This window comes from Bicyclus anynana, chromosome 19, assembly GCF_947172395.1.
Source record: "Bicyclus anynana chromosome 19, ilBicAnyn1.1, whole genome shotgun sequence".
Taxonomy (NCBI): domain Eukaryota; kingdom Metazoa; phylum Arthropoda; class Insecta; order Lepidoptera; family Nymphalidae; genus Bicyclus; species Bicyclus anynana.
In genome coordinates this window covers 3,159,963-3,232,051 of record NC_069101.1, presented here as the reverse complement: position 1 = coordinate 3,232,051, position 72,089 = coordinate 3,159,963, and the positions used below count along the sequence as shown (strand labels likewise).

At 36.6% G+C, this 72,089-nt stretch overlaps 4 protein-coding genes across 4 annotated transcripts; 2 read left to right on the top strand and 2 right to left on the bottom strand.

The window, feature by feature from the left end:
- The first annotated feature begins 42,182 nt into the window (after positions 1-42,182).
- On the top strand, positions 42,183-48,611 carry LOC112048037 (RYamide receptor). Its single transcript, XM_024085385.2, has 7 exons — positions 42,183-42,260; positions 42,983-43,286; positions 44,339-44,517; positions 45,139-45,261; positions 45,847-46,041; positions 47,410-47,583; positions 48,309-48,611. The coding sequence occupies exons 1-7, from the start codon at positions 42,183-42,185 to the stop codon at positions 48,609-48,611; spliced, it is 1,356 nt and encodes a 451-aa protein (XP_023941153.2).
- A 56-nt stretch (positions 48,612-48,667) lies between these two features.
- Positions 48,668-54,115, bottom strand: LOC112048032 (SET domain-containing protein SmydA-8). The gene is made up of 3 exons (XM_024085371.2): positions 52,519-54,115; positions 51,038-51,222; positions 48,668-49,244 (listed from the first exon to the last, which is right to left on the bottom strand). The coding sequence occupies exons 1-3, from the start codon at positions 53,831-53,833 to the stop codon at positions 49,113-49,115; spliced, it is 1,632 nt and encodes a 543-aa protein (XP_023941139.2). The 5' UTR covers positions 53,834-54,115; the 3' UTR covers positions 48,668-49,112.
- Positions 54,116-55,378: 1,263 nt separating this feature from the next.
- On the top strand, positions 55,379-61,629 carry LOC112048030 (SET domain-containing protein SmydA-8). The gene is made up of 6 exons (XM_024085368.2): positions 55,379-55,754; positions 57,094-57,150; positions 58,001-58,185; positions 59,263-59,388; positions 60,149-60,271; positions 60,401-61,629. The coding sequence occupies exons 2-6, from the start codon at positions 57,109-57,111 to the stop codon at positions 61,497-61,499; spliced, it is 1,575 nt and encodes a 524-aa protein (XP_023941136.2). The 5' UTR covers positions 55,379-55,754; positions 57,094-57,108; the 3' UTR covers positions 61,500-61,629.
- Positions 61,498-68,459, bottom strand: LOC112048031 (trypsin-1-like). Its single transcript, XM_024085370.2, has 6 exons — positions 68,194-68,459; positions 65,024-65,201; positions 64,460-64,576; positions 63,857-64,023; positions 62,247-62,398; positions 61,498-62,014 (listed from the first exon to the last, which is right to left on the bottom strand). The coding sequence occupies exons 1-6, from the start codon at positions 68,258-68,260 to the stop codon at positions 61,811-61,813; spliced, it is 885 nt and encodes a 294-aa protein (XP_023941138.2). The 5' UTR covers positions 68,261-68,459; the 3' UTR covers positions 61,498-61,810.
- Positions 68,460-72,089: the final 3,630 nt, after the last annotated feature.

Below are 72,089 nucleotides of genomic sequence, written 5' to 3'. Positions count from 1 at the left end.
TCAAAAGATTAAGCGATTACTCGTGCATTTAAATTGTTGTATTCTTGAGGTGTATAAGTCCGTCAATTAGCACTTGCTCAACGTGGCAGAATTAGGAATATACCTCTCATTCTGAGAGAAGACTCGTTATCAGTGAGTCGAGGATGGATTGACGTATGAGTAGTGGTAGAGCATAGATGTGCTTTGTATCACTCGAGAAAGAAGCCAGTCTTCAAGATGTTTGCACTGACTTACTACAGTCACTAGCTCAGAGGATTGTTCAAGCCAAATAGCAACTAAATACTCTTGTTTGACTTCTACCTACACCACCGATCTCGTACTAACTTGCTCTGAAATGAGCGAATATAGAACAACTAACAGTACCTATACTACATAAATTGCTGTCCAAATGACGTTACATAGATTAAGGACGCGGAAAAAGTATTTGTCTTAGTTTTTATTTATTTATTAATAGTCGTACGCCCATCCGACAACACAAGGTCTCGCCTAATAACCGCCACATTTAGCTGTGCTGATGCAGACCTAGAGACCTAGAGCCTTAGCCATGTGGCGCGTCTATTCTCTTTCTACAAAATATAGGGGAATGACAGATCCGATCGGCAGGTCAATTGATCAAGTTGTCGCTCGGATCTGTCATTGCCATACATTTTGTTAGTTATCGAAGCATTAGCGTTTGTAGAAAGAGAATTGGCGTGCCACATGGCTTTGGTTTGTCTACGACGCAATTATTTATAATTTCGATATTTGTAATGTTGTATGTAAGCAAATAAACGATCATTCATTCATTCATTTGCACCAACCTATAATATAATATATATATAGCCTATCTTTTGCGTAGTAATAATATGTAGTACCTAGTGATGTGGATTATGGGAAAATTCAGTTATAAATCCGCTTAAGCTTATGGCTTGTCCAATTAACTAGATTATCTTAATGTATTTATATGCGGTCAAAGCTAATTTTCGGACAATTGCTGCGGTCTTCCCTTTGCTCGGGGTCTTATGTGGGTGTGCAAGGTGAGTTATGTTAGACTTTCCGCCAAGGAGGAGTGAAATTGTTAATTTAGGTAAACATTAGAACGGGTAAAATACCTTCTTCCACATCAGAGTTATCCTTACGAATCGATAATTTCAGAATATTATGAGTTTTTGTATCGTTACTCATATGGCTCGGGCAAATTCCTAGGTCGCTATTTTTTTATATTCAAGGCAACCTTTCGAAAAGCACCGATAAAGATTTCTTTTGTAGAGAAGTTTAAGGATCTTTAGTGCCACAAACCTAGTGATCTGGCTACTGGAGACATAATTCCTGTTTTATACAATAAATAAAAAAAATACGATGGGGTGCGAAGGCAGATGCAGAATAGATGGGCTTCTCCTCTGAGACTCAACTTTAGCTTAGAGGATCGTTCTGAAAGGGTATTTTGGCCCAAATATCCGGGTGTCCTCGAGGTCGTTAGTTAAAAAACCCACGTCCGGGTGACCTCAGATATCGGGGATCTTATCTTCACCGGTGAAGACGCTGTTTAGCTTATTTTTGTTGCCTGGGAGCGTTGTCGGTCATTATGTCATCGTCAGGATCGTAAAGGACGAATTTTTGGGGGTCTAGATGTACGCCAGCGTTAGAAGATGTTCTGGAAATTTGCTACCGTCGAAGCTTGCCTTTAGGAGCATAGGTTGATAAACTCTCAGCCATTATAAAACAAGGTAAGACTGGCTATAACTAGCTCTTGATTCATAAAGATTCAACATTTAAAAATATGAGATCATAAAACATTGCAATCGTCAAATTAATGCATTGTCTGTGGATCTTCCGGCCACTCGAACTCTTGCATCAAAACTAAAAACAATGCTGGAACCACGACTTTTTGCCGCCAAAAAATAAAGAACCACTTACAAATAAACACGTCGCTTTTAATATTTGAAATGGGCTGATTTCTCGACCGAAATTATGCTTTATTTATTAATGGTTGGTTGAAAAAAAACTTAAGCCGTCTGAACTGTGCATTGTTGGATTTTACTAATTAATTATGCACGAGTATTTTTTCAAAACTTTCGTAATAGTCAAATTTTACAGTAACGTGAATGTTTTATTTTAAAAAGCATTGCTTTGGTTCGTTTTTCAAATATATTGAAAATTTAATAAAACCAAGCGGCTTCACACACGTAGTGCCGTTCCCGTATGAATACGGTTAAAATACCTGGAGATAGTGTAGCTTCCCAACAGTCAAAAAAATATTTAAATCGGTTTAGTAGTTTCGGAGCGGATGAGTGCAAACACACATACAAAACAAACAATGAAATCTTTATTCTTGATAATATTAGCATAGATCATCATCATCATCATTTATGAAGATGTTGACTGGCCTATTATTATTTATGGACTTCCACCATGGTCGCATATCGCCAGCATCCAGCGGCTCCCTGTACAACAAAAAAAAGGTTACTGAAAAAGGCCGTTAGTCAATTAAAATCCCCTCCTTTAACCAAAAATACATTGCGGTCAAATTTATTACCGAAATTTGCCAAAAAATGATCCTATTGCACTAATCCTTAGTCCCTCAACCCTTCTTAAGCTCACACAACGCAGAAGTAAGTAAAACGCGGCTAATTTAAGGAGCCTACCTTATCTCTGTGTAAGTTCGACGTCGGCCATCATTTGTCTTCGTCAACGTTGCCCGGTGATCATTTATGCTACAGCACACCCTACCCTTTCGTTGGAAACACACGGAGAAGGATTGCACCCAACATGTTTATGAACAGATGACCAAAAAAAATAAACTCTGAAAAAAGAAAGATACTATATATCAAATAGCGCTATGTGATTTTATGAAAATCATATCAATATATCTTTTTTTCAGTAGCAGAGAAAAATAGCATCATTATTGAGTTTCGAAACGGCGACAAATCATACAGTGAGACTAACTCCAGAACACAGTAGTTGAGATGTTGGTGGTGTTGGTGGTATGATAGTTAATACAGTATGATAGATAATGCAGATCTAATAATCTTACATAAAAGTAGAGACCTTTGGCGTTTATGGGTTACACGATATTTCGTTGGCGAAAATGTTGTTCTGAATGAATACCTGCGACTCGATGGACTGACGATTTGATGTCGTCAGTCCACCTGTTGGGGGTGTGGGACCAACAGTGCGCTTTGTAGTGCGGGGTTTCCATTCCAGCACATTGGGACCCCAACGTCCATCGGCTCTTCGAACTATATGCCCCGCCCTTCGAACTATATGTATAGCTATGTCGGTGACTTTGGTTCTTCTGCGGAACTCATCATTTCTGCCCTGCCTGCCCTGTAAGGTAATCTAAATAAAAATAGATTGACGGTGAGTTTTCTTTCATTAAGCTGGGGTTAAAATGGTCCCGTGTGTTAAAACCACAAATATCCTTAACACGCCATCCGTATTGCGAAACACTTAAGGGCGTATTTTCCGCGACATATGTGGCGAGGGCATGACTTAGTGCTTTCGAGGGAAATTGAAGATGCTCTTTTGGAAAAGTGTAGTGACGTCGCGATTTTCCATGCCATAGAATGTGAGTGATATTTTGTTTTGTGTTTTTTTAAGTATGAGCAAGTTTTGTGGTAAATATGCAGGTGTAATTCTCTGCGTGTGTAAAGTCTGCCAATCCGCAATCCAGCGTGGTGGACTATTGGCCTAACCCCTCTCATTCTTAGAGGAGAGTCGAGTAGCAGTGAGCCGAATATGGGTTTATAATGATGATGATGATGATGATGATGATGATGATGATGATGATGGTGATGATGATGATGATGATGATGATGATGATGATGATGATGATGATGATGATAGTGTCAGATTCCGGCTATACCATCCTCCAAATCAAAGCTGAAATCCGCTTGTAGACAAATCTATAATTATATAATTTCAATATTTGTCCCAAATTTATCCACCTGAATCAAGTAGGTATGTCTTGAAGGGTTCGACCCTTATCAAGGCAAAGTAAATTAACTGTTTGAAACATCTTGACCAAGTTATTGTTACGAAGTCACCCGGGCGTTGCAAATGTGAAAAACAAACTGGACATGCAAATAGTATCTGACTACTAATTAAGGAAGGGTTTGGTTAGGTATTTTTTGACCTAATTAAACATATTGCTCGATGAGGATGATTTTGATTACGGTTCGTTTCATGAAAGATGGTGCGGGTGACAGTTCGTTTCTCTCTTGAAAGTTGGCCACGATTTACGATAATAGTACCTACGTATTATGAACGTCATACAAGCGATTGTTACCGTACCCATGCCATCTGAAAATCACTTTAAGTTGATGTTATATGTGCTATAGTATTATATATGCTCTTTTCTTGAGACCCCTCGCGAGTATATTTGCAGACATGCAGTTATTCTTCCCCACTTTCACCCCCCAGAACGGCTTTAAACGGCTCAACTGATTTTCATTAAACATACCTAAGAACACATAAGTCATCTTTCATCAAAATAAAGTAAATTGAAATGACTTTATCTGTTCGGGAGACAGACACAGACAGACACACACGTCAAACTTATAATACCTCTCTTTTTTTGTATCGGGAATTAAAAATAAATAAAAAAATGTTGTATTTTTTGACGGCCTCCGTGGCGCAGTGGTATGCGCGGTAGATTTACAAGACTCCTGAGGTCCTGGGTTCGATCCCCGGCTGGGTCGATTGAGGTTTTCTTAATTGGTCCAGGTCTGGCTGGTGGGAGGCATCGGCCGTGGCTAGTTACCACCCTACCTAAACCTATAGAGGTGTGGATTTTTCATCCTCCTCCTAACAAGTTAGCCCGCTTTCATCTTAGATTGCATCATCACTTACCATCAGGTGAGATTGTAATCAAGGGCTAAAAAACATGCGACTAGCTCTTGGTATACAAGCGAAGATTATTTTATATTAATGTGTAAACAACCGCGAAAACTTAAAGACAATACTAACGGATGACAATAGCTATTGTTGCCACTTTAATTATTAAAAGTGCTAGATTTCCTTTTTTACAGCATTGCTGTGGACTCAAAGCGGATGTGTTGTGCTCGGAATTAACTGGAGGCTTCTTGGCTTAGTAGGCTTTTTGTAGGTAGGTTTTTTGTAGGCTTTTTCAATATACTTTTACTAAGAACGTGAAAATCCCATTGAGCCCTGAAAGTGCAGTGGTTAGCCTATGTGGCTTTGGATCACAAAGCCGTGAGTTTAAGTCTTGGATTGGTATAATAATAATCAACTTTTTTTTTAATAAACTTAAAGAAAAAATTCTAACCTTGGAGTGGGGAAGTTAATAGCATTCCCCGTACCTCGAAGAGCACATTTTGCTAAGGTCACGATTATCAATGATTATTATCTCTAACTTCATGATAATGACAGTTACAGATTGCAAATATTGTTTCCCGACCACCAATCCGCATTGCAATTGCGTGGTGGTACGTGGTGCAAAAAAATAATTATTATTATCACTAAATTCTAATAATGATAGTTACAGATTCAAATATTGTTTTCCCAGCCACTAAATGTAACACACTAACCGCTATGTCATCAGGTGATTCTACAGCCGAGCAACTCAACAATGCCAAAAGCTGGAGCTAGCAACTTATCCCTAACCTACAATAGAGATTCCGGTGGAATATTAATATTAAAAATTCGACCAATACTTTACCTCGTAAACGAACCCACTACCCACTAGAAAATAAAGAGTTATGTAACACACTAACCGCTAAGTCATAAGGTGATTTTACAGCCGAGCAACTTAGCGCTAAATGCCAAACGCTGGAGCTACCAAAACTTATCCCACCTACAATGGAGATTCCAAATTCGAAATATATGTCGCAGTTCCATCTAGTTCCGGTCCAGTTTGAATATCCGTCCAAGTTGGACTTCCGGCGGAAGCGGCCGCAGTCACGGACGTCTTTATCTGAAGAATTAACTGGCGATAGTTATTCAAATGCGGTCCTGAGGGGCGATAGCGCGACCTACTTTTAGTTACGAATATGTTTATTTGTTTGTATGTTACGTTATATATCATCCACCATACCATACCACGTATAGAGGAAAAAGAAATCTTCAAAAGGCGATTGAATCAATCAAACATTTTTTTAAGGCTATGCCGAAGTAAGAAGTTTTATTTAGGAGTTATTTTGTTACTTTTTAAATACCCTTATAAGATTATTAATTATTAAAGTCTAAATATTTTTAGTACACAGCAGTTTACCGGCTTAGAAGACTGCCACGTTCCTTCAAAAGTATTTTGTATAGTAATCGAATGTAATATATTCATAAAATTCAAACCGTGAAACTTAATCCAATGAATTTAATGTATCCATATGTTTGTTTCAGAATCATAAATCTAGATTTTAGTGTCAAAAATAACATATTTATAGTTATTTGTAGATTTAGCTTTAAAATTGCTAGTAAGAAAAAATTTGGAAAGAAACCGTAATCACCGTAGTCTCAAAATAATACTGAAATAATGTGACGTCAATGATACATGTCATAGTGTCCAGTGGCCTAATTCACTATTTTGGTCTTTATTATCAACTTATTGAAGTGGACAACAAAGTGTCATCTACATACTATATGATATACACCGTAAGTACCGGATGACATTTGTAATAGTATAGTATGTGGATGACATTTTGTCAATTGATTTGTTTTTAATATAGATGGGTTGATAATAAAAACCATAATAGGAAATAGACCAGCAGCTCTAGAGAAATATAGACATTATCCTCGCGCAAGTGATCGCGGCGTTACAATCTTAAATGTATTAACAATACTTCCCTTTGAGTCCAAGACAGTTTAAGGGTAAATCCCACCATATTTCAAGTGTAATTCGGAAAGGTAACAGAAGGGTTGTATATTGTCCGAGGGGGTGGGTGGTCAGTGTTTGTGATTTGTAAATGGGCTCGGACCTTGGCCCTTCCTGAAGACGAGGATATATCACGCCTTGGACGATAACTTTGTTTCGGGATTTGTATGGAGCTGTTATTACGCTAGTTTATTTTATTACTTATTTATTTTTAGATGACTAACAGTCCCTCGCCATTTCACCTGTTCGGTTTCCATTACCTATATATGTATACTATAGTAATGGAAAAAGTTATGCGCTGATAATAATCTTTCCAATGGTTAAAATGGTTGATTTAGAGTCTAGTATCAGTAGTTTCCTTTTTTTGAAAATGGTTGATTTGTTATTATTGAACTGAAATGTTATTTCATGGTTTGTCATAGAAAATGAAGCTTATTATCTACTTCTCATAACACGTAATAAATTTGAAATTGACTCGTAAAACATTACTAATGTCAAACAAGCTTCACAAAAAGCGAATAAAAAATTTGGTAAATGAGTCTAGATAATCTAAGAGATGAAACTGCATATGTAAAAGATAATACTAATATTTATGTAAAAGTTAAGACTTTGTGTCAAAGTAAACGTGTTTATCAGACTATGACCGTCTCCGGCTGCAATCGCAGTTGTCATCTTTGTCATACATTGTTTAATGAAAAAGTCTTTAACAAGCAAGTTTGTCAAACATGTTTGATCGTTAACAGGGTGTCTTACGTCAATTCATATTATATGTTAACTAATTACTAAAGAGAAGTCAAGTTACCATCAAGTTACAGATAAGTTACATATACCTACATTCAGTTAATTACTGCTAACGCAACACACTCAAATTATTTGAGACACACGCAAGCTCCAGTGAATCTCACAATAGGAATAGCGGGAGTACAATTGTCTGACGAGATATCTTAAAGGGCACAAAGGTTCCCGCAAATTGCCAAAGTAAGTAACGTCCGAACAGAAATACATTATCTGGGAAGGAAGGCTGCGATCGGGAGATTTATTGGTTTCGGACCTTGTAGGCTGACTGGTCTATTTCCGAGGCGATTTGGTCCGCGTTTAATTACGAACAGTTATGGTCCAATTAATTTTAAAACAAACAGTATTAATCTTGAATAGCTTAATTTGCGAATGTTAATTCATCATTATCAACCCATATTCAACTCAGTGCTAAGCTCGAGTCTTTTCTCAGAATGAAAGGGGTTAGGCCAATAGTCCACCACACTGGCCCAATGCGGATTGGTAGACTTCACACACGCAGAGAATTAAGAAAATTCTCTGATATGTAGGTTCTCTCACGATGTTTTCCTTCACCCCTTGAGACATGTGATATTTAATTTCTTAAAATCGGAATCGGAGGCAGAGGTTGTAACCACTGGGCTATCCCACTATTAACCCATTATTAACTATTAGAATGTTCATGAGCACTTGAATTTATTTTGCTATTCTCTGCTAATAATGTAACAGCGCCAACCAAATCTAACAAAATTCTCTCAATACTTCACTTCGACACTGGAGAGTCTTCAGGAGATGATGACTGGACAATGTTCAAGTAGACCAGGCGCTCTGAGGAGTTAATTGTGCTTAAGAGAAACGCATTCTGGTCACGGTTTTGAAAACTGAAAAAGCTTGCAAAGAATGTTTCTGGATGTTGCCAGGAGGTTTGCAGGTGTATTTTCTTTTATATACTTATACATACGAAGACAAGATTAAAAGGCCTAATCATCATCGTTCGTCTTGTGAATACGGGATGAAAACCGGTCCGTTAACTTTGAAGCTTGCATAAGCAAAAAGTAAATGATACCACTTAAGAATAATTAGAATTTGTAGATATTGCCTAAATAATAATATTAAGTTTTGCAAAATGATACGAATTCTCTCCAATTAAGATATTTGACTAATTAAAGCTTCCACTTGACCGACGTCATCGTATGACTTAGGCTGAGAACTCACTTTACATCTCTAAAAGATAAGTTTATTATTTTACAATAGTGAAATTGATAAAACTATCGATACAGAGAGTTTATCCACAGTTCTCTGTTGATAAACTCTCGTTGAGTACATCGGTATCAGTGACATACAAAATATTTAAAAATAGATTAGGTTTAAAATCTATAAAAGCCATTCTTGATGAGTACTGTTTACCAATAAACAAATTAAAAATGAGGGTTGTTAACTAACTCTAGGCTAACTTGTTCTTAAATTAATGAAAAAATTGATTAATAAGCTTAGAACAATTAGATATGGTTAATATATTTTATAAACAAACCATACATAATTTAATATAAATAAGTTATGAAATGACATGCGTTTTCTACCTTCATTTCTAATTTCTAATATATAATATAAATAGTATATATTTTTTTATCTTTACAATTTAGCCCTACTACAGCTGATGGTAAGTGATGATGCAATCTAAGATGGAAGCGGGATAACTTGTTATGAGGAGGATGAACATCCTATGGTTTCTACACGACATCGTACCGGAACGCTAAATCGTGTGGCGTTACGTCTTTGCCGATAGTTTCACGATCCACTGCGGAAACCAGCCAGATAATATTTTATATTAGCCAAAGGTACATGATATTTTACAACTGCATTGATAATTAGAAAAAAAAATAAAAAAATCTCAATACGGTTGTGGCTATTTTTTTATGGTTTGTTAATATAATTATATAATTACTTAAAAGATAGCTTGGGCTGTTGAGACTTTTTTTTTTATTTTAGTGTGATTTAAGTTACTATTTATTATTAACGCAACAAAGAATTTTGTATGTTGATATTATTCATAGCCAAAATATCTACTTGTTTTCAAGAAAATTATTATTCAGTGTGCACTACTCTTAAAGTAAGGGTTAATCAATTATAACAATATTTGCTCTATCTGACCAAGCGTTATGGAATATATTGTAGGTACCGGGTCTACAATAATACCGCGCCTCCTAGCCAAGTTGCACGTCGATTCTCTATCTACAATCGCTAACGATTCAAAAACTAGATAGATGTATGGGAATGACATTTGCTATCGACAGGTCACGTGGTCAAGATCTGCCATTCCCATACATTTTTCTAGTTTTCGAAGCGTTAGCGATTGTAGAAAGAGAATCGACGTGCCACTTGGCATCTGCACGGCTAAACGACTGGACCGATCTAGATGAATTTGGTATAATGGTAAATGGTACCTTGGAGCAAAACATAGAGTACTTTTTGACCCTAAAATAAAAATAGAAAGGGGTGAAATAGGGGTTGAAAGGGTTTGTATGGAAAGTCCTTCATTTTCAGAGTTACAGTCTTAAAATTTTGTTCATAAACTGTAAAAAAATACGAAATATTGATTCAAGATTTTTAAAATTCAATTCTTAGAGAGGTGAAATAGAGGTTGAAATTTTACATTGGTTATCACGTGGACGAAGACGCGGGCGTCCCTAGTACTCAATAATCTTAACTTGGCCCTCACGACATCTGTCGAGCCTGTCACCATCCGAGTCACTCAGATGTGTGCTTTCGGGTTGTTCAGCTCTTCCCAACACTGAGTATCTGAACACTCATAATCAAGCAGTCAAAATCCTTCACCAAGAGCTTGCTCTGAAGTACGGTCTCCTGGACCAGACGCTGCCGTATTACAAGTATACACCAGTGCCAGTGCTTAAGCGGGACAAAGTCCGGCTCTATTGGGACCAGTCCATCATCACAGATAGGACTATTCTTGCGAATAAGCCTGACAACGTGGAGGTGAACCAGGCACAGCCGAGGGTGTTTTTGGTGGACATCAAAATTCCATATGACGAGAACCTTGTGAATAAGACGGAGAAAAAACGCAAGTATCTGGGTCTACGAGGTTACCATCATGTGGAGTCCACTGAAATCATCCCAATCGTTATATCTGCCAATGGTATGATCCCAGTCAGCCTCGCTCACCATCTGAGGCAGCTGGAGTTCCGTGGCAGTTCTCTCGCAGGCAAGATGCAAAAAGCGATCTTGCAGGATAGGCTAGGATAGTCCGCTGGTTTCTCTACCTGTCGTCGCGTCAACTTAGACCCACCTCGCTGCACGATAGCGGGTTAGTGGGCGTAAACTTATCTAGTTTGTATTGGCAAGCACTTTGGTAAGGAAAAAAAAATAAAAGCTTATATTTTTAATATATTTTAAAATAATAATTTATTATTTCATAACTTCAGTACTTAAAGAATTGAATATTCATAAAACGTCCTGATAATGTAAGCAATCAAATAACCTAGAATCATTAATTATTCCCTAAGAAATTCATACGTCAAGCCGCCTTCTTAGCCGGACAGGGGTCAAGATATGGTTGAATTAATATTCATACGAAAGGCCCAGGTGGACGTCACAAGCTGAGAAGGGTGGCCTTAAGGAATGGACATCGGTTATAGATTAGCACACAGATGCGACAAACATCCTGAAAGTATTTATACCTACGCAGAGTTTCACTGCTAGTGTTGTGTGGAGAATAACCTTGTAATCTCCACATGTAAATTAAAAAATGTCTGTAATGATTTGTTCAAACAGAATTTAAAATAAACTTATAACTTTTAAGCTTTGTACTGAACTTAGTAACGCTGACTAGAATAAAAATTTTAATAAAAAAAATTCAACCGACTTCCAAGTCAAAAAATAACTTTAACTAAAAAGCAAAAAATAACATCCTACCTATGTGCTACCTTCTGATCAGTTTGAAGGCGGTGCCAAGCCAGTGATGTTTTAATTAAACACGTTTTAACTACAAAATTTCTGTGGTTCTTTCAGAAACAGCTTTAATTAAAACACGACACTGGCTTGGCACCACAGGTAGCACATAGGTAGGATGTTATTTTTTGCTTTTTAGTTAAAGTTATTTTTTGACTTGGAAGTCGGTTGAATTTTTTTTATTAAAATTTTTATTTTTTTATTTTTAGTGTTAGCATACCTACTGCGTGTGTACAGTCACAATCCATCTAGGTGGAAAGTTCTCATCAACACAAATTTATCAAGTCCAAACACAAGGTAGCTACTGTGAACCGTCGAGGAATTCTCTTCACTGTCCCTCGTCTTCATCACCAGACCCTTAATACATTCACAGTCCATCTAGGTGGAAAGTTCTCATCAATACAAATTTATCAAGTCCGAACACAAGGTAGCTACTGTGAACCGTCGAGGAGTTCTCTTCACTGTCCCTCGTCTTCATCACCAGACCCTTAATACATTCACAGTCCATCTAGGTGGAAAGTTCTCATCAATACAAATTTATCAAGTCCGAACACGAGGTAGCTACTGTGAACCGTCGAGGAGTTCTCTTCACTGTCCCTCGTCTTCATCACCAGACCCTTAATACAGTCACAACCCATATAGGTGGAAAGTACTCATCAATACAAATTAATCAAGCCCAAACAAAAGGTGACTGCTGTAAATCGTTGACGAGTTCCATCGTCTGTGTTTCGGCTCCATCATCAGACCAACTCTAAACCTTCATAAAGTTGTAGTGATTTAAAATACCTTATGGAAACACTAACAAACGCACTAGTCGTCTCTACAACTTTCGAAAGTTCCCCTCAATTTTTCCAGGATGCCATCATCAGATCCTGACATGAAAAAAATGGGACCACCCTGGAAGTAAACCTTTCAAAACAAAAAAAGAATTTTCAAAATCGGTCCATAATTGACGGAATTATCGCTGGACATACATAAAAAAAAAAAAAAAAAAACATACATACAGCCGAACGTAGAACCTCCTCCTTTTTGGAAGTCGGTTAAAAAAGTTCAAATAGACCTGTTTTAGAAAAATAACAATAAATGTTCTGTACAATGTAGGTTGTCATCCGGTAAGAAATTGATTGACCAAATATACATAAAATAAAAGTTAAACTTAAGTTATTAGCTATTAATTATTCGGTCTAGTTTATTTGTAGGCTTAGACCGTGGTATTTATGCTCAATAAAGCAAGCATATAAGTACGTACCATCGGGCGAATCGACGCACTGAGACTACTTAGTTTAAACAGCCACTTGGCTGATTTCGGCTGATGGAGGGCTACAGCCGTGGCTAGTTACCACCCTACCTACAAAGACGTACCGCCAAGCGATTTAGCGTTCCGGTACGATGTCGTGTACAAACCGTAAGCGTTGTGATTTTATGACAGACGTTAGATTGCATCATCACTTACCATCAGGTGAGATTTTAGTCAAGGGCTAACTTGTAGAGAATAAAAAAAAAGTTAACTTAGATTCTTTCAAGGTGCATCGTCACTTAACATAATATATGTTGAGTTTGTAGTCAAGTATGTTCTCGTTGTATAGACACTAAATCAGCAATATTTTTTTTCATATTCAGACAGTTCGTATATACTCATTTAAACAGAAAAAAAACCCAAAATTGTACTGAGTACAATAGAACCGAGGAGCACGTTTATTCGAACTTGGACTTCTGGTCATCGCATAATCTATGGTCGGGTGGTTACCCAAGAAGTCGGGGTGGGACAGAATACGGGCCCTTGTCTTATCTCTGCCCACGCCCGAGGACTCTGCCTGATGGATTAACTTCATTGTTCCACCGTTGCCGAGTGACGCGGAATTTATAATTATACCCCCGCATTACGTCGCGAATGTTTTGATTTCGTATCGCTCCGTGCGGGGAAGTGTGGCGAAGTGAACAAGTAATTGTATCACTTTTAAACTGTATCACTTTTCCACTTCCTTATACTTACTCTTAGCCAGTTTCTTCATCGCAAGTAACAGTCAAAGTAACGTCATAAATCAAAAGTGACGGTCTTATTCACTGAAAAATTAAGTCTTCTTTACTACTTACTACTTATACTGTTACTTTAGCTTAACATGAAGAAACTAGCTGTTAGACTGTGATACCGCATATAAATACACCACTAATGTTGTACTACGGATTATATGGCACATTTTTCTACTGCAATGATTTTGAAAATAAAGAAAATGCGTTTTTCCTCATAGTACCTATTACTTTTAGATCACGTAAAATAACTACTATATTAACATAATCGATCCCAATTTGAAGTCACTGTGTTTTATTTAAAGAAGGCCCAGTTAACAACCACTACTGAAACGTGAAATATAATAATTCTAGTTGCGCCCCGCGGTGTTATCCGCGAAAATTAACTATGTGATTTATTCGGGATAAAGAGTAGCTTATGTGGTAATCCAGGTAATGATCTTTCTCCATTCCAAATTGCAGCTAATTTGGTTCAGTAGTCGCGGAGATAAAGAGTAACAAACATTCATACTATCATAACCATCAGTTTTTCGCAAATCTCGGGACGCCATGGATTTTTCGGGACAAAGAGTAGCATATGTGTTCATTCAGGGTATTATCAATTTTAATTTTAAATTTCATCGAAATTGGTTAAGTATTTGCGGCGTTAAAGAGTAACAAACATCCTGACAAACATCCCTATAAACTTTGGTGTTTATAGGGATGTTTCATCAAGCAGCGGAAGATATCGTATCTAGGGCATATTTTGCGTCACGAAAGATACCGTTTGCTTCAAACCATCATGATGGGCAAAATTGCAGGCAAAAGAGGTGTAGGAAGAAGAAAGAAGTCCTGGCTACGAAATATAAGGGAGTGGACTGGCATAAAGACAGTCAAAGAACTTTTCCGCCTAGCCATGGACAAGGAAAAGTTTAGAAAGCTAACTGCCAACCTTCAGTAATGGAGAGGCACTCTAAGAAGAAAAAGAAGAGATTCTACCACCAGTTCGGAAGGCAGGTTCTGCTAAGAAGAGCCGGCAACAGAATTCTGTATAATCATCTACACTTTGTTAAAATCCCAAAAACATAAAATCTTAAGTTCGCAACGAAGCAACCGGTTTGTATGGCTATTGTAGGCTTGCGTTTAGCTCGGCGTTCGTGCGGCCGCTTAGCATTAAATATATGTTTTACCACCTTATAAAGATTGCGTCGAGATGCGCCCGCGGCCGCACGAAGCATTGCTGTACGACAGTTCTTAACCCTTATAGGCTAAGAGCAAGTGTATTATTGGGACTACTCAATAACACAATTTGCAGTCTCATCTTTTTTTTTCTTTTTTTATTTCAAATAGGCTTAGTTTACAAGCTCTTTCGAAACGTCAGGTAGTAATATTAAACTTAAGATAATGGTGATAATAATTATTCGAAAACTTAAAATTAAAGTTATCAGCTATTTTAGTACCCATAATAAATCTTAACTACTGATGAATGGGTCCTTGAAGCAGAACATAGGCTACTTTTCGTCTCGGAAAAAAATCCATGGCTCCCACGGGATTTGTAATAAACAAAACTTCACGTAAATCAAGCATCCGCTAGTTACATTATTTATGAGAAGTGGCTCCAGGAAACTCAGAAGTGGTTTTATTTATAAACAAATTATCTTGAAATGTAATTATAATTATACATTTCGATTGACTATAGCCTCAAAAGCTCAACGGTAAGAGCGGTTGGATTCATCACCGAGTGGCGGTGGTTCAAACCTCACCCTGTTGGCCTATTGTCGTACCCATTCCTAGCACAGTCTTTCCCGACTAGTTGGAGGGGAATGGGAATGGGAATATGGTCATATTATAAAAAATATGGCAAATATTCTTTAAAAAAAAATCCCAACTTCTGAGAAGTTTAGCTCTCTCTCCTCCTCTCCTCGGCTGAAAATTTTAGCTGTAAATATCTTAGAATAAAGAAAAACTCAGTATCTCATACTCCGAACCAGGATACAAACCGCGGATCCGAAATCACATAGGCAAACCACTGGACCAACGAGGCAGTCCCCAAAAAAGGTTCCGTGTGCGTTATATTAAAGTGTGGCAGCTCTTAGAGTACATCACTTACGCGCGCACACACACACAGACTCACATGTGTAGCCAATAGCCATACGTGTGACGGGCGCCGCGTGACTCGCGAAATGGTTCTCGAGGCCCGGTGCTACAATGTCAATTTAACATTGGTTAAATCTGTTAAGAAAAGCTAGATTAGTACGCGGCCTGTAAGTTAAACTACACACAGTAACAAATTTTCAGGTGTTAGAGACATTCAGTAAGAGGTGCCACAAGTACAATCTTACACGAAACTTTCAATTATTTGACATATTTATTGTACCAGAAACTGTCAATTTGGTTGCTTTTCAGACTCCATACCTATACTAGAAACCTAGATCGTTCTAGTTTCATAGAAGCTGAAAGTTTGTCAGTTGACGTTGTTACTCTACGTATATGTAGCTCAGAGGCACAATTATCCGCCTATTTTAATATGACGTGAGTATAGTAAAGTGGGCGGATAATTGTGCCTCTGAATATAGATACAACAAAGCTTTTTTTACCTGGATTTAGTATCTGGACACTATTGAAACCTACAATGCCTTCCAAAACTACGATATGCCAAACATCATAGTTTCCTACCGTACTTACTTACCGTATAGCAGATGAAGATTTCACTAATGGTCAAACCTTCCTCTACATACAAGATGAAAGTGTTTAGTTCTCAGGCTCTAAGTTCATTATATTATTAATAAACATTCTTGTTTACCGGACCACTACTTGTAGTTGCGCTATTTTGTAACAATATTTATAGAACTTGACAATTTTTGTTTAGAATTCTCTATCATATCATCAGTGTTGCAGAATAGCGCCTTGAGTCATTCAACTTGACGTTTCAAAAGTATTTCTTACTACAAGTAGGTTCTAAGCCTAAGTACATGAAAATCGAAATGAACTACTATTTTTATTAAAATTATTTAAGAAAATGGATAATAATAACGAAAATTGAAAATCGAATTAATGATTTTTCTCTTGTAAACCAAATATTAAAAAGTAGAAAAGTAGCCTATGTTAATCCAGAGTAAAATCTATTTCCATTTCAAATTTCCAAGTCAAATCGCTTCAGTAGCCGCACCGTAAAGGAGAAACAAACATACTTACACACACACGAACTTTCGCCTTTATAATATTAGTCTGAAGTATGATGTGACTACGAATAAGATGTCCTCAAAAATATTTTTTAAATAAAAACTTTAACAACGTTTATATCTCGTTTAACAGTGCAGTGCAACCGGCCCTGGATAGATACATCCGTACGGTCGGTTTAACACTTTAATGCGGTACACACAATCAGATATTTGTTTTAAATTATGGTAATAAAATGTCGGGGAGAGTCACGAGCCAGCGCGCGGTCGGTACGTCGGGATCGGTATTAAACGGGCTTCATTATAATGACGAATTGTACCAGTACCGGCGTACCGGCGGGGTACGGACCCGGTACGGTACGGGTGTTATCTTTGGAAAGGTGTTGTTTTGTGGTTGCAGCGAGATTTTGTTTGTAAAAGAAAATGATCTTACTCGTAGTAGAACTAGTCTATAAAATGCTTGCGACTGGGATTTTTATTAGATATCCAAGTTGTTAGAATCAGGGGTGTGATTCCGCTGTTTTAATTGGCGAATATTACATCGACGAGCGATGTAATATTCGCCAATTACAAGTTTTATTAGAATTTGAACTTTATTTCTAAGTGATGCCAAAAATAAAATGTCACTAACAAGGTAGTTGCCATGGAAATTAGTGATGTCACATCGCTGTAACCTTACAGAATGCAGGGGCAGGTAAACCATGGTATGTGTTGAGTCTTAAATGCCTTAAATGGTACAAATATTCAAATAAAACAATAAATAATTAATTACTTATATAGATATATTACAAACAATGTTATACAGACGAAAAGTTTGTTGTATTGTAATTTATGGATCTACGGAACGAATTTTGAAATTCTTTTACCACTAGAAAGCCACGTTATTTGTGAGTGTCATAGGCTATATTTTATTCTTGTATTCTCACGGGAACTGGAACTACGCAGGTAAAACGTTGGTTTGTTAAATACAGGAAGAAAATTTTTTTAGTGCGGATATTTTTATATTTTGTACATAAACAAAATTTAATGATCACGTATTTTTTCTTTTTTTTTTTAACTCAAAAATAACAAAATTATCGTTAGCTAAAGTTATTTACTTTTGAACAGAATTTTAGGGTCACCCTATTGTGCGTTTATTTTATTTTCGTTTGATACCTAAAGAACGTCACCAGATCACTTTTAAGCTGAATATATCTTGTTTAGTAATAATATGTACATTATTTTGTTATTTTAGAGACATAAATTAAAAAAAAAATTACATAAAATGTATCGAACTGTTTGTAGATTTATATTCTATTAATGATACAGAACCACGAAAAAAAATATCCGCACTAAAGACCGAATCACCCTGTATAGACCATTGTTTGGAAGTCCCTACAAAAGGCCTATTTCCTATCCATGATGATGATGATGATGATGATGATGATGATGATGATGATGATGATGATAATGATGAAATGATTACTTTGAATCAAAATAACTTTAATAGAACACCCTCTCAGATACTTGCCGGTTCTTTTCACTAAAATCTACCTTCCGAACTGGTGGTACAGGCATTATAAACTTACTTTAAAAAAATATTTGATTCGACTTAATGTACCTGCCTAGGCAGACCTAGACAGGTAAATGAATTTGAATTTAGAACGTAACAAAGTGGTAGTAAACAATTAAAACACCGATAAGTAAATTAATCACAGTACCTCAGTATCTTGCAGTATCAGCAGATAAAACAGTCGTCATTGTCCACACGCTGGATGAGCGTCAGATGTGCCGATCTAATATATCATTGTGCCGCAGTGACGCATACTTGGCGCAGGAAGTGCAGCGAGCGATAAGCCGAACGGACTTTGTGATGTCTGCTGTCCGCGCGCCTCCGCTCCCGTGCGCTGTTGAGGACATTACCTTTGACTATGTTAAATATTTTTTTTACATTAATCAGCTATTTCAGTACCCATGACAATGCTACGTTAACGTTAAGGCTAAATAGCTATGTGTGAATTATCCATAAGATATATTATTTGATGATTTTTACCTATATTAAAACACTGATTAACAAATTAATCACTTATCTCAGTATCTTGCAGCATCAGCAGATAAAACAGTCGTCATTGTCCACACGCTGGATGAGCGTCAGATGTGCCGATCTAATATATCATTGTGCCGCAGTGACGCATACTTGGCGCAGGAAGTGCAGCGAGCGATAAGCCGAACGGACTTTGTGATGTCTGCTGTCCGCGCGCCTCCGCTCCCGTGCGCTGTTGAGGACATTGCCTTTGACTATGTTAAATATTTTTTTTTTACATTCATCAGTTATTTAAGTACCCATACCAATGCTACGTTAACGTTGAGGCTAAATAGCTATGTGTGAATTATCCATAAGATATATTTTTTGATGGTTTTTACCTATATTAAAACATTGATTGATAAATTATTCACAGTACCTCAGTATCTTGCAGCATCAACAGTTAAAACGGTCGTCATTGTCCACACGCTGGATGAGCGTCAGATGTGCCGATCTAATATATCATTGTGCCGCAGTGATGTGATGTCTTTGTGATGTCTGCTGTCCGCGGAGTCCCATTAAAATCGGTTAAGCCGATTAAAAGAAGAGCCCGAACAAACATACATTTTAAAAAGCTTAAATAAATGTTTTTTGGCATCGTGTAAATAACTTTAAGCACCTGAGAAAACATAGTTAGAATAATTTTTTGTAAATTATGATTCTTCAAAAGTGACCTACTTGAATACTAGTGTATGTGAAGGGGAAATTTTTGATAGAATAAATAATATTAATAAATAATAATAAAGTCTAAGTTGTATAGTAGCATGTTACTACGTGAACGTCACAATCTTTATTCAGCCAAAAACAAATACATATTAATAATCAAATTAAGTAATTAATAAAAATTCATAGGAATGTCCATACAAATCCAACCCGCTCTAAGCAAATCAGAGCTAGCGCATTGTTGCACTGATTTAGAACAGCAGACATCTCCAAACTAACTCGATCCGTTCTCACGTATTAATATATTCTATTCGATCATTCGGTAGACGATGTATCGATTTGAGATTAGCGAGTTTGTTGGAGACACTCGCAGCGAGGCGTGCATTCGGGGTTTGTGGAACTTATGAGATAATTTAGTTTGCGTCCAAGTGGCCAGAGAAATGGAAACTAACTCTATGGGGATTAACACAAAAGATACTATAATGTAAATCAGTCAAAGTCGATGTCCAATTATTTAATTAAAATCAGTATCGAATATAAAAAGATTAGCAAATGTTTGCAAGGCCGATGACAAGGGAAAAATTATTAATTTTAAATTACTATTACTTTTCGAATTACCTTTAAATTATGATATTGCTAGATTGATTTTGGTGATTCAATGAATTAATCGATCAATTATGTTCAATTGATGTAAGTGAATTTTATCGTGAATTTAAACTAACATTAATATTGTTTGTTTTTTTGTTTGAACGCGCTAATATCAGAAACTACTGGTCCGATTTGAAATATTCCTTCAGTGTTAGACAACCCATTTATCGAGATTTTTATAGTGGGAGAGAATTGAGAACACTGTAAAACTATTAACATTTACTATAATTTTGTAATTGTGACAACTCGATGTAAATGACCTGCTTTTCAATACATATAAATAAAATTAAGGTGTCTGCCTGTGGTTTGTACAAGACAAGTGTGTTTTTTCGAGTAAGTACTTATAGTTGGTGATTTTTACAAGACAATTAGTGTGTTTTTTCAAGTGCTTATAGTTGGTGATTTGTACAAGACAATTAGTGTGTTTTGTCAAGTACTTATTGTTGTTGATTTGTACAAGACAATTAGTGTGTTTTTTCAAGTACTTATAGTTGGTGGTTAGTACAAGACAAATAGTGTGTTTTTTCAAGTACTTATAGTTGGTGATTTGTACAAGTCAATTCCGATATCTGACGTCACCCAGACGTGGGCTTTTCAACTCACGATCTCGGGGGCACCCGGACTGATACACTCAGGCCAAAACACCTTTCCCGAACGGCCCTCTAAGCCGAGGTCCGAGTCTCAGAGGAGACGCCCTTAGAGAGTCGTTCCGCCCATCTACTCTGCTTCTGCCTTCGGGCCCCATCAGGCGATGCTTCTGCGCTCGCCCAAACCCCCCGGTGACGCCGCTGAGGTCCCATAAGGAGTCTACCACACAATCAAAAAAAAAGACAATTAGTGTGTTTTTTCAAGTACTTATAGTTGTTGGTTTGTACAAGACAATTAGTGTGTTTTTTCAAGTACCTACTTATAGTTGGTGATTTGTACAAGACAAGTGTGTTGTTTTCAAGTAGGTACTTCTATTTATTTACACGATACCAAATAACAATAAGGCTTTTATTAAATTTTTGTCTGTTTGTCCGGGCTAATCTCTGGAATGGCTTAACCGATTTTAACGGGACTTTCACTAAACATACAAGCTTAATTTTTATCTTTGTTCTTTACAGGTTAGCGCTTGACTACAATCTCACAAGAATGTAAGTGATGATACAATCTAAGATGGAAGCGGGCTAATTTGTTAAGAGAAGGATGAAAATCCACACCATTTCGTTTTTTACACGACATCGTACCGGAACGCTAAATTGCTTGGCGGTAGGGTGGTAACTAGCCAGGGCCGAAGCCTCCCACCAGCCAGACCTGGACCGATTAAGAAAACCTCAATCGACCCAGCCGGGAATTGAACCCAGGACCTCCGTCTTGTAAATCCTCCGCGCAAACCACTGTGTTAAAAACTGGTATTAAATAAAAACACGAGTTTGCTAGATAACACTTATTTACTGGTAACACTCGTCTATTGCGCAAAGGTACATCTTACTTGATACCAGTTCACTCGAGAAAATTCAAATCGATTGAAAAATGGTAATTTGGCAATTAGCGGGTCACAGATCAGCACCGTGACGTAGACCCGATGCGAGATCACTACTGTGCTACGCCGTTATGTCAGGGCTGATCAACATTTGGTCAATGATATTTTGGTCCAAAAATTAACTTTACAAATCGATCTAGTAGGTAATCTCAGAGGTTTCTTAGACCTACGTAAAAAAACCTTTTAATTGTCGGTTAAAATGAAAATAAATTAAGGACAGTCACCGTTAATTTCAAATTGTAATGCAATATTTTGCAATTTAAATTAATTGACAAACATATTTTGTATGATTTCTGGAATATACCTACTTGCCAGATATTGGTATCTACCAATCTTGAAATTTACTGTTGTCATGTCTAACTATATTATGAACCTTGCATTTTGCTTAGTAACAGTTTAAACAATAATAATTAGATATCATAATCAAAACGCTAAATAATATTATTGTGCCTACTGAAATAAAGGAAACAAGTTAAGTGTAGGTAATATAACTACAATAGTTGAATGACTATAATTATAATAAATCGATTTCCAAAAAGTTCGTAACCCCTGACCGATTAGCTAAGCCACGATAAAAACGTAATTATACACACGAATGCGCATGATTCACGAAATATTTGAATACTGTATTACATACATTCGCTACGCTGAAACCGTCTTACTCACCATCTTAGAAACAAACAAATGTTTACCTAATCAATACAACAATAAAGTTGATATTTCATTGGCAAGCAATCATAAAACCTAAAAGAAAGATGCTTAGAACTCATCTTTAAATACGTTTTTATTCATTAAAATTCAAACTTTATTGTTTTGTACAAACAGTTGCTTTTTAAACGGACGTGTTGTGACGTTTAGTGTAAGAATAGTGATGTGCCGTGGGAACTATCGAAATGGAAGCGCGAAGCTTGAACGTGAACCGATGGATGTGATAGGAAGAAATTGTAGCTAAGTTTGTGTAAAATAATAAATGTTTATGGTTTAAATTCGAGCACTTGGATTAGCATGACTTTGTTGTGGGATATTGTGAACAAAATGTAACCTGTTAGGACAATAAAGATAACAGCAAAATATTATTTGACTGGTTTGAATAAATAATTATATTGACTGGCGTTCGGGGACATAATATTATACTAGAATAAACTGCAAGTCAAATGCAATCAAAGTAGTGTCTCAAAATATTTTGAAGTTGACTAAATACAGTCTCGTTGACCCAGTGGTTGACCTATGTAAATATGGATTACGAAATTCCAGGTTCGAGTATCTGAAATTCTAAAATTTTCTTTCTTCTAAGAAATTTTTAGAAAAATGTTACAACTATGCCTCTGATTTGCCTTCGGATTTAAAACCCCGAAAGGGGTGTGGATTGTCATCCTACTCCTAACAAGTTAGCCCGCTTCCATCTTGGATTGCATAATGACTTACCATCAGGTGAGATTGTAGTCAAGGACTAACTTGTACAGAATAAAAAAAATCTGTGAATGTTTTAAAACATCGATTTAGTTGGTCTATGGGTTGGTTGGTAATCAAAAATCAAACTTACGTGTGTTCCCGTATACACACTTTTTTATTTATTTGTAGAACCTGTCGATAAATAAATTTATAATCGATTTTTCACGCACGCTTCCACGTCACTACAGAACTCGTGTTATATAAAACATTTTTTTTTACAATCAACTACTTTAATACATTGTGACAAGGAATGTCTAATTTCCTGACTCATTCCATATTACGAACATTAGAAGTGCCTTCTTATTGTTAGCTTATTTTGTATTACGATGTGTCATGTACTACAATGACTATGACAATATTATTACGGAGTAAAACCACAGGAAATTGCTGCAAAAAAGTAAAAATGCATGCCGGGAAATTGAGTTCAACTTGCATAGTCATCAAGAAAATAAATTGCACATGCTCATTTCAAGCACGAAAGCATGCTACTATTGAGCAGTTGCTACTTATTAGCATGTGTATCACAACATTGCTAATAATGAGCATGCTTATTTCTAGCTTGCTCAAGAATCAACAGTCGTGCGATTTATAAGCATGCTACTTGCTGCGCGGGTGGAAGGGGGCGTGCTTTTAGCGCGTCTGAACAGGTTTACTTATTGAGTTTGCTAGTCGATCAGCATTGCTATTCTGTATTCTCTTCATCTTCATCTCTCCCTGTCTAACACGATACTATAAACAGAGTGCGATAGATACAAATTAGCATGTGTAATTGGAACTTATTGCTAGTAAATGTAAACTGATGATAAGCATGCTCGTATGGAGCATACTTAATAGCACGTTTTTAGCATGCTATTTTAGAGCATGTGTAATAGTACCTTTAGAATAAAATTGTGCGATAGCCAGACTTGCTTGATGTTATGAAGACTGAAAAGGGACAACCCATCCTACCGGCCCTGGCCTACCTAACTTCCCTGCAATTTACTTAAATCTAAAGAATTGATATTTCTACTTTAATAGTTAAATTAAAAAAAAATAATACTTTATCAAAAAAAGTATTACGACCTTTTAAGTCTTTAATTTGTCCTCAAGCAAAGATCGTTGACCATACAGCCTGAGTTTTGCGATATTTTTTGAAGATTTATGATTACTTTGTTTGTTCGTTTTCTTGTTTGTTAAGCTTGTTGGTAACAGAAAAAAATAAAACAGCTACACATGTTACTTCACCGCTTTGGTACACCGGCAAATTTTTTGAGCAAGAAAAGTTATAAAAGAAATGTCTTTTTCTTTAAGATTAAGAAATATACTTTTATTAAGACAATTATTTAACCAGATCCTTATTTATAAATCATTGAAGGTAGGTTTCACGCAACCGTCAACCTCCGACAAATAATCCGTCTATCTATTGCATACACATTTTTTTTAATTTAACGTGTAGGGCGCATACAAGAACTTCTTTCCAAAAAGTAAGATTAATTCCTTTTTTAAATTCACAGACATCCACCATAGATACTTAACTTTAAAATCTGAGCCCATATAATAGGTCTATAATATAGAAATGAAGACACAAAGACCCGTCAAAACTATTTATATTTCTTTACAAGCATTCCTACCATCCCGATGGCAGATAAACCATAACCTCAAGCAGGCAATTAAAGTTCAATCCGACACTGTATTATCTGAATTAACATCTCAACAGCCGGTGCTAAGAACAATGGTGTGATAATGATATTTTGACGTGTTGACATCTTATTAACCAATATGTCAGATCGTTGATCAAATTGTATTGAAGGGAACCTATACCATATTGCGATAGCCGGCACGTTCTTATAAACTGGCTTCAAGCTAAAAAAAACGTCTCATCCAAAACAATCTCACCTGATGGTAAGTGACGCTGCAATCTACGATGGAAGCGGGCTAACTTGTTAGGAAAAGGATGGAAATCCATACCACTTTTGACGGCCTCCGCGGCGCAGTGGTATGCGCGGTGGATTTACAAAACGGAGGTCCTGGGTTCGATCCCCGGCTGGGCCGATTGAGATTTTCTTAATTGGCCCAGGTCTGGCTGGTGGATGGCTTCGGTTAGTTACCACCCTACCGACAAAGACGTACCGCCATACGATTTAACGTTCCGATACGATGTCGTGTAGAAATCGAAAACGGGTGTGGATTTTCTTCTTCCTCCTAACAAATTAGCCCGCTTCCATCTTAGACTGCATCATCACTTACCATCAGGTGAGATTGTAGTCAAGGGCTAACTTGTAAAGAATAAAAAAAAACTTGCGGTTTACCCGACATCGAACCGTAACACTAAATTACTAGACGGTACGTCTTTGCCGGTATAGTGGTTACTAGCCATGGCTGAAGCTGCCAACCAGATCTGGAATCAATTAAGAAAACTAATCAGCCCAGCCAGGAATCGAACCCAGGACCTCCGACTTGTAAATCCACAGCGCATACCACTGCGCCACGGAGGAGAGATAGAGTGCCTGCGTTATTTTTTCTTATTATTAAGGAATTCTGTATGTATTTCATCGCCATTTACAGTGTTTATTACTTTTGGTGACCAACGTAAACAAATAAGTTTTCAAGGTTATTAATTGTTTGATGATTTTTACTTAAATAAAAATGTTAACGTGAATAAACTTTATTCTTTCAATTATTTTATCTTCGCGTAAAATTCCAAATTGTGTATAGTAGCGCCATCTGTTGTCGAGTAGCTGAACTGAATGTTGAATAGAAGTGTAAATATTGAAATTAAAAATACTAGCGGCCACATTTTGATAAACAACCTGGTAAATATATATTCACGTAATCATAAATATGCATAGATAAAGTTTTTAGCAAATACTCGATAAGCACACAAATTCCTATACTACTTATAAAAAAATTATGTACTAAATTTAATTTAGAACACTTTTCATCCAATAAACAGATGTGTGAAGGTCGTTTCTAATACGGCTCCTGGACTATAATATTTATTCACAATTTGGAAAGAAATTGAATAGACGTAACAATGTGTTAATTTGTGTGTAGACGCGTACGCGAACATCGATTGTGGTTCAACGCTGTGAATACCAATCTTATACAGGATGATTATTTTTAGGGATTAATCTATACTAGATAATTATTATGCAAAATCTCTCTATAACTTGCTTAAAGACCTTGGCCTCTCTAGAAGTGCAGCTAGTTCTATATAAGAACGAGTATCCAAAGCTGCTCTAGTAGGATATTACCAAATTTGGCTAGGCAGGGAGAACAATTCGAGCAGAGAATGGGGAGTGTTGATCGATCGTCAAGGAATTTCTTAACCCTACATCCTGTAGTCACAAGTTCAGGACTCTGCTCGGAGTTCTTCTCTCTACCACACGATGGACCCGGCACCTGCACGGTGAATCCATGGAATGCTAAGATATTCGTCTCTCTCTTTATAACCTAAAAAGGCTTAATACCCAGTTAAATTTATTGGCCCAATGCGGATTGGCAGACTTCACACACGCAGAGAATTAAGAAAATTCTCAGGTATGCAGGTTTCCTCACAATGTTTTCCTTCACCGTTTGAGACACGTGATATTTAATTTATGTTAACAATAATGAGCCAAATATTTTTTATCTTTAAATCTCAATTTTTTTTTTATTTTTTTATGTAGTATAGGCTTACGCTTGACCACAATCAAGCCTGATGGAAAGCAATGATGAGGTCTAAGATGAAGCGCGCTTGCCTGGAAGATGCCTGATTCAATTATCTGAAATAGGTACTTATTCTTTAATTGACACTATATAATAATAATTATTATTAGTATTTGATAGTTATTAATATGTATATGCGAATTATAAATAAATTTAAACATGAAAAATAATAAAGAAAATATTATTTACGAGTATAATAAAAGATATAAAAGAGGTAAATAGGTACTACTTAAAAACACCCGAAATGCAAATTAATAAATTATTCTGTAAATATCATTTAAACCAGATATTTACGGAAATTATACATCGATGAACTTATAAAAAAACATATCACAACTTCCTTAAATAATCCATTTTCCGCTTTCACAATATTACAAGAACGTATGAAGAGGGATCCTTGGATCATTTTATTTATTTGTTTTGCTCAAATGAATTTACATCGCCCTGTAGGTTCGCTGTTTTCTTAGCATTAGCGGGAGGTAGGCGTCGCTACTTTAAATCTCGGAAAGTACGTATGGTAGGGCTGTCACCGGGAGGATTACAACAATAAATAAATAAAATTTTACTTCATAAAATTACGATCTAGGCTTCTTATGTGACTAACAATTTAGTGATTTAACTTTTACCTAAACTTATAATATATTATTATTATGCTAAGATAATGTCCAATGACTTAATCTTAGTCTTTCACTAACTATTACGTCTTTAGGTCACTTTGTTTGCGTGATCTTCCATGTAGCTCTGAACACTATACTATCACTAGTGACTAAATACTAACTCAAATGGTTTGGTTCGTTTAATTCTTCTCACTGTATTTGTAACGCCGAGTAGCTGGATTGCCTCGATGTTTACGTGATGGTAAGTGTTTTAGTGAGTATATATTATTATAACCTCCTACACTAAGTTACCCTAGTACTTTGTTTATAACGCTTTTTTCCTACACTCTTACTTTACTGTAAAACATGAAAATTTCCAAAAAATAATGTTACATTTTATGATTTACTTTGCGCATACTTTTATTTTAATTTACCTTGGGAAGTATACAACGGTCTAATTTCTGTCAAGCAGCATTACTTTATTCCGATGTCAAGGGTATATTTACTAATGAAATTACAAAGACTTAACACTTATACCTCATATCGAGTGGATGTAGGCTAGCGTTGTGGTTCTGTGCAATCTGCATGGTCTTCGAAAAACCTGATAATTATAATTAATCAGCACTGTCACTATACAACAGGGTTGTCACTACTACTACACTTACTACGCAGATATGAAACTATTTCACATGTTATAACGAAAAATGACATATCAGCTCTCAGATCACTTGTCATTGGATGGCTGCCTGACAATAATTGATCTTCGACTAGCATCGTGATTCGTCAAGGATCTACAGTAACGCATTACATTAAGCGTGCCAACGAGGATTAATAATAATTAAAGTAGTACTGTATTATTAAAAATCTCATTGTGTTTGTGACAGCCCTATGTCAACAAAATTTCGCCACTTATTCCGCGTCGCCTCCCTCACAATACACTGTATGTCATAATTTTTGCCTTCCCCAAATATATTTGGGAACAAAAGACGCCTTAATGAATGTATCGCGAATTCCGAAAACCATGATTAAGCATTGTTACATTGAAATTCGCATCTGAAGATTTGTAAGAGATTTTTGTTTGTCTTATTTTTGTTGGAGGCTCTATATTTTTAGTATTTCGAAATGTACTCTGGCGAATGGCTGTAGCCAAAAAACAATCACGTTTTTGTTAGAACGAAATGTATTTTCACTGTAAACTTACGATCTTTTTGGCGTTTTTTCACGTAAATTAAAAAATATTTAAAATCAGTCAAAAAATTGTGTTTTTTAAATATTAACTTTTTAAAAATAAGTGGCTTTAAAGTGTTTTCATGATGGTAGGTTCCACTTTAAACGGAGAAATTTGAGATTAGTACACGTATAAAAACTTTAAGTTTTATTAAGGATTCTCATTACGTCTACGTTGCTATTATAGTATCATTAGGATCTCCCACCCTTTCACTACCCTTCCTTTCTTTCAAACGCTATTCAAAACTTTGAGTGAGAGCAATACACGTACCAACCTACTTTGCTTTTCTTAAGAGTAGGGTAACTGTAAATAAGAAATATAATAACATAAACATTTTTAACATATATATTTTAGTACCAGACTTTTGTTGTGTGTTTGTATGTGGAGATAGTTGCATCTGACCTCACCTTAAAACCTTATATCGCAGAAAAATTTATAGATATAAATGAAGAAAATATAAATGTTTAAAACAGATATATTCTATGAACACAATTTAAATCAGAATGATCTCGAAATATTTGAATGCTTGTGCGGGCTACAAACCTGTTTTTTTTCTGCTCAATCTTTCGTGTGTACAGTTTTAACTGTATAGTATTTTCCAATTAGATTTTAATTATATTAAACTGTACAGTTGAAACTGCACGGTTCTATAGTCTATAGTCCACTTTGGTTACAGTATTCTTTTCATACAAACAAGAAAGGGAATACCTGAAATTGGGCCCACTTTTAGACAAATTTCAGAATGATACAGAAACGAAAAATGTACCATAATTGCCCAAAAAAAGCTGTGACTTTCATTCAAGAATTTTAATTAATCAAAAATGCTCTAAATCAGTTAAATATCACCAATAATGCCGTTTAGTCGAAAAATTGTAATGTTTAAGATTTACAGAAAGTAATTGAAACCTGAGAATCATGGTCACACTAACCGAGTGGGAAGCCAATTGTTGCGAAGATTGGTTTAAGCCGCCGCATGTGATCTTAATTAATGAATACGAACGAATGAGTAAGCTTATTTCGTTAATTTATTTATAACGGCAGCTCGCGAATAAATTATATCGCAATTGTTTTATTGTACGCAGCTTGGGAATTGAGTTTGTGAGGTTTTATAAGGAATTGTTGTGTACCAGAGGCGGAGCCTGGATTTGTTAAAGAAGGGTTTGAGCTACGGGTAAATTTTACACGAAATTTTCGACATTTGTAAACGTGATAAATTCAAAGATAAATTTTGTAGTGGAGCGATATCGATATTTAAAGAAATTATTTTTGCTGTAATAAATTATAGTTCTCAAATCTTCCCTCTACTATAGAAGCAAATTTCTTCATAGAAGCCTCAAGGATATGCAGCTTCAGATGATTCGGTCTTAGGTTCGGTCGCAAACATTGAGCCTGTAGTTAGAAAGTTCCTCGGAGACTACATTAAGCCTTCGTTCCAGGACATCATTATCAACAACTGATAGCAATTGTTAAGGAATTTAACATTATAATCCTAACTCTGAATATCCGCATTGGATCAGCAACAGCGTGGTGGGTCTAAGCTCCATATCCCCTCTCCTATAAGGTGAGAGGACTGGTCATATAGTAGGCCGTTGAAAATGTCTGTTAATGATAACGGTAATGATCAATGCATTGTCATCCAAGATACGCGACTTACCAAACTTTACTCAAATTAATCGTCAGGAAATAGTTCTAATTTAGCTCCCAATATATGACCTATCCGAGATATATATGATATCCGAGACTTGGTCGCTAACTATGGGCCTCATAAGAAGGCTCAGAGTCACACGGCGGGCGATGGAACTGGCTATGTTAGGAGTATCTCTGCGTGATCGAATTAGAAATGAGAAGAACCAAAGTCACCGACATAGCTCAACGAGTTGCAAAGCTGAAGTGGCGATAGGCGGGGCACATAGTTCGAACAGCCGATTGACGTTGGGGTCTCTAAGTGCTGGAATGGCGACCCCGCACTAGTAAGCGCATTGTTGGCCGACCTCCCACCAGGTGGACTGACGACATCAAGTGAGTCGCAGGGATTCGCTCAATGCAGGCGGCTCAGTATCGTGATGTTTGGAAGTCCCTACAAAAGGCCTATGTCCTGCAGTGGACGTCCATCGGCTGATATGATGATGATTTATGACCTACACATATTAACGGAACAAGTTAAAGAAAAGCTTGTTAACAAACATCGCGACGAACATAATAATACAAAAAAAGTAAAACAAAGCAGACGGTATATTTTTATTACCGCTTAGACTCCCGAAGCGGCCGCGTGATAAATCTACATTGAACATTAATGCTTTCTAGTTACCGTATGAATATTTCAAATGTGCCCGATCCGCCGATAATAATGTGCAGACGATTTTACTTTGAGGTGTGTACTGTTGGCAAAAAAATATACATAATATTACTATGAAAAATAAAAATAAGTTTAAATAAAATTGAAGCTTTTGCTTAACTGTTCGATCAAGAGTCGGATACAAAAGGCAGTGATTCTTGAGACGGCGCGCATTGTGAGGAGGTTCCTCACAATGGAGCCCTGACCACCGGTTGCTTGGACACTCAAATGTCCGGAGGGTGAAATTTTTTTATAAATTTTTAATAATGTTTTGTATTTTATACTTATATTGTTAAAAATTAAAAAAAAAAGAAGAAATAAATAAATAAATGAGAGTTAAATAAGTTTTAGTTGAGTGTTCTTCAAGTCTTCAAGTCCAGAGCGAATAGGCATCTTCTAGGCAAGCGCGTTCCACCATAGGCTGCATTATCGCTTACCGTCAGGCTTGATTGAAGCTAAGGGCTTGCTTATTCGAAAAAAAAAGTTTTGAGTTACATAACTCGTCTATAATAGCTTGGTAAATTCGTTCGTAACTCTGCCGATGGTCCGCGGAGGCTGGGTGATGGGTAGCGATGACAGAAAAAAGTTGACCGCTACACATAATTTATTACGATACGAATAAGTCGTCTCCCGTCGCCCGCATACCATTGGAGAGTCGTCAACAAACTTGTTTATAACAATTAGCGATGGTTTATATTGTATTTTTTATAGCTATCTATTTTATTCTATCGGTATGAAACATAGTCAAACGCATATTTGGACTAAAAAAACTCAACGCAATGTTAATTAATTTATTCATAATTTAATAATAATTAATTCTTAAAGGTAGTTAGTTATTCTAAATCTGCAGGATTTGTCATCAAATTCAAAATTGTGTACTTACCATCACTTTATAGGTCTATGTTTTGACATAATTTTTTCTTAAGCTCAGCATTTGCATTTGCAGTGTTTCTTTACGTATTTTAAGGGAAGGATTTATTTTTAGGAAAATATACACTCGCTTCACAAAAGATTTATGTACTTCTAGATTATTTTAGTTTGATGTCTATTTTTTACATAATTTCATAATCATGAAATTTTGTATAAATATTCCATGAAAATATTTTTTGCTGACGCCACAGCGAACAGACTGCATATTCGGATAAGAAATGCACACATTAAAACTTCGTATCTAAAGTCTAGAGCACTGGTAAGGGACAAATGCATTTATTTCTCCAACGGTCACCGTTTTGTTTATATTCTGCAATGTTTCATAATGTATGGCTTCCAAGTTCCATGCACTTCTTCAATTTACATAATTAGGTTTGTTAAGATCGCCATTGACGGACAATTATTCTCACGTTCCTGAAAAGCAAACGGCAGCACCCACGCGGCATACTATATAAGTATATAAGTCATGTACGCAGTGACCAACACACGATCAATTATAGTCGTGGGTGCTACAGAAACGTGAGAATAATTGACCGTTTGTCGTTTGACATTACGCATACACAAAAGAATTAAATAAAAGGACCGTTTTTGAATCTATGAGGATGCACGCCATGCACCTCCTACTTTTCAGTTATGTACATTTTAAGAAATTAAAGTGAACCATGGCCATATTGATGAATGTTATCAAAAAATCTTAAACTGCTTGATTACAATATCTTGACTCTTAAAGCACGAAAGCCCGTATCTTCGTGGCCAGAGAATATATCCTGAAGATTCAAATATAACAGAGATGTTTGACAATAATGCACATTACACGAACAGATAAATTGAATCTCAGAATCCTCCCCACACGACGACATCTCGCATCATTTCACTCCATTATACTTAATTCTCTCGCCGCGTCTCGGCGGATTTTTCCGCGAGATTATTAGATTTTATTCAGTCTGTGGGACTCGAGTCAGATTGTCTGTACGTTAATGTTGGGGAGTTAGCTATCTGTTATGTACATTTTTCATCGATTATAAGATACAGTTTGACGACCTTATCTCATCGATTGCTGGTTGTATTATCGAATAGTCGACGCCCTGCGGTTTCACCCGCATAGTTCCCGTTTCCGTGAGAATATGTGGATAAAATGTAGCCTACAACACGCACATATAACGAGGCTTTCTATTAGTGAAAGAATTTTCAAAATCAGTTAAGTAGATCCAGAGATTACCCCCCAACAATACAAACCTTACCTCTTTAAAATATTTTATATTAGGCCAATTTAGAACAGTTTTCAAAGAAAACAACTTTGGTAGTAGTCTAAGATAGAAGCGGGTTTACTTGAAAAAAAAAGGACAAGTGCAAATCGGACTCACCCACCGAGGGTTCCGTACGTAAGAGATCATTATAAATAGTTTTATCGAATTGCACAGTTTTTGCTGAGCTTTTCCCAAAAAAATTCAATTACTTTTGAGATTTAGTTACATCTTGTACTTGATGGTATGGTCTATAATGATATTAATTGTTAAATTTCATAATTCTAGATCAACATGAGTAAGTACTTACCCTATGAGTTCTGATTTCCTTGAGAGTGACAAAATATTCGGTTTCTGCTGAATAAACAGTCTTATCTTTTTTTGCGTAAACCTAGAAGTTTGATTTTTTCTATACTTCTTGGGACGATGAACGTCAGTATACGGTTGAAATTTCAACTTGATACTTCTATTCCCGAAATAAAATGTCTCATAGACAAATGGAAAATAAAGTGATCTTACTGATAAATGATACAGTTTTTTCCTTTCGAGGTACTTATCCCTAAAAGCTTCAAAACTATGTAATTATATTAAAGTTCTGGACTGACGACATCAAGTGAGTCGCAGGGATTCGCTGGATGCAGGCGGCTCAGGATCGTGATGTTTGGAAGTCCCTACAAAGGCCTATGTCCTGCGGTGGACGTCCATCGGCTGATATGATGATGATGATGATGATGATGATGATGATGACTGCCACTAGGTTTGAATACATTTCAGCACAAAATAAATACTTTACACTGTCACAAACACGAAAGGCGTAATTGCTTAAAATTATTTTGCGAAAGACATCAAAGTTACATGTTCACGATTTCTATTATGTGTTCACAAAGTTATTTTTTAACTCTTGTTACTCTTTATTGTGAGAGTAATAAGGTAGGGAATTGCTTGCTAATGTGTAATAAAGATTAAGACGTGTAGACAAACTCATTCGTACTAAATTGTAGCCGACAGTTGTGGTTTTGTATGGGGGATAATTTTGAGATTGTAGAGTTTTGTAACTGCAAGATGTTTGCGTGTGTCGCATGCTATTTGCATGTCCTTTTATCCTGATGTGTGGATGTTATTTATAGTAATGGTCTGAAATATTATTTTCCACAAGACCTGAACATGGTCGTTTTGGACCATTTTGACTAATATTATAAAAGAAAAAGTCATAGGAAAGATTTAGGTCAATAGAGTACGTGCAGTGATAATGGGACCTTGGAGCAGAACATAGACACAAAACAAATAGCTATTTGGAAGGAGAATTAAACCATATTAATAACCGACTTCAAAAAGAAGGAGATTCTCAAGTTGACAAGTATTTCATTTATGGACAACATACTCGAAGACGCCTGAACCGATTTTTTTTTTTTTTTGTTTTAAAGGGTATACTCCCCATGTGGTCCCATAATCATCAAGGCAGGATCTGATCATGGAAACTTGTAGATATTGAGGGTAACTTTCAAAAATTATATCGATGACTAGTCATGAATATTGAAATGTGGTTCTTTCAGAAACGGCTTAAATTAATGCGACACCGTCTTTAAAGTGATCAGCTGATCTGATCATAATAATATTTTAATGTTATTTTTTGTTTTTTAGTTTAGTGTACATTTTTTGGTTTTGAAGTCATCGCTTACTATCAGGCATGATAGCAGTCAAGCCTTTATAATGAACAAAAAGACTAGATACTTCATTATCATCATCATCAACCCATATTCGGCTCAATGCTGAGCTCGAGTCTCCTCTCAGAATGAAAGGGGTTAGGCCAATAGTCCACCACGCTGGCCCAATGCGGATTGGTAGAGTTCACACACGCAGATATTTAAGAAAATTCTCAGGTATGCTGGTTACCTCACGATGTTTTCCTTCACCGTTTGAGGCACGTGATATCTAATTTCTTAAAATCCACACAACAGAAAAGTTGGAGGTGCATGCCCCGGACCCTCCAGAGTCGGAAGCAGGAGTCATATCCAGTAGGCTATCACGGCTCTACATTTTTAGTCACTACCAGCTAATCTATACTAATATTATAAAGCTGAAGAGTTTGTTTGTTTGATTAATTGAACGCGCTAATCTCAGGAACTTCTGGTCCGATTTGAAAAATTCTCTCAGTGTTAGATAGCCCATTTATCGAGGAAGGCTATAGGCTATATATTATCCCCGTATTCCTACGAGAACGGGAACCATGCGGGTAAAACCGCACGGCATCAGCTAGTGTAACATAAATAGTTTGCAAATATTAAACTGTTTTTAAAAAAAAGCCGTATTCGACGCGTACAAACTTTAAATTGTAGTTCTTTCTTCATATTTCCATTATCTCAGCCCCAGACGGCTAAGTGTTAATGCACAGACAGACAGAATTAGCGACAATTATGGTTAAGGCACACAGCCCGCTGACGTCGCAAATTACTAGAGGATGTGGGACTGTGATTGCGCAAAGCACTCTGTCATGATTGTAAATTAATTTAAAAACCAAGCTATGTGTTTGTAATGTCTAGCCTTTAAATTAAGTTAGGTAATTTTCAAGTATTTCAATATTTTTTTACAAATTCAAATTCAAAATTCATTTGTTTCAAGTAAGTTTATATGCACTTTTGAAACGTCAAGTTAGACTATTTGTAAAGACTTTACCACCGGTTCGGTAGGCAGTTTCTGCTGTATATGAACCGGCAAGAAACTCAACAGTTGCTCTTTTGTATAAGAAATCATACTATATTACAATACAAGAAAGAAAAGAAGAAAATATATTTATTACTACATTACGCCACACATCACAATTATTTAAGAATGCGATATGTGGCATAACTTAGAAAATGGTGCCAGCCTCAAACCAATTATAGAAGGACCTGTATCGCACTCATAGTCACGAACAAAATTGTCTGTCATTTTCTGAGGAAAACGAGCTTAGATTTGGTATATATGTTATACTAAACTAGAAGTTTTTGCCCGTTTTTTACACCACTCAATTACACAGAAAGGTATTTTTACGGAGCTCTTCAACCGACGAACACGATTATAAATATTTAACATCGTATTATAGAGAAAGTTTTTATAATCGCATTAGATCGTTGATCATATACTTTGACAGAAAAGTAACATCAAGCGTGGCAGGTCCTATACAATAATTGGTCTGAGGTGCCAGCTCAACGTAATGCTATATGCGCCCCATTAACAAAGAACATACAGCGCTGATTGTCAGCTAGGCTATTTTTAGCTAGTGCCACGAAAACAGGCAATATAAATATTTGCCGGCCTCCGTGGCGCAGTGGTATGCGCGGTGGATTTACAAGACGGACGTCCTGGGTTCGATCCCCGGCTGGGCAAATTGAGATTTTCTTAATTTGTCCAGGTCTGGCTGGTGGGAGGCTTCGGCCGTGGCTAGTTACCACCCTACTGGCAAAGACGTACCGCCAAGCGATTTAGCGTTCCGGTACGATGCCGTGTAGAAACCGAAAGGGGTATGGATTTTCATTCTCCTCCTAACAAGTTAGCCCGCTTCCATCTTAGACTGCATCATCACTTACCATCAGGTGAAATTGTAGTCAAGGACTAACTTGTAAAGAATAATATATATATAAGAAGTATAAGTAGAAACTGAAAGGAGTATGGATTTTCATCTTCATCATCAGTTAGCCCGCTTCCATCTTAGACTGCATTATCACTTACCATCAGGTGAGATTGTAGTCAAGGGCTAACTTAAAATGAAAAAAATACTCCCTCAATATCAAGTTATCACTTCGAAATATAGATAAAGTTCTTTAAAAAAAATAAACGTATACGTATTATAAATGAGAAAGCAAACTGCGTTATGCCGAATGTGGTTGCTTTTTAACTTCAGTACAGCCAGTAGGTGACCTGAGTTAATAAGCAATAGGAAAGTAACTTATTACATGTACTTAGCTATTGTTTAAAATTTCCCGCGTATCTACATTCATCACATGGCATAAGAAATTTGGATTGATCTACCATTTTGATAAGCGGTGTATGCGCCACGCAAGCTAGGGCTGTCCAAAGGGGCTGACACTATTTAGATAATATATATTTCGACTAATTATAATCACCAATATCTTTTATATTAATTAACTAGCTGACGCCACGCGGTTTCACCCGCGTGGTTTCCGTTCCCGTAGGAATACGGGGATAATATATAACCTATAGCCTTCCTCGATAAATGGGCTATCTAACACTGAAAGAATTTTTCAAATCGGACCAGTAATTTCTGAGATTAGCGCGTTCAATCAAACAAACAAACAAACTCTTCAGCTTAATATTAGTATAATATAAGTATAATATACTATGCACAAAAATTAAGGGAGCAGAAAAAAAATCCAAATTTTTGGGGGATTTTCAACAGGCTGTAACTTATATAAAAATGGTCGTACAGCAAAAAAAAAAAAGCAAATTGTAGCTCTAAGTGTTTAGTTTTTGGATCTGAGTTTGAAATTTTTTTTTTGAAAATATTTTTCGAGTAATCATAAGAAAACCATTGAAAAAAAATTTTCGAAATTTTTTTGGTTTTTTTTTTTAAATCTACGGACGTGGAAAAAAATTTTTCGATGCAACCTCCATATGGACCGGATAGCTTGTTTATTCAGATTTAATTTAGTTTTTTTTAAATCTTGATACGAGCATTTCTCGCTGAGATATCGATGTTTGAATGGAAAAAGATAATTTTGTCTTTAATTACCAATATCTCTGCAACCAATGATTGCACAGAAATTTTGAGGTTGGTTTTAAAAACTTGAATAAATTTTCTACAAGGATTGGCAATTGAATTTTGAAAAAAAAATTTTTTTCAATCATTACATGAATTTGAAAAAGCATCCAAAAAAGGGCTTTTTGTCGTTTTTTGGAAAATCAAGCGCCCAATCAAAAATATTGCGGAAACCACTGACGTTAAGTGTGCCTTTTACTGTTCAATATACCCACAAAAACCCTACAAAGTTTCAATTCAATCCAGCTAACCGTTATTTTTTCCCACTTGATCGAATTTTTGAAAAAATTAAAGGAGCAAGAATTTCGCTCTGAAAATGTCATAATTTACGCTTTTCCTCCAAACTCACTCTCCGAAGATGTGTGTGTGTGTGTGTGTTTGTGTGTGTGTGTGTGTGTGTGTGTGTGTGTGTGTGGAAGTGACGAACCACAGGGTCTCAATCTCTGATAAAACCACACACATACACGTGCGCAAGCACAAATGCGTAAATTATGACATTTTCAGAGCGAAATTCTTGCTCTTTTAATTTTTTCAAAAATTCGATAAAGTGGGAAAAAAAAACGGTTGGCTGGATTGAATTGAAACTTTGTAGGGTTTTTGTGGGTTTATTGAACAGTAAAAGGCACACTTAACGTCATTGGTTTCCGCAATATTTTTGATTGGGCGCTTGATTTTCCAAAAAACGACAAAAAGCCCTTTTTTGGATGCTTTTTCAAATTCATGTAATGATTGAAAAAAAATTTTTTTTCAAAATTCAATTGCCAATCCTTGTAGAAAATTTATTCAAGTTTTTAAAACCAATCTCAAAATTTCTGTGCGATCATTGGTTGCAGAGATATTGGTAATTAAAGACAAAATTATCTTTTTCCATTCAAACATCGATATCTCAGCGAGAAATGCTCGTATCGAGATTTAAAAAAAACTAAATTAAATCTGAATAAACAAGCTATCCGGTCCATATGGAGGTTGAGTCAAAAAATTTTTTTCCACGTCCGTAGATTAAAAAAAAAAAACCAAAAAAATTTCGAAAATTTTTTTTCAATGGTTTTCTTATGATTACTCGAAAAATATTTTCAAAAAAAAAATTTCAAACTCAGATCCAAAAACTAAACACTTAGAGCTACAATTTGCTTTTTTTTTTTTGCTGTACGACCATTTTTGTATAAGTTACAGCCTGTTGAAAATCCCCCAAAAATTTGGATTTTTTTTCTGCTCCCTTAATTTTTGTGCATAGTATATTAGTATAGATTAATTAACAAAACGCACAGATTAATCAATAATATGCGGATGGAGCGTACGATTCACGACAGTGTCGTAGCCGCTCCAACTACAAAATTCAAAAAGTAATGCATTCTCGATTCAGTACGACACGAACCGTCGCATCAGTAATTTTTAATATTATTCAAGAAAAATGTTTTTAAATATTTTAAAAACTAACTATTGATTATTACATTAATTTACGTAATTTTGTACAAATTTTACAAAATGGAAAATTCCTTCTCCAATCCTCATAATGAATCCTGCCATTGCTACTCTTCATACCGAAACACAAAAATGCTTAGATATAAGCCTGGCCAGATTACCTACTTTTTATAGCCTTGCGACAAGGCCACGGTAACCCTTTCACACATTACTGCAATCAAGCCTGCTGACAACGCCTAAAGAAACTCTATTCCTCTCCTCATAACAAGTTAGCTCGCTTTCATCTTAGATTGCATCATCACCTACCATCAGGTGAAACAGTAATAAAGGTAAGCTAACTTGTAAAACATTAAAAAAAATCATCATCATCTCTTGACCTATTGTATAATGTAATGTGTGGTATTGCTTGATTATTAAATAAATAAAATAAATAAATGAATAAGCGTCTTGTAAGACTTTAAACACCGCGGTCTTGAACCGCAAGAATCCAGTGACTCATCTGCTTGGTGTTGTTCGTTCAAGCAGGAGCGACAACCCTATGTCAGCTAAATTAAACTGGCATTAGGTAAACAACGATTTAGTACAAATGCCGGATGCCCCGATCGTTACCATGATTGCTCGCGATATTGTGTATCATATGATTAACATACGAAACTCTTGCGGTGTTTTAATGTCTGCAGCTATTTTGTTTGGGAAAAAGTCTATAGAAAATTCCCTTCGTTTAGTAACTAATCACGGTTAGATGTTTTGAAGAAACAAAGCTTCATCATTCATCATTATCGACCTCAGACCAATTATAGAAGGACCTGTATCGCACTCATAGTCACGAACAAAATTGTCTCATTTTCTGAAGAAAACGAGCTTAGATTTGGTATCTTCTACTAAACTAGAAGTTTCTGCACGTTTTTACACAATTCAATTACACAAAAAAGTATTTTTACGGAACTGACGAACGCGATTACAACTATTTAACATCGATGCTATAGAGACAGTTTTTATAATCGCATTAGATCGTTGATCATATACTTCGCGAGACAGGTCCATACAATAATTTCTCTGAGTTATCAACCCATATTTGGCTCACCGCTGAGATGGAGTCTCCTCTCATAATGAGATGGGTTAGGCCTTAATTCCACGCACGCTGGCTCAATGCGGATTGGCAGACTTCACACTCGCAGATAATTAAATCATACACGGAGAAAATTGTTATTCCTTCACCGTTTGAGACAAGTGATATTTAATTTCAAATGCACTTATCTGAAAAGGTGGAGGTGCATGCATGCCCGGACCAGATTCGAACCTACGCCCTCAGAATGGAAGGCAGAGGTCATTTCCACTGGGCTATCACGTCTTAAGTTATATTAGGCAGACAAAGAAAATTAAATGAAAATCTTTTATAAAACAGTCTAAAGCGACATCTATTTTATTTTCACTAAACTACGTCAACGCCAGCTACTCAGCGCTACAAACACTTAGCTCTCGTAGTTCAGTTCAGGCAACATTTCATCGTAGTTCAAGTATAAAATCAAAGATGGCGAAGATATCAAAATTCAGCGTAGATTATTTTTAAATTGTTTCAAAATACTTTTTCAAAGAAAAACAAGGCACATCGTTATATGTAGATTTTACGATCATTCTAAGCTATAGTTAAAATATTTATCCTTTTTGTTCAAGGCAGTCAGTACTTGAACAACAATTGGCCCTACAGGGGTACTCCAAGGAAAGCATCTGTGTACCTATTTATTATTATGAAAGGTCACCGAGTAGGTTTCAGAGAAAAATAAAGATGGAAAATGACGTCATAGTTCCATTTTGAGGTACCTATCATCGTCATCCTATTTTAATGGTCCACTAAAAGGCCCGTCTTCCTTAGACACAAGACTTCTTAGACAATAGGAGATTTGAAGCTAGACCCACATGCTGCTCAAATGCGGGTTGGCTAGCTTCAGATGGCTAATTTGGCTATGTAAAAATCACCGTCGGATATTGGGGATAGTGACAGGATCGACGACTTAGACACGGGTTTGTAAGTAGGTACATTATCAATATCCAACACCGAGCTGAAACGGCGGCCGCGGTAGATTTACAAGACGGAGATCTTAGGTTCGAACCCCGGCTGGGCCGAATGAGGTTTTCTTAATTGGTCCAGGTCTGGCTATTGGAGACTTTCAGGTGAGATTGCTCTCAAGGGTTAAGCTTGTATAGATAAAAAAAAATGCTGAAAATATCTTCATCATTATCAACCCATATTCGGCTCACTGCTGAGCTCGAGTCTCTTATCAGACTGTGAGGGGTTAGAGGCCAATCCAGACTTTACACACGCAGAGAATTAAGAAAATTCTCTGGTATGCAAGTTTCCTCACTTTTTCCTTCATCGTTTGAGACACGTGATATTAATTTTTTTCAAATGCACACCTAACTGAAAAGTTTAGAGGTGCATGCCCCGGACCGGATTCGAAAACACCCTCCGGAATCGGAGGCAGAGGTAATATCCACTGGGCTATCACGGCTCTGAAAATATCTTGGAAGGAAGGAAATACGCTCTTTATTTCCTGGGTCGATCCAGAACTTAAAGTTCAAACCCAAGGCCTAAAGAACCGAATGAAATTGGACCAATAAGGCAGTTTGACAGTAAAATCCATAAAATCCTGTTCATAACAAAGCAAAGCCTCATTTCCATAAATAACCTTGACTAACATATCTGTTATTATCTTGTTTCGACATTATCAATTATCAATGGTTATTGGTTACTGATAAAAATGCTTTCACGGTTAATGGACTACTGTTAGCCTTATCTGGGAAAGCTTCGGACGAAAATATTCATTTTTCATTTAGCTGTCACCTCGTGAAAATGTTTTTCCATATCAAAATGGCCGATAAGCTGTGAAATGGATCATACAATGTATGGTGACGTGTTATTGGATGATCAGGTGCCTGGTTATTTGACTAATTGGAGCTGCGATTATGAATTGGCCCAGGTAAACTTTTTATTATTGCTTTTGTTTAAATTTAAATATGTGAGCTTTCTTTTTTCGTTTTCCGAAAATTTCCATTCAAATATATAATAACTTAATGCGTTACGGCATAAAATATATATTAATATATTTTATTTCCATTATATTATAATGGAATTAAACCCAAAATCGTGCATGTGTGCGTTTAGAGGAGTAAAATGATGAAAAATGAGCCGAATATATGTAGGCACTTAACATATCTATAGTTCAAAAATCGTTGTTCTAACCCATCGATTCCCAAAGTGGTCTAAGTGGACCCCCTGTAGTCGTCAGAGGACTGTAGTCGGCGGGGGTCTACGTTGACGTGTCAATAAAATGGGGGTTCACGAAAATGTATGGTTGCATACCGAATCGGGAGTTTTGAAAATAAAATAATTTGTGCTGTCATCAAAAATCAAAGTTGGCTGAAATAACTTTTTCCCTAGACAAATTTACTTTTTGTCATCCACTCATAGAACAATCGATTAATAATTTATTAATTAATCAATTCTCACTATGTTTTTAAACTGTTGTTGGTGGCTATAATTCAGCTGCAATGAAAGTTTCCATATGTGAATCTAATCAAATTTTTGTCAAGTTTCGGATAGAAATTTAGCAGGGGGTCCACTGGAACCAGTTAAATTAGATAGTGGTCTATGAAAAAAAATATTTGGGAACCTCTGTTCTAACCTAACATTATATTTTAGGTTGACACATCACAGTATCCGTTCCCAAACAAACTATGGCACATAAAGCCAGCAAAAGAAATTGCTTTGAAGACGACAGCTATGTTGGTTGTGGGCATCACAGGGATATTCCTCAACTCCATCATCATAATCATCCTCGTGAAGAACAAATGGCTTTGGACTGCCAGCAACTATCTTATCGGGAATTTAGCGTTCATTGATTTGATTACGCTAATCTTCTGCCCCTGGTTTATGCTTGTGCGGGATTTCTATCAGAACTTCGTTTTGAAGAACTTCGGTTGCAGATTTGAAGGGTTTCTGCAAGGTAAGACCTTGAGCTACTTCCTTTCTAACTGTTTATAAACATGACATTTATGTCACAAAACATACGTCATCAATATCAACCCATATTCGGCTCACTGCTGAGCTTGAGTCTACTCTCAGAATGAGTGGAGTTAAACCAATAGTCCTCCACGTTGGCCTAATGCGGATTGGCAGACTTCACACACGGAGATAATTAAGAAAATTCGCTGGTATGCAGGATTCCTCACGATGTTTTTCCTTCACCGTTTGAGACTCGTGATATTTAATTTCTTAAAATGCACCCAATTGAAAAGTTGGAGGTGCATGCCCGAACCGGATTCGAACTCACACCCTCCGGAATCTGAGGCGGAGGTCATATCTACTGGGCTATCACGGATCTCCACATACATACTCATCAACAATTAAATAAAATAAAGTAATAAGTTATATATAATAAAGTAATAAGTTATATATAAGTAATAAGTTATAAGTTATATGTAAAGTAAGAATTAAGTCTGCCAATCCGCATTATGGCAGCGTGGTGGACTATTAGCTTAACGCGTCTCTTTCTAAGAGGAGACTAGTGCTCAACAGTGAACCGAATAAATCTGTTAATGAGGAATAAGTATATATTACCTACTTGAAAGTTTTTTGTATTTGAATATTTCTTACTCTTTCACCCAAAAAGTATTGAATATATTTCGCTGAAAATTGGAATGGAGTAACACTGAGGCTCCTTTTTATCCCGGAAAAGTCCATTCATGCGGGTTTTGTGAAAAACTGAGTTTCACGCTTCATTGGTCTAGTATGTAGTAGTAGTGTGCAGGTTTCCTCACGATGTTTTTCCTTCACCGTTTGAGACACGTGATATTTAGGTAATTTCTTAAAATGCACACAACTGAAAAGTTGGAGGTGCATGCCCCGGACCAGATTCGAACTCACACCCTCCAGAATCGGAGGCAGAGGTCATATCCACTGGGCTATCACCGCTCTCACGGATCAAATTATGATATTGATCAAATGAGGAGGGAGGAACTAGATTGTAAAGTTCCTGTGCACAATCTCCATTTTCAGCATCTCTTCTGTTGGCTGGTGTGGCAGCAGTAATACTGGTGTCATACGACCGACTAGCTGCAGCAACCTTAACAGCCGAAGCTAGAATAACGAAAAAGGCAGCACCGAAGCTTATTGTTGCATCATGGATCATAGCCATGGGGCTTTCTTTACCGTGGATTATAAAGAGAGAATATATTGTAAGTAAATTTCAAAGTCACTGACATAGCTCAGCGAGTCGCGAAGCTGAAGTGGCAATGGGCAGGCCACATAGTTCGACGAGCCGATGGATGTTGGGATCCCAAGGTGCGAAAATGGCGACCCCGCACCGGAAAGCGCAGTGTTGGTCGACCCCCCACTAGGTGGACCGAGGATATCAAGCGGGTTGCAGGGAGCCGCTGGATGCTGGCGGCTCGAGATCGTTGTGCTTGGAAGTCCATACAAGAGGCCTATATCCAGCAGTGAACGTCTGTCGGCTGATAAGGTAAATTTCCCATGTGTATACTAATATTAAAAGCTGAAGAGTCTTACTGGTCTGATTTGAAAAATTATTTCAGGGTTACATAGCCCATTTATTGAGGAATGCTGTAAGCTATATATTATCCCCGTACTGCTACGGGAACGGGTACCACGCGGGTGAAACCGCGCGACGACATCTAGTTCATTAATATAATTAGTAGTATGAACGAGAGATTATTACCATTGGAGCAGTATAGTGAGTCTAAGCTCCATGTCCTTTTTCTTTTAAGTAGGCTTTTACAATTATTTACGTAATGCTTAGATTCTTAATTACATTTTCTCATTGTTTTTTTTCTTTTAAGGAACGCCAGTGGTTGGACTTCTTGGAAACATATTGTTTTGAGGAACGCCACGTGCTCGGCATTTACTGGCACTGCATCATCATTCTACTTGTCTGGGTGCCTCTTGGGGTTATGATAATTACTGTAATGTATCTACTATATTCATACTAGCATAACCTCGCGTTTTAACCCGCGTAGCTCCTATTCCAGAGGGAAAACGAAGATAAAAGTTTAGTTTGAGAGAGAGAGTTTGAGTTTATTCGCGCTACACACAAAAATACAAAATTTTTCTTCTTTATTAGTACCTATAGAGTACGTTATATAGTCTATTGACAAGTTACTTTTAAGATTGAATTTGTGAGAGTTGTAGTTAATTTTTTTGTGTTTCGAACGTCTAAGCACAAAAACAGAACCCTTATTTTGCACACTGACTGAAGGTGTGGCGTTAATAGATGAAATCTGTTTATGCGACAAAATTAAAAACTAAAATAAAATATATTTTTTCTTTAAACTGCACCGTGTGATATATCAAATGAAAGATCTAAGAGTATCTTGAACATTTTTCTTTTTATTTTAAAGTAAATATTATATTATAGCAATGGATGTGGACAGATATTTATTCCCATACAAAGCTCGAAATCTCCTCTCAACCTAAAGTTGATATTCTGTACACGCAAAGTAGCTTTTAGATAACGTCTCCATAATATTATCAAGTTGGTTTGTTCACAGTACGGCGCAATTATATGGAAATTGGAAAGAAGCGCCCGAGAGCTATCCTCTCGTGGTGGAGGACAAACTATAGCACAAGCCAGAGGCAAAGCTATACGGATAACAGCATGCATACTGCTAGCTACGGCGGTGTGTAGAGTACCTTACACAGCCATGGTGTATTTGAGAAATAGTCTGCCTAACGAAATCAATGCGGTAAATACTGTTTGATGGAATACTAGCTGACGCCGCGCGGTTTCACCCGTGTAGTACCCGTTCCCGTAGGAAAATACGGATAATATATAGCCTATAGCCTTCATCGATAAATGGGCTATCTAACACTGAAAGAATTTTTCAAATCGAAGCAGTAGTTCCTGAGATTAGCGCGTTCAATCAAACAAACAAACTAACAAACAAACTGTTCAGCTTTATAATATTAGTATAGATTTTGACGGCCTCCGCGGCGCAGTGGTACGCGCAATGGACTTACAAGACGGAGGTCCTGGGTCCATTGAGGTTTTCTTAATTGGTCCAGGTCTGGTGGGAGGCTTCTGCCGTGGCTAGTTACCACCCTACCGACAAAGACGTACCGCCAAGCGACTTAGTGTTCCGGTACGATGTTGTGTAGAAACCGAAAAGAGTGTGGATTTCATCCTACTTCTAACAAGTTAGCCCGTTTCCATCTTAGATTGCATCATCACTTACCATCAGGTGAGATTGTAGTCAAGGGCTAACTTGTAAAGAAAAAAAAAATTATCACCATCATTGTCATCGTCACATTGGACACAGCAATATACTGAGTGGTAACCCTTTTAAGATCAGATCATGCTATTTTTTTTTAAATGCAAATAGGCTCGCGTTTGACCATGATCTAACCTGATGGTAAGTGTAGATACAGTCTAAGATGGGACTCGCTTGCCTAGAAGGTGCCTATTCACTCTTGTTTTGAAGATACCCAGGTTATAAGATTCAGGAAACATAGTCTTGGGAAGGATATTCCAAACCTTTGCCGTGCGTTTGAGAAAAGAAGACGCAAAGTGTTTTGTACGGGTCCTAGGGACTTTTACAATATAGGGATGAAAACCCACCCGATGTCTTGCGGTGCGATGGTAAAAAGGCGAAGGTGGTGCTAGTTGTATAGTATTATAATTATTGTTTTTATCTTTTTCTCTTTTCTTTGCGTGATGTGTCTTCTGAATAAACTTTTCTTTCTTTCTTTTTTTCTTTCATCACCGTCATCGTCACCGTTATCGTCGTCAACGTCGTCGCCATCATCGTTATCTTCATGATATTTATTAGACGATGGTCCATTGACCCTGCGACACACTTGGTGATGGGGGGTCAAATAACACTTTCCGGAGCAGATTCGTTATTTCACCTCCATGGTATCGTGGGACCTTAATGACTAACGGCTCTTCGATCTACGTGTCCCTTTACCATTTCAGGTTCGCGACTCGTTGAGCTATGTCTATGTCCGAAAGACTTTGGTTCTTTACAGATCTCCATAATCAATTTGATTTCATCAGATTATGGTTAGAGCATTGCTGAGCCTTTTTATGTAGTTTAATTTTATTTTATTTTTAGGTTGAAGGTGGTTTTGACATAGTCTGGTTCGCAGCCAGCTATTTTATGTACGTCAACTGTGCAATCAACCCGCTCATCTACGGTTTTACTAATATCAGATTTCGTAGAGCGATGGACCGTACACCCGGTGTTGCGTTCTTCAAATTTGGCACTTGGTGCTGTGTTTGTACTACGGTAAGAATTTGATTAGCATACGTGAACTAGATATAGATCATCCTTATTATTAACAACATCACATCCCACGAATTTCGACTGCAAATCCTTTTGTAGTGACTTCCAAACTTATGGTCCACAGCCTCCAGTGTTAGTTGACCCTTAACTATTAGGAGCAATAACACTAATCATATTGCAGGGAACCGCTGGTCGCACTACTGTATTTACTATAAAATTAGTTGTAAAGAAAAAAAACTTCGTTTGAACGGTGATACATGAATCACAGATAATATAAATAAAAGAAGTACAGATCTTTAGGTTTTAAATCAAGTTTCTGAGTCTATTTCCCATTCACGTTCATTTTCTTCTTTTCAAGAAATTCTAAGTAGCTCGGAGTCCGGTTGGCGTTACACGCTTATGCCTCGAAAAACACGTTAAACTTTCTTAGTAGTTATAATTATCATAGTAATAATTACAGAATCATAATAACTAACTCCTCCGACCCTCATTGAAGTAACTTAATCAGGTCTAAGCTCTTCTTCTCCATTAAGGTAAAAGGCGTAGGCCTTAATATGATTAATAGGCTAATAATTATGAACTATTTAGCGTATTCAATTTGAACAATAAAGTAAATATGATCGATAAACCAGATTTATTATATATATTGAGGCTAAATCTTTAATTACAGGTCACTATTTAATTTTAACCTGTAAATTTCTACTTGTAAAACTCTTAATGTTTTTTAGGTTGTAAAAAAGAAACAATCTCTCCAAAACAACAACGTTGAAAAAATATTTGTTGTTGTCGCCAGTCCACGACCGAAACGGAAAATATCGAGAGTTGTCAAAAATATCCTACATATCAACAAACAGAGCGTCGAGTTGACTATGCCCAAAGTTGATGAAGTAACTACAAAACCTACTAAAGTTACACCATTAAAGATTGATCAATTAGAATCTAAAGTAAATGATGTTGTGTACGTACCACAGATTGCAGAAGATACCAGAAGTGAAAAAATAGTAATTAATGAAGAAAACAGTAAATTATAAGTCTAGATATTAGATCAATAAACCGTATAAGTCAATATATAAAAAATGAATTTCAGAAAAATAGTAATTATATTTTATTAGTAAATAAGTAATTAATTTGTCTTTTAATCTTGTCTTATTAAAGGATTTAAAATTAATATTTTGTTACAATGATAAAATTAAAAAATATATATCTATCTACACGTCTTATTTTGTATAGGTACTTTCCTAAATATAACAAAATAACCCCTAATTTATTAATTAAATCTTAATATAAATCTTACTACATATTAGTTAATTATTAATTGGAAGTACGCAATAAAACAAAAACAACAAATTATTGTACTACCAGATTTCACTTTTCCTAGTAGTGAAACCAAAAAAATAGCGTGAACAAACAAACACAACAGACAGACACACAAACATACAGAAAAGAATTGTAAACATTAGTTTTTGTGTTCTAGTGATCATCTATCAATGCCCCAGGAAAATTATAAATATGATTAGGTTAGGTATTTAGTATCAGAGATTTGTTGAATCTAGTAAAGTAGAGAGTTCTTGAAGCTTGGTTTCCAAAGTTTCTTTCATATGAGGTTCTATTCTCAAAATGCGTGTTGCCTCTTGCAGCAATGTCATACTTTCCATCAGTTGATCCTGTAACAATATTTCGGGTTTTCTATATCTATAATATAAAAATGAATCGCAAAATGTGTTGGTAAGCGCATAACTCAACAACGCCTGGACCAATTTGGCCAAATTTTTTTTTAAAATGTTCGTTGAAGTTCAAGGATGGTTTTTACGGCGAGAAAAATTACGGCGGCCCTTTTCTTTTTCCCATACAAATGATTTGTAACTAAAACGTAGTCAATTTGAGCTTTATTGTTATTGTATAAAGTCATATTAATAATAATTAGAAAACGGGGTAGGGGTAGGGTAGTGGTAGGGTAGGGGTAGGGTAGGGGTAGGGTAGGGGTAGGGGTAGGGTAGGGTAGGGGTAGGGTAGGGTAGGGTAGGGTAGGGGTGGGGTAGGGTAGGGGTAGAGTAGGGGTAGAGTAGGGGCAGGGTAGGGGTAGGGTAGGGGTAGGGTAGAGGTAGGGTAGGGGTAGGGTAGGAGTAGGGTAGGGGTAGTTGAAAGTTTACATCGAGTTTCACGCGGACGAAGTCGCGGGCATCCGCTAGTTTGATATAATATCTAAGATTTGATAACAGCCTTTACATAAAATTGATAAGGAAAGTGATTTTTAGAAATCGTAATTTTTACAGTCTTGTTATACAGAATTTGCTGAAGATGAATCTCGAAATTACCCACCTACTCTCTGAAAAATGTTTTCTGTGTTGACTGACTTATGTGTATAGTTTTCTGTAAATTGCAATTAAGAAATTTGGTTCAGATTTTTTTTAAAAGCTTTGTATTGTAATTTAATTGTAATTTTTGTATTGTAATTGTGTTTACAACATATTTTAGAGTTGATCAAAAGTAACTCGATCATTTGAGCAAAACACAGTTAATAGCAGTAGAAATCTTGATGGACATATCGTCAAAATAGTTTACGCTAACCTACTATGCGTTTCAGCGTTACTATTAATAAAAACTGGAACGCAGTTTTGCCTATCAACAAGTGAATAGTTAAAATAGTTAACTTTCATTGGAGATTTGCCAGATTTCTTTCATCATTCATTGCCAAGATATTTTTTTACAATTACACACACAATTTTTTATCAATTCATTTAGATTTCATGGTGTAAATACCATGTTAATTGTTGTTGGATAATTGGATAATTAGTGGAAAAAACAATTCTTTATCGAAAATGTTTGACGTAAACTTTTGAGTTGCCATTCTAAACATAATCAATTTTATGTTTATTAATATCAGTAGAGTTATTATGGAACCGAAGAATCAAAGTCACCGATATAGCTCGGGGCACGTGGTTCGAAGAGCCGATGGACGTTGGGGTCCCAAGGCGCTGGAATAGCGACCCCGCACTAAAAAGCGCAATGTTGGTCGACTCTCTACCAGGTTGACTTCGACGACGGTGTTCCAGTCACAGGAGTTTCGCTAAATTTAGGCGGCTCAAGATCGTTGTGTACGGTAGTCCTTACAAAAGCTCTATGTCCAGCAGTGGACGTCCATCGGCTGATATGATGATGAGTTATTATGACAGCTAGTCTAGACAGATTATGACAAAGTACTGCTGCCATGTTTATTCATGCAGTCAAGCAGCATTGCTGCATTCCGGTTTGAAGGGCATGGTTACCAGAATAATTACAGATTATTATCTATTGTTTGAAATTCAACATATTCACCTAAGCCTGATGGCAGGCTTAGGCGAACCTATATACTGTATTAAGCCATTACATAGGGTTTGCAGTATGTGTTTGGCGCAGGCATTAAATCTGTCATTTTTAGCAGAATCCATAAGCTTTAGTTATTAAAATTATACTTTACTTGTGCTCCAGCTTTCGTTATTATTTCAGCTTCGAACTCTCTTTTAGTTTGCATCGTCATAGCGCCTTGTAATTCCAGAAGTATGGTGCCTCGGAACCTTGTCCAGCCTGGTTCCAGATTGTCTGCTACTTCCAAAAGTTCATGGCATATGTCAATTTTACGCTTCAGTAAGTTATCGGAAAGTTCTGAAACAGAAAATAATAATTTTGCTATAATAAAATTAACACAAGACAATATCGTCATCATCAACCCATATTCGGCTCACTGCTGTGCTCGAGTCTCCTCTCAAAATGAGAGGGGTTTTAGGAGGGAGAATTAAGAAAATTCTCTGGAGTGCAGGTTTCCTCACGATGTTTTTCCTTCACCGTTTGAGGCAAACATGTGATATTTAATTTCCTAAAAAATGCACACAACTGAAAAGTTAGAGGTGCATGCCCCGGACCGGATTCGAACCCACACCCTCCGAAATCGGAGGCAGAGTTCATATCCACTTCAATCTTCAATCTTTTTAAAAATATTCCAATTCTTCATCTTTGTAATACTAGCATCCTTACGTTATCCAAGCAACACGTACTAAACGATTGGCATCTATAGTTCGTATTTGCTCTGCACAATTTTGTATCTACGACTTTTGTGTTTTCTGATACTTACAATTTAAACACCTTCAAAGCAAGAAAGTGTATACTGTTTAGGCATCTTCTAGGTAAGCGCATTCCACCTTAGAATGCATTACTGCTTTCTATCAGGCATATTATTGTAGGCAAGCGCGAACATATTATCTTTCATAAAAGAAAATAATCTGTCTTCAGAGGATACTCGAGTACTTCGGTCACATTGCCAGGAGAGAAGGAGATAACCTAGAGAAACTTGTTATCACTGGCAAAGTGGAAGGAAAGAGACCTCGGGGACGTAGCCCGATGCGTTGGTCAGATCAAATTCGCACCACTCTCGATACAAAAGTACACGAAGCTCTACAAGTCGCGAAAAGCCGAGCCGCATGGCGTGACATCGTGCGGGAAAAAGTCGTGAATGTGTAATAGGGGTCACGATCCTCAGTAATGAGGAACACGATGCGAAAAGAGAAAGGAAAATAAAAATTCCGATTATTAAATGCCTGTTGGTGAAATTGTATAAATTAAAATGAATTCTTACAAAATAAGGATGAGAATTTGGTGATATATAATGTTTATAGAAGTAAAGTTTGTGAGTTAGGGGTAATTTATGGATCTATTGAACCAATTTTGAAATTTTTTTAACTACCTATTAGAAACCTAAACCTCGCTGAGGGTAAATAGGCTATACTTTGGAACTACGCCGTTGAAATCGTGGGACGTTAGCTAGTACAGATAATAATTAGAGACTAATTTTAAATATGACCATAAAAAATCTAATTTTGTCACTAAATGAAAACTTAATATTTTGATTTACAATCATAAAAAAATACAACATTATAAAAGCAAGAACAAGTACATGATAATTACCTGTCAATTTGTATCCTGCGTAGTTTCCATAGATTTGCATCAACGCCAACTTCGCTTGTATCACTAAATGATTAGTGGAATGAAGCGTCACTGTGTACTTATCTATGAATTCCTCGAAACCCTTAGGCCCTGATTTGTTAAGTGTATTAAGCTCTTGTTTCAAAGCATTATTACCCCAAAACATTTGCCGACTTTGTATACAATAGCCACATGCTTCACATCGCCATGGTGAGGATTCATCTAGAGGGTTCGTTGAAACCATTTTTGCTTCTGTTTTTGACTTATTATTTGCTAGAGATCCATTGCAAATGGAACAGTAAATGCTACCTAGGTATGTACCTAATTCTGTAGGATCCTTACATCTTTCACAATCACAATCAAAACATTTGTTCACTTTGATATGCCTTCTTCTATCTAATGTTCCATATAACGATTGGGTGTATGTCGCAGTTATCATTTCACCTTTTGCAATTGGTACTGTAGCTATTAGAACTAAATTGTTATCATTACCTATGTATATGTGTCTTGTATTAGCTCTGCAATTGTGGTTCATCATTGATGCTATCACGAAAATAGCGCGTAACCTTTTGGATCCATCATGAGATCTAACATCAAAAGAGTTAGTGTCGAAAATAGAAGCTACTTTCAGAATAGTTTCCTCATCAAATGGCAGTCTTAACACTCGAACAATAAAAGTGACAAGATTGGCCTTTAACACTTTATATAAAGGTGTATTTATTCTGTCCTCTAAATGAGATTCTAAAGACATAACACTTTCATACTGACGTGGGTTTGATCTCTTCAGCAGCAGCACTCTCATAGGAGCAATGACACAATACGCAGCTTCCATTTTATCAGCGCGATCATATTTGATATCACATTTGTAATTGTTGTCAGTCATTAGCTTACATTCTTCTTTATGTGGTTCTGCCATTTCACAATCAAGACCACACATAGGCCACTTACAAGACGTACATTTGTAAAAATCTAACTTACCGTCTACTTCTATCGGTTCCAGCTTTTTGTTACACGACAAACAACTAGCTGGACAAGATATTCTCGGCCCACTTACGGTTGGTTTTTCTTTTAGGATAATTTCACCTTGTTTTATATCTCTAGTAGCTACCATGTGCCTTCCTATTGCATCTGAGAATTCAATTTTATAGGGTCGACATTGAAACTTATGTCCTTCTTTCCAGGCATGTTTTTGGTGAGCCTTCGAACAGTAATAGACTATCTTGCATCCTCCACATGTTTGATTGGCGGGCCTTTGGCAGACATCACACACTGGCATTTCTCGCTTGGTATAATCCATTTTTGTCTTATTGTGAACGAATGTTTTAGGACGACGCGCGTTCGTCTCGTTCGTCCCGTTACTGACACAATACTCGTTTAAAATAGATTAGTAATTATCACTACTAACTAAAGATCCGTTGCCGGTGCCAACACGATGATATATCACAAGCCTTGTGCTACATGATTGGAACGAATGTTTTAATCGTCTCTACAACTGGGAAAACGTAAATTTTAAACGTTTGTTAGTGCTCGCTATGAAAATTTGTGACATGAGACTGAATTATGACAAAACTATTCCTTTAATCCTCACCGAACATAAATGTTTATAGGTTTATGGCGATCTATAGCGTAAATAGAATGTGCCGAAATATTATTTCTGTATTATATGAAGGCGAAAAAGTAAATAATATGTAGATAAATGGTGCGGTGGTTGATCAGAACTTAACCAAAAACTATGCTTATTCATTTATTCAAAGTTGTTTATCTGTCTGTTTGTTTGTGGCCGTATCTGGCAACGCTGAAATATTTTAATGAGATTTGTTCAATTTGGAATCCAACAAGTTAATGTCTGTATTTATATATAAGTCGCATGTAGGCCTACTTATAAAGAAGAACACCTTTCCTGCAGAAAAATAATCTAGGGAGGTATTTAGCTGTGGCGAAGCTTGCCTTGGAGGGGCCCTGTATCAAAATTAGTTGGGAGGACCAGTAGACGAGCAGCAAATCCCGAAAATCTCTAGCAGTTTTTAATGTTTTTCTTTCCGGGAAGCACCTGGAGAGAGATAGTTGATTAATTTTTTTTTAATTTTTGCTTTCACACTTATGGGACCCCTGTAGTCCGGGGGACTCGTATCTATACTAATCTATACTAATATTATAAAGCTGAAGAGTTTGTTTGTTTGTTTGATTGAACGCGCTAATCTCAGGAACTACTGGTCCAATTTGCAAAATTCTGTCAGTGTTAGATAGCCCATTTATCGAGGAAGGCTATAGGCTATATTTAATCCCCGTATTCCCACGGGAACCACGCGGGTGAAACCGCGAAGGCATCTACTAGTCATAGATACGGCTGATACGGCGGAACTTACGCACTTGGTATTTAGGTGAATATTTACCTACCAATATGTATGCCGTGGTTGCCGGTAAAGTTACAGCCACGTGAAGCTTAACTCCAGTTTGACTCAGGGCAGTAAGTAATGCCCAACTACGAATATATATGCGATGGCTTTCTACTTAAGACAGACACTAATAAAATTTTAAGATACTTAAGTTTAATCTACAGTGTTTTTCGTAGGTCAAAACACTTGTTAATATTTTTTTTTTCTTGAGTTTAATTGAAAATCAGAATCCTTGATGTCCAAGCTTTATATTGCCTACGTTACTTACTCGTGAAGTGGCAATAGGCACATAGTTCGAAGAGCCGATGGACGTTACGGTCCTAAGGTGCTGGAATGGCGACCCCGCAATGGAAAGCGCGGTTTTGGTCGACCCCCCACTAGTTAGCGATCATCTCTCGGAACCATATGTCATCACTGGCAACACGCACTGTTCGAAGACTTTTATCGTCAGGGACTGAGAAGGACGGTCTAGCTATCAATTAATTAAGCCTGCATTATTCAATAAATTTTCCTATTATCTATGGCACGATTATATTTTTTTTAATAATGAATCTATTTCCGAGCAAGTGGGAGAAAAAAGTAATTTATAATAGATGACGTAACACCCACGTCGACCGCTAGTCTGAAAGTTACGTGCGAACGGGCTTCCCGTCTGTGGAGGAAAAGTGGTTTTGTTTCATGAAAACTTCATGAAAAATTGTTAATATGATATTGTGAATTTTTATTGGATTTCTTATTATATACAGTCGTATGTGTGTTCACCTTTACTAAAAGTTATACAATTGAAGATTACAGTAGCTATTTGGATCCTAAATTTGGTCGGTAAGTAAGATAACCTACATACAGAACTGAGTCTGTTTTGTGAATGGATTTTTATTATTATTTATTTTTAAATCTATTTCGTAGTATATGGTCGCTTTTATTAATATCTAGATAGATAAGTCAAAGAAAATTTCCAAGAAAAACAAAAATATTTGCATCCTACATTGTTGGTATTAGTTATATTATTATCAGCAGAGGCCCGCGGTTTCATCTGCGTGGTTCCTGTTCCCGTGGGGATACTCAAATTATCTATACTAATATTAAGAGGAAACATTCGATTGTTTCTTTGCATTGAATAGGCTCTGAAACTACTGAACCGATTTGATAAATTCTTTCAGTTATGGGAAGCTACATTATCCCCGGGTGTTTTGGGCTATATTTTATCCCCGTATTCCTAAATTCCCGGATAAAATCCTGTGGCGTGTTCTAGTGGGAGATATTTTTGAAACCGCACACCGATGGTCCGCGCGGGCCGGGAGAGGGGTAGCGATGCTCGCGCGCACGATTTATACCCTCACAGTCCGTACCTCTGCTCCGCGCGTTCGACTTCACACCCGCACAGTCCTTCCCCTCCCGTCGCCCGCATATCATTTGAGTGTCATCAACGAACTTGCCAAGCTATATAGTAGCCACCATGTTGGTCCAGTGGTTAGTCTATATTAACGAGGTCGTAGGTTCGATTCCTTAGGATTTCTTAGGAGCTTTTCTTTCTTAGAAATTCTTAGTAGCAGCCCGGAGTTATGAAGGTGGGGTTACAACCTCGTGCCTCAGAGAGCACGTTATGCTGGTCGCTCTGGTCATTATCATTATCATTAACAATGATCTTGCAAATCCATCATTAACGCAGCGTGTTGGGTGTAAGCTCCAAATTCTCTCTCCTATAGTCTGGCTGTCTGGAGGTGAGATCCAGTAGTCCCAATTCATTCCCATCACTGCTGTAGCTGTCTATGATTGCCAGTAAAAAGAATGATTATTAACACCTGTAAAAATTGTGGCTACCTACTGCTAGCTTAAGTCTACGAACGCTTTTTAACTGACGTTGATTTACCAATTACCTACCTACTCATGAAAAATCCCATTGATTGTCTATAGTATATGCTCACGGAAAGAGTCGCCGGCCTCCGCTAGTAAATACTAAATAGTAAATACATACTATAAACTTGAAAACTGATTTAGGTGGCATTGAAGTAATTATAAATAGACATTATTTATCACGTATGTAGGTGTTACCGGAATCTAGGGAATCTAGACTTCACGTTGAATGAATTACGGTACCTACCTAGATTAAATTAAAACCATGCAAATTTTTTTTCATATTATGTTATTTATTTATTTTCAGAAACTCGAAAAGAAAATGGGCAAGGAAACTGAAAATGGTGGATCCCAAATATTTGAGGTAATTTTAAATTTCTGAAATCACGCCATCTATTATGAGGTGATTGAACTATTATGTTGAAAGCACGAGCCTTGTGTACTGGGTTGTATTATGTAGTAATTCTGCTATGATTAACTAGATGGCGCTAGAAATGTTCTTCCCACAAAATATTAATATTACTGAAGATACGAGGAAAATAACTATTAATATTAACCCTAACCAATCAAGAGTAATTATTATATTTCATGTTAAAGCCCACTTTAGTTAGCGTCGTAGTTATTCTGCTAGGAATAACTAGATGGCGGTAAAAAATGTCCGTTAAGGCGGCAAGTAGGGGCTATTTTTAGTAAAGTTATTTTAATTCTCTTCAAAATTAATAGTTCCAATTAATGTGTTGTCAATAATAACAATTACGACATCACATCTAAAATTAGGAAAAGAATATTCATAAAGATAATATGGGACTTTCTAGTCGAGTGTTATTACGCGGTAAATGACTACATTCATGAAAAATAAATTAAAAAATAAATCTCCCTCCCTACCGCTCACTAGATCACTAAGTCTACGCCCAAACTGGGCATCCATGCCTCGCATATATTATTAATGCATATGTAAAAAAAAATATTTTAATAAATACTATTCTACTTCGACTCAAATTTTCTTTCGTCTGAGAAATTTTCAAAAAAAAATCCTCAGCCACGGAGAGAGAGAGAGAGTCCCAGTATGGTCCCTTAATGTAACATTACTTTAATCCCGTCCACCCCTCATTGGAGAGAGTGGTGGGTTTAATCTCCATATCCCCTTTCCTATAAGGAAGGAAGCCTAGCTCTGCAGTAAAATAGGCTGATAATGATAATAATGTTATTTTCAGATACAAAAATCTGAAGAACTCGGGCGATATCTCGTGGCAGCACGGGACCTAGCTCCTGGTGAAGTGGTCATCACGGAACTACCTCTGGTCTTCGGCCCTAAGGCCATGTTTGACCCTGAAGCTACGATGCCTTGCGTTGGATGCTACAAACCAGTGTTTACTGATGTTGGGGAAAGATGTTCAAGGTATACATACCAGAAAGCAACGTTAATTACGATACCTACTCATACTCATGACTATAGTATTTTTCAGATAGGAAGGGTACGGTGACGTTTGGGATTTTTATAATAATTGAAGGAAGTAGGTATAAAAATAAATATACTCGCACACATAAATTTATCCAGGTTTACGATGTTTAATTAATAAATTAATCATATTTTTGAAATATAGTTTTAATAAACAATTGTGTTATAGATAAAATACAATTCACTATTTACATAAATATCATAAATTGAGCTAATGCTGTAATTTATTTGTTCGAATTATTTTATTTTAAACCCTTTTAACGAATATATTGTTGTACTGGAAGAGATCGCTTTTTAGCGATAAGGCCGCCTATTGTGCATTTCTTTTTGTTTTTTCATTATTTTTCTATATTGTATGTTTCTTTATGGTGTACAATAAAGAGTATTTTCATTTCATTTTCATTTTCATTTCATTTCATTTACGACGTCACGAGGTTCTCTAACTGGGCGGTACCCCTCAAGCAATTACAAAGTTATCCGCCATACATTTTATCGTAAAATAATACGAAACCTCATAAATGCGTGACACATGACAGCATCAGCTGTCTCTGTACCCTTCCTATCTGAAAAACATTATAGTTACCATTCCTGTGGGAATACTGAAATAAAATAAAGCCTATGTTACACCTTATGACTTATTTATCTGCCAGTGAAAGTCCCCTCAAAATCGATCCATTCGTTTCAAATATCAGTCAGAACCCGACAGACACATATGAGAAAAGTTTAAAATATTTTTTTAAATAAATACCGTATCTAAGTATACACGATACTGAATGAAAAAATAGAAGTATCGTGATGTTTGGAAGTCCCTACAAAAGGCCTATGTCCTGCAGTGGACGTCCATCGGCTGACATGATGATGATGATGATGATGATATAGGTATTCGCCTTATTTAATTTATGCATTTATTAAAAAACTGTTAAGTTGTTTTAAGTTAGCTGTAACAAACTTAAACTACAATTTTATGTATTTGTATATATAAACAATAAACTGTAAGATCTGTGTTGGTGGTTTCAGATGTGGCTGGCCGATGTGCTCTGGCAACTGCCCGGGTCTCACAGACCCGCGTCACCACGGCATGGAGTGCGACATCCTCAGCGCTCGACCTGAATGTGTCCTGGACAATATGGCGGAGTACTACAGGTATTTTGAAGTCATATATATCGAATTTCGAATATCATTATCATCGTTATCAGGTGAAGAAAGTCCATCGCTGGACATAGGCCTCTTATAACGTCGGTCGACCCAGTTGAGGGTCAACCAACACTGCGCTTTCCGGTGCGGGTCTGCCAATACATCATCATCATCATTATCATGTCAGTCTATGAACGTCCACTGCAGGACTTTTGTAGGTACTTCCAAACGTCATGATACAGAGCCACCTGCATCCAGCGAATCCCTGCGATTCGCTTGATGTCGTCAGTCCACCTGGTGGGGGGTCGACCAGCACTGCGCTTTCTGGTGCGGGGCCGCCATTCCAGCACCTGGACCCCAACGGCCATCGGCTCCTCGAACTATGTGCACCGCCCATTGCTATGTCGGTGACTTTAGTTCTTCTGCGGATCTCCTCATACATGCCTATATTACATGGCCAATACATACCTATATTTAATAAGGGCTCCTCTCCCATATAGGTTTATGGAGCTTAGACCTACAATTCTGCTCCATTGTGCAGTGCGGGCTAACTGTGATAGTGATTTGATGACGGTTTGGTTTGCTGAATATTATAACTTGGGTATCTTCAAAACAAGAGTGTCCCATCTTCTAGGCAAGCATGTCCCATCTTAGACTGTATCTACAGTTACCATCAGGTTAGATCATAGTTAAACGTGAGCCTATTTGCATTAAAAATATATGTATATTGACTTTAAGTTATGCAAAATATGATTTTCTTAAATTACAGACACGATGCGTTGCTACCTCTCCGGTGCGTTCTCCTCCAAAACTCAAATCCGGAAAAATGGAAGCAACTCATAGAAATGCAGTCGCATATGGAGTACAGAACTCCTGGATCGGATCTTTATGAGTAAGCGAAGCCTAAAAATTATGTTAAATCATTTGTATACCTGAGAGATTTTTCAAAATTTTTGTTTTTGAAAATGTTCATATAATTACATTAATTAAACCATTGCAACTAACCACTGTTTATTTCCAGCGAAGCCGATGAGTTCATTGTTGAATACTTGATTAATAACTTCATAAATAAACTTGAAGATGGTATGAAAAAGAAATATTTCAAAGAAGTTTCAAAGGAATTACTACATACAATATGTGGAATCATTGACACTAATGCACTAGAAATAAGACTGCCAGATGGCTCTGAACTTAACGCTTTGTATGCTACAACTTATTTATTAGAACATAGTTGTATACCAAACACGAAACACGTTTTTGGGCTCTTCTCGAAAGACAAAACTGAACTGTACAGAATAACTCTGAAAGTCGTTGTTCCTATAATTAAAGGAAATCATATTGCTACTATGTATAGTCATGCCTTATGGGGTACGCAAGCTAGGAGACAACACTTGAGAGATACAAAGTACTTTTCATGTAAATGTCAAAGATGTAGTGATCCCACTGAGTTGGGTACTTATTTAAGTGCTATGAAATGCTTCGGAGATGACAAAGGACCTTGTGATGGCATACATCTTCCCGAAGATCCATTGGATGATGAAACTGATTGGGCTTGTAGCAAATGCTCTGTCAAAGTTAATAATTCCCAAATAAATATGCTTATATCTCAAATGGGAGAGGAAGTTGAAAATGTACAAATGATGGGTGGATCTGTTAGCATGCTAGAAAATCTTTTATGCAGATTGTCAACATTTCTACATCCGAATCATTATCATCTTTATTCTATAAAACATTCGCTTATCCAACTGTATGGTAGACAACCAAGTTATATGTCTGAGGAAATTATAGACAAAAAGATCAGAATTTGTAAAGACTTGATTGCAATTACAACAACTTTAGATCCAGGGAACGCAAGATTAAGCCTGTACAGTGCAGTTCTACATCACGAATTACATTCAGCATTACTTATATTATCTAAAAAGGCTAAAAGCGATGGGTCTTTAAAAACAGTTGATGAAATAATTCCATTGCTGAACGAAGCTAAAATTTGTATAGATAAAGCATTAGTTTCACTAAAAGATGACATTCAAGAGACGTCAGGAAATAAACTGTACGAAGTAATTGAAGAAAGTAAAAAGGAATTTGTAAAGTACTGTAAAGAAAAAAAGGTTAACATTTAACAACTTTAATCATTTTAAACAAATAATAATTAATAACAACAACACAATAATTTACGTTACTTATATAAAAATAATCATATTATAATATCACAGTAGTTGCATTAGTTGGAAATAAATAAATAAATTTAAAATTCTCTTTCTATTATTTGGTATACTAGATTACCTGGTAACTAAATTGAACCTTTCGGAATCACATCAAGCTAGTTGTACACTTTATTTTTAATATTATATTTCCTTTATGTTCCGTGAAGTGTATCTTTATCTAACTTTTCTTTCTCTATAAAGTAACAAATCTTAATAACTTAAACCGATCACCCGCTTCTAAAAAACCAATTTAATCCTGATCTTGTACTATCCTCATTGACACTTGAAACGATCCACTCCGTGTATTTAGACACTCTGGTATAGATTCCTGGCATTTTAGCTCTAGCACAGCCGCTTCCAGTGGAAACTACCCCGATTACTGTAGAATGGCCTTTATCTCCTTTTACCATAAGTGGTCCACCGCTGTCAGCCTAAAATTAATAAATATTATGTACATCATCACCATCATCATCAACCGGTTCACTGCAGAGCTCTCCTCTCAGAATGAGAGGGGTTAGGTTTTAGTCTACCTCGCTGGCCCAATGCGGATTGGCAGACTTCACACACCTAGAGAATTTATAAAATTCTCAGGTATGCAGGTTTCCTTATGATGTTTTTCAACAAGGTAATATTAGTTAATTTTATATTATTTTAAATTCTCACCCAACAAGAATCACGTCCACCATCTTCATGTCCTGCGCACATCTGTGTTGAAACAATTCTTACTTTGCTTCCTTTTGATTCGTACCAACTGTTACATTCTTTATTTTCTACTACCACTACATCAGTTTTTTGTAAAACATTTGGTCGGGTACCTAGAATAATATATTAGTTAACATTTGCCTTGAATTGACTTGTATACCTTGTAACCTTTTGGTAGTGTATGTATTCTTGTTCAAAGTCTGGTGTTTTAGACTTTGAATAAGAATGTAGTCTACTTTTTGTCAAAAATAAAAACGGTAATGAATGATGAATTAGGGATTCAAAGTTTGTATTTTTGGTTCTTTACTTTAGAAATTTTATTTTTTAAAAAATATGTAAGAATTATCAACTTATGCATAAAATATAGTGTGATTCGAGAATTTTGTAATTTTTTTTTATATACCTACAGTAAAATTAGAGGTGAAAATTTTTATATTGACTATCATAAGGTGAGAATTTTTTCAAAGAGAAAGTCACGGGCATATAAAAAATAATAATGATTAGATATAGAAATTCAACTAAAAAAAAATTTTTGGTTTCTAAACAACTTTAAATACAGCAGTCTTGGTTCAGACTCAGTCCAGAATTACCTGTCTTTACTTACCCATATTAAAAAGTAGGAGAGTTTGAGTGTTTGTATGTAGGTTATAAGTATTATATGCTTGTTTAAGCATGCATGATAGCCAGGTTCATGAGATGTGAAAAGAAGCTTACTAAAGGGGGAAATAGAATGGGGAGAGGGGTAAAAGGTGGGGAAACTTTGTATGAAATTCGGTACTTTCGAAGGGTATAAGGTTTTCCACGTGGACGAAGTTACGGGCGTCTGCTAGTAAAAAATAAGATCGAGAATAGAGAGTAGTATCACAGATTTATTGAATAAATTATGCGTATAACCTGTAGCTACCTTGTTAATAACTTTACCAAGCTATTTCAAAACTAAAGAAGTATTGACTGGGATATTGAAACTACTGCAATTATCTGAGAGAGAGAAATGTAGCAGTAGTAAAAAGTAGCTTATCTCCGTAACCAAGCTTTCCATAATGATGAAACATAATTATTAGACATAAAATTTGAGTGTTGCCTGAAAATTAATATAGGTAAATATATTTTTAAATAGTATTTAATGAGCGAAATATTCTTTTATATTTTCTATTAACTGACTACAAGCGTAAGCGACGACAAGTACGGATCTGGAGAAATTAAGGAAACTTTTTAGTGTAACTTGAAGTCGGTATATATTTCTGTAAGTAAAAATATTTATAACCAACAGTCAGTTCGCATAAATTCCTATTCCTGTATACAATATATAAGATCGTGTAATTGACTAGATCTGTAGAAGAACCAGTCACAGAAATACCAGTAGCTCAGCGTGTAGCGAAGCTGAAGTAGCGATGGGTAGGGAACATACTTCGAAGAGCCGATGAACGTTGGGATCCCAAGATACTGGAATGGCTCAATCCACCTAGTGGGGCTACCGCCACTACCGTTCCGTTCCGTTTTGGGAAGTCCATGCAAGAGGCCTACGTCCAGCAGTGGACGTCCATCGGCTGTTAATGATGATGATTCTATACCTATTCCTCTGTCTTCGTTCGTGAAGCCCCATCCAGCCACAGTGGCTAGTTCGCCGCTGTAGTCAGAGGCGAGAGGCTGCGGCAAGCAAGCAGGTCTCAGCACATTCGTCCATTGCAACTGGCGGACAGTCTTCAGAAGTGCTACGTCGTTTGTCTTTTTCGTACATCTGAAATAAATATGACTTATCAAAATTATTTTCTCAATTCGTCGGAATCTTTTATTTATTTTTTATAGCTTGGTCGATTTATTGATTTGGAAAATACTTTTTTGTTTAAAAGGGTATACTTTCCAGATAGTCCCATTGTCACCATGTCAGTATCTGATGATGGGATCCTGGACAAATCGAGGAGATTTTTCAGAAATCGTAATGACGACTAGTGCGTTAGTTAATTTTTTCATTAAAGCACTAACCATGTGCTGAAGATCTGGAGTCAATCTGACGATGGAACTTAAATACAGACGAGGAAACTCCTCAACTATTTACAGCAGTAACGCTGTTTAGGCTTTATTAGTTTGTATTGATGAGAAAACTACAGCTTCTACAGAGCTTCATCACAAAAAGCTTTGTTACTACTGAATGTGAATATTTGTGCAATACCAACCTGTACTCTGGGTGAGGTATGATCTTGGAAAGCTTCTCATTCTGCTCGCTGGTTGAAATGTCGGTATATCCGACCACAACTGACAGTTGTTTAGATTTGTAGATCTCGTCGAATACACTGAAAAACACAGTTATGTACTTTCTAATAACATTGTAGAGAAATATATTTTCTGGCGAAAAACCTATTTGATAATTTAGAAATGCTTCTTAAGTATGTTCGATAATCTTTAACGCGATATGGAGACTCCACGACATTCATTTTTTTAATTAGACTAAGGCCCGAGGTCACCGACTTTAAAAGCAAACTAGGAACATTATATTTGTCTGTTTGTGCCGTTTTGGGAGGCATATTTTAATGAAAAGATTCTCCAGAAAGCAATTTCGTGCATTTCATACACGCAAAAATACACTGTCCATCCTTAAGTCTCAACACGAGGCTTTATTGGAGAAGGAATTAATTTTTATTTCAAATTTAGTTAAATAACACCTAGTACAAGCTACAGCCAGAAATCTCTACAATCGAGATACTTCTTTGAGTATTGCTTTCAAACCAGATGTCTCTCACCTGCAAATACAATGTCCAGCAGTCAACAACCACCTGTCGTTGATGACAGTGGCCCCGCACTGATGCGTGCCCTGTCTCCAAATGCTGGCCGCCCAGGGAAACTCCGCGGGGAGACTGTCGCTGCCTCCCACAATCTTTGCGCTGCGACCCATCACTAGACCGCATTCTACGTCAGCCACTGTGAATTAAGAAAATATTTACATGTATACTTGGAAGGTTGAAGTTCTGGACCCTTGAGAAACCTACTACCTCCTCAACTCATTAACTCCGACTGATATTTCTGTGCAGAGTCTTGCAAAAGCAACTGCCAAACGACTGTGGGGTGTCAAGGCCTGAGTGACAAGCTTTTATTACGTACACATAAACGTGATTGAACATCCTAAGCAATGCACTTCTCCATCAGATAAGGTACGTACTCTAACGCTATCAGAGAAAGAGTCCGGTCATTATCTACAGGCTTTGCCATCACATAACCTAGGGGCGGTTCTTGATAGGATAACACTTCATGTATGCCCCTGTGGTAGCCGGGTTGATCAATTATTGTTCATCATGGACTCAGCTGCAGCAGAAGCGCCGGTCGTTTGTATCGCCACTGTACTATTAACGATATAATTAGTGGCGCATTGGCCACTGCCGCTATTCCTGCGCATTTAGATCCTCCCGGTTTGTTCAGGGATGACGGCAAGAGGCCCGGAATGACGGGATGATGGGATTGTCGTGGTCTATGAGGCGAGTTTAAGACGCAACCTGCGTAGATACGTTGGCAGCGTATCATCTCTCGCTCACTTCTCAAATGCCTGGCGCAGCTGCTGAATAAGCCCAATTTTGTAAGCGTCGTAAACTCAGACATACTTAAGGACTATGTATTTGCAGCGCTAGCCTGATTTTAGGTCCATGGTCATCTGATACCAAATATTTTTTAATTCTATGTCTGACAAATTGATCCATATGTCAGATGACCCGAGAGCTGGCGCTTATTTTGCCGCAAGGTTAAGTAAGCCTTGACATCCAGAGTTAAGCCTTGCCTATAGCTGAATAGTTAGATGGTGTGCATTTCTTAAACTTATTTCATGCCTATATAATTTTATTTATTGCTTATAGTTCACAAAATTATTAAAGCTTCGCTCGCTTCAATCCCTGTACAACTGCTATACCTTTATTCAAAACACATCCTTTACTTAGACGCTATTAACAGCTTACTCAGGTCTGTATCCAAGCCGTCTATTAATTATTATGTCTCTGGAAACTCTTATTTATTATTTATTTGATAGAAACTGCTTACAATGATGTTAATTTGTAAAATATCACATAAATTATGATAAGAGCGAAGTATTTCAAGTTCACGCGGTACAGTCACGTATACAACGTACTATGAACTCGTCTGCCCGCATCTTCCTTGAACTTGGTGTTACTTTCCATTCATGACACACCTTCGACGAACTATTCCATTTTTATCGATTTCCTATACATTAAAAATAACTTTTACTGCCTAAATATAGCGTTCCGGTACGATGTTATGCCTAATATCTGCAAATTCTCGAGGGTTAGGACTGCGACTCAAATCTAAGGGAGCTTGGGTTCGATCCCCGTCCACTTTTTTCGTATCTAATTCTAGCTCAGGCATTCTACATTAAGCTGTTGTAGATGAAAGTTTAAATTGTTTATATTAAAAAGACGTGGTTACTAGCATTTATTGAATAAATATTATATAGTTATTGAATAAAATATATTGCTATCGAAAATTGATTATAATAAAACTAGCAGACGCCCGTGATTTTCTTCGCGTGGAATTAAATTTTTCACAAATCCCATGGATTTTTCCGGGATAAAAAATAGCCTATGGGTTGATCCAGGCTATAATATATCTCAATGCCAAATTTCAGCCAATTCGGTTCAGTAGTCGAGGCGTGAAAAAGTAACAATCATTCATATCGTCAATATCATTAGTTTTCACAAATCTCGGGAAACCATGGATTTTTTCAGGTTAAAAAGTAGCCTATGTGTTAATCCAGAGTGAATTCTTCAATCAATTTCCATTCTAAATTTCAGCCAAATCGCTTCAGTAGTCGCTACTACTGAAATGATTTAGAAAATTTTGTTTGGATGTTTGTTACTCTTTAACGCCGCTGCGTCAAAAAGTAACAAACATCCAAACATCCATACAAACTTTCGCGTTTATGTTATTAGTAATATTCTAAAGGCGAAAGTTTGTGTGTAAGTGTGTATGTTTGTTCCTCCTTTACGCTATTGAAACGATTTAGCTGAAATTTGAGATGGAATTAGATTTTACTCTGGATTAACACATAGGCTCCTTTCGTCCCGGAAAATCCATGGTTCCCGCGGGATTCGAGAAAAACTAAATTACACGCGGACGAAGTCGCGGGCGTCCGCTAGTAAAAAAATAAGTAAAATTAAAGTCATAGAAAATTACACATTCTGTAACTTAGGCATTGTACTATTAATTACTTATGTAGGGTAAACAACTTAGTATGAATGGTGTTACAATAGTAGGTATGGGGTACATAATTTTGATTCGATAAACTTTAATTTGGGTCATTGATTTTATGTAAAGTACTGATAAACTACTTAATCAATAGTGCCTTATTTTTAGGTCATTGATATAAATCCCACTTTGACGATCATACAACACCTTATATCTGGCGCACGATAAGTGGGCCGATTTGAACTATTGTTTGATGATAAAGTAAATCGAATTGGAAACTAACACGGTCGAGTTGCTAAACATCCTTACAAAATACCTACATCATAACAGATTGTTCAGTTTAACGCAGATTTAACTACAAATCGACTTTGATATAATAAAGCGGTATAATCGGATTCATACCCTTGCTATTAGGAGATCTAGATACTCTTAGCTCAAAGGGAAAAGCGGAATTTTGGTCATATTAAGATTGGTTTATTTTAAAATGATATCATTCTGACCAGCCTTTTTAAAGAGAGCTGCCATTCATGTTTTAATAAAATCCAAGGATCGTAAATTAAAATTCTATTCAAAAACTGAAGTTAACCCGTAAAAAAATAAAAAAAAAAGTTGAGAACCTCCTTCTTTTTGAAGTCGGTTACAAAGAAAACTACTTAAGTTTGCACGCTCGCAATTTTGTTTATAATTATATTTTTTTAGTATAAGTCAATAAATTGGAAAAACTTACAATTGACGTAACACATCCCAAAATCCACGCACAACACTATCAAAAGGAGCACATCAAAACGACACATTTTCACGAATCCAATCACTTATCTGAATAGTGTAACACTTAACTGACTCTATATAAATGGGTAAACGTATCCTCAAACTTTGATGTCCTAGGATGTGATAAGGTAACGAGGTAACGAGTGCACTTGAGCCGTAGTGCAATTGCTTTACTGATCAGATTACATACCGTAAATATTTAAAGGATTCTATGATTTGTACTGAAGCGACTTCTTCGTTTGTTTGAAGGCCTGACCCCTATAAGTTAGCGGGTGTAGTGATGCGCTGTGGCAACTATCGATAACATATGAACATTTTATCGTTTGTGTGAAAATATAAAATACTAGCGGAATCTCGCGCTTTTACCTGCGTAGTTCCCATTCCCGTGGGAATACAGGGAAAAGTAGAGCCTATTCCTCATAATGTAGCTTTTTTTCTTTTTCTTTTCTTTCTTTCAAGTAGGCTCAGTTTACAAGCACTTTTGATACATCTGTTGACTATTTGCTCTACCACCTGTTCGGAAGGCAGGTTCTGCTGAGAAGAAACCGAACTATATTTTTGTATATAACAGATAATCGTTACATACAAAATTTTATGAGATGATGTTGACAATTAAAGTTGAAACATAACACTAATATTACGTGGGTTCCAAAAGCGCCTTGATCCGAAAAAAATCTCAGTATGAGCTCCAGGCTCTGCAAAAAAAAACTCAATATATCATAACCCGACTTAAGACCTAAAACCGAACCTCATAACCTAAAGTCACTGCCCTTCCGGCGTCTGCGTTTCCTAACACGTATAATTTGTGCACGTTCAAGGCAAGAGTGAATAGGCATCTTCTAGGCAAGCGCGTTTCATCTTAGACCTCGTCATTGCTTTCCATCAGGCTTGATTGTGATCAAGCGTACGCCAAAAAAAAAAATCACGTAGACGTCGCTTTTTGTCGTCGTCATCGTCATCAACCCATTTTCGGCTCACTGCTGAGCTCGAGTCTCCTCTCAGAATGAGAGGGGTAAGGCCAATAGTCCACCACGCTGGCCCAATGCGGATTGGTAGACTTCACACACGCAGAGAATTAAGATAATTCTCTGGTACAGGTACAGGTTTCCTCACGATGTTTTTCTTCACCGATTGAGACACGTGATATTTAATTTCTTAAAATGCACACAACTGAAAAGTTGGAGGTGCATGCCCCGGTCCGGATTTGAACCCACGCCCTCCGGAATCGGAGGCAGAGGTCATATCCACTGGACTATCACGGCTCTCTTTTTATATTTTTATACTTACTTTTGATTTATAGTATCGATAGCATCAAGAGTCACTATTCGCATCACTATCGACATTTCATTGTCAGGTTCGGCGCAACCTCCGCTGATAAGCGTAGATAACGAGCGCGGAACCACCTGTCATTACCATCAATGAGTGAGCATTATCGAAATATTTCTAAGCAATGTCGGAAAGTAAACAGCATTAGGGTGACCATATAGAACTTATTTTTGCGAGACTGTGTAGGTTCCCCACATAGCGTTATAATTATAATAAATTATGTTGATCTCCTATAATTTTTTTTTTAATAAGAGGTCAATGACCCCATCAGTATTATTTCTTTAAGGCCGGGCGAGGCGTGACGAAGCGCAATGTCTATTAGAATATCTAAAGTAATATTCTAAGATTAAATAGATTAAAGAGGTAGCATTTGATTTTTTATTGATTGTTTGTTGTTATTTAAAAATATTAGATTTATTTTTAAAGTCTTTTACTAATGAAAAGATACATTATCAGTGAGTAACATAGGCTATATTTAATCCCTGTATTGTGATTCTATGGGAACTAGAATCCACGGGAATGGGGACTACGCGAGTGAAATCGCGGGGGGTAGTACTTCTTTTTATAAATGAACATAATACAAAGTCAAATTTATTAATTACTGTTCCTTAAATTAAGTAACATTACTACTTAACCATGAGAGCTAAACGCTAACATTGTTTCACAGTAACAAACGCGGCTTTATCGTGATTTGTCAAGAGTGTCCGTTAAATGCCAAGATATGTGGCACTTTGATAAAAATTATTCACTTGAAACTTTGATGTTACGAATGATGTTACGCTTAGAAATATTTCTTTATATTAGTATGAAAAAGATAAATAAGAGACTTAAATAAAAATTTATTCTACTTTTCTCTTTTTAATAGATAATTTTGATAACACTAAACACATTGTTTTACACTTATTGTGTTTGAATATTTTGTTCAGGTTTGATAATAAAAATATTTTTTGATTAAAATTAAATCTTGATTAAATTTTAAAAGCTTATCTTGTAAAATTATTTTTATAATGACGTTTTTATCCGAATTATGTAAGTTATTACAGGCAAGATTTATGGTGATTACAGCTCGTAAGTATATCGTGTGTAACCTTTGTATTTTGTTGTTATAATAATTACAAGTATGGTCAATTACCATAATTACTTTAATGTTACCAATGCCATTTTCATGTTTATTTATAAGAACAATTTATTTTTTAATGTAGTGAATCCATTATTTTCAAGATTTCACAACTGAATATATTTTTTATTTAAAATAATTGTATAGACTAAAAATTAACTTTAAAATAAAAAAACTCATGGTTACTCTAACACCATGAGTTGTCTAGTACTATACAATAGCTATTTAAAGTATAAACTACTTCCTTGTTTTTATTCTTTGTCCTTGCTAAATAGTGTCTAAAAGTAGACGTTGAACCTTATGTTTGTTTTAAATATATTCAATTAACAAGGACATAATTTACACACTCTTCTATAGCATTATTCGTGGTTTATGTTCTAGAGTTAGTTCACGTATTTTTTGTTATATTTTGTTTCAGACGGATATATTATTAACTGATAAAATTAAGAGCTTTTATTTTCAGGGCTCAGTAGTCCACTTAGGTACAAAAAATCAAGATAACTACAATCTCACCTGATGGTAAGTGATGATGTAGTCTTAGATGGAAGCGGGCTAACTTGTAAGGAGGAGGATGAAAATCCACACCCCTTTCGGTTTCTACACGGCATCGTGCCGGAACGCTAAATCGCTTGGCGGTACGTCTTTGCCGGTAGGGTGGTAACTAGCCACGGCCGAAGCCTCCCACCAGCCAGACCTGGACAAATTAAGAAAATTTCAATCTGCCCAGCCGGGGATCGAACCCAGGACCTCCGTTTTGTAAATCCACCGCGCATACCACTGCGCCACGGAGGCCGTCAAATCCCTCCTTTAATTAAATTTATCATTCTTAGGTATTTTAACAATAATATTTTCGGTAAATGTATGTACATTTGAGACAGTTCATCCGAGCTAGCGTAGCGTGGTGGGTCAAAGCTCCATATACCCTCTCTTATAAGGAGGGAGGCCAGGCCCTGTAGTGACCGTTAGAAAAGACTGATAATGTTGATGACATTAACTTTACATGAAAGTAAAAAAAAAAATCACGATTATAATAAAAAAGGAATATCCTTTATCGGACGTTATGTGTGGTTACCCTGATAACGAGCTAGACGCGTTAGTCGGCCAAGTGCATCGTTAAGTGGGGCGACGCATCTTGACCTAGTTAGTTAAGTTAGTGCATAGAATACAATTTTGTGACACTAGACAAAATATTTTCAAGGTAAACTCTGGGTCTAAAACTTTTAAACCTATTTATTTTTAATTACGAGCGGAGATATTTACTAATATTATCCTGTGGGTTATTATATATAAGTCATATTACTAGAAAAATGTTGAATGTGCAAGTGGAAGGACATAAGAGGAGAGGAAGGCCAAAGAAGAGATTGTTGGATTGTGTGAAAGAGGACATGTGCGTAAAAGGAGTGGATGATGAG

Bases quoted from the DNA above. Each gene is read 5' to 3' on its own strand.
- LOC112048031 (XM_024085370.2), bottom strand. From the start codon at position 68,260: ATGTGTCGTTTTGATGTGCTCCTTTTGATAGTGTTGTGCGTGGATTTT. The intron at 65,202-68,193 runs GTAAGTTTTTCC...CTTAATTCACAG, and splicing joins TGGGATGTGTTACGTCAATT to TGGCTGACGTAGAATGCGGT. The intron at 64,577-65,023 runs GTGAGAGACATC...TGTGTTTTTCAG, and splicing joins GCTGGACATTGTATTTGCAG to TGTATTCGACGAGATCTACA.
- LOC112048030 (XM_024085368.2), top strand. From the start codon at position 57,109: ATGGGCAAGGAAACTGAAAATGGTGGATCCCAAATATTTGAG. The intron at 59,389-60,148 runs GTATTTTGAAGT...CTTAAATTACAG, and splicing joins AATATGGCGGAGTACTACAG to ACACGATGCGTTGCTACCTC. The intron at 60,272-60,400 runs GTAAGCGAAGCC...GTTTATTTCCAG, and splicing joins CCTGGATCGGATCTTTATGA to CGAAGCCGATGAGTTCATTG.
- LOC112048032 (XM_024085371.2), bottom strand. From the start codon at position 53,833: ATGGATTATACCAAGCGAGAAATGCCAGTGTGTGATGTCTGCCAAAGG. The intron at 51,223-52,518 runs GTAATTATCATG...TTTCTGTTTCAG, and splicing joins CGCAGGATACAAATTGACAG to AACTTTCCGATAACTTACTG. The intron at 49,245-51,037 runs GTAAAGTATAAT...ATATTGTTACAG, and splicing joins TAACGAAAGCTGGAGCACAA to GATCAACTGATGGAAAGTAT.
- LOC112048037 (XM_024085385.2), top strand. From the start codon at position 42,183: ATGTATGGTGACGTGTTATTGGATGATCAGGTGCCTGGTTATTTGACT. The intron at 42,261-42,982 runs GTAAACTTTTTA...ATTATATTTTAG, and splicing joins GCGATTATGAATTGGCCCAG to GTTGACACATCACAGTATCC. The intron at 43,287-44,338 runs GTAAGACCTTGA...CTCCATTTTCAG, and splicing joins ATTTGAAGGGTTTCTGCAAG to CATCTCTTCTGTTGGCTGGT.